The 60,948-nt window shown below is 44.2% G+C and overlaps 2 protein-coding genes and 1 pseudogene across 2 annotated transcripts; 1 reads left to right on the top strand and 2 right to left on the bottom strand.

The window, feature by feature from the left end:
* Positions 1-211: 211 nt before the first annotated feature.
* Positions 212-4,482, bottom strand: LOC147905392 (pentatricopeptide repeat-containing protein At2g13600-like). Its single transcript, XM_087371374.1, has one exon. It carries the CDS (start codon positions 4,460-4,462, stop codon positions 1,358-1,360), a length of 3,105 nt encoding a protein of 1,034 aa, XP_087227500.1. The 5' UTR covers positions 4,463-4,482; the 3' UTR covers positions 212-1,357.
* Positions 4,483-13,247: 8,765 nt separating this feature from the next.
* Positions 13,248-17,390, top strand: LOC147905391 (pentatricopeptide repeat-containing protein At2g03380, mitochondrial-like). The gene has a single exon (XM_087371435.1). The coding sequence runs from the start codon at positions 13,312-13,314 to the stop codon at positions 16,111-16,113; it is 2,802 nt and encodes a 933-aa protein (XP_087227561.1). The 5' UTR covers positions 13,248-13,311; the 3' UTR covers positions 16,114-17,390.
* A 42,989-nt stretch (positions 17,391-60,379) lies between these two features.
* The window catches only part of LOC147905390 (putative pentatricopeptide repeat-containing protein At3g49142 pseudogene), a 3,677-nt pseudogene continuing 3,108 nt past the window's right edge, over positions 60,380-60,948 (bottom strand).

Raw genomic sequence — 60,948 nt, 5'->3', positions numbered from 1 at the left:
CTGAATTCTTCGATAATGCACAAGCTTCACAATCAACCTTCCACAACTCCTCAAAGCTTCCTCTCGCTCAATAAATCCGACCCTTCCACAGATACCAACAATTCTCCACAAACACCACCGAAAACACGCAAAAAATAAAACAGAAACTCAAGCCACCCATGAACCAAAAATATAAGTATGGCACGTGGCAACAAATGGTGAGGGACACTTTTTATCAACAGTGTAGCTAGAGCTCTGCCTGAAGGCAGTGCTAACAAAGTTATTGAAGCATTTGTCCATATAAGAAATGACAAAATTCCTAATGGAATTTTCGAAGAACAGTTTCATCTTCTTTAGAAAGATTGTTACTTTGCTTTGAGCAATTAACGGAAGGGACTTCTTCTAGTTTCAAAGCAACTTTCTTCAAAATCTTCCCTTTCCATTCTGATAAGATATTTTGAGCTCCTAGACATTCTTCTAATTGCAAAACAAACTTTGAGATTCCCTTATCAAAAGCTTGAAGCTTATTCCTCTCCAATTTTTGCCCTTGTCTTTGCAAATACTGTTTTACCGCTCCAAATCCAACCTCACTACGAAATATCAAACCCTTATCCTTGCCTCGGTTCCATCCTTAGCCCGGATTCACGATGAAACCATAAATTGGATGCCCCACCAATGAGATGTCCTAGCTGTAGTAGTGCATCCCAATATGAAGTAGCCTATGAATTGAGACGCTCTTGGTTGGGTGCCCCGCCAATGAGATGTCATGGTGCATCCCAAGATTGAAGTAGGCTTACTGGGCAAGCTATGCTCATGTTGCCCTATTGACATGGTAAAGGGAGGGCGCAGCCACTCCTTTGAATTTGCCACATGTTGCCAAGGTGAAGGATGGCATATAGAACCTCCCTGGCACCTGTGTGAGTAGTGTGCTGACACAAGTCTAGCTACCCATTGAGTGTGAATATAAACATGTAAGTGGCCAGCCTCTCCTTTTGACCCCAACTAGATGCTTTCAAGAGAGAGAACAGCTTAGCACAATACTTATAACTACCGCCATGTCAGCCACTTTGAGTAGCTAATTGATTTTGAGCTCCTGAAGGGGTCGCTATCACCATCATCTGTCGCATATAATGATGTGTGAAACACTGTGAGATGGGGAGCCTGTAGTGTTGTTCTACATTTACAATCTATCGTTACAAGAACAAACTCCATCCTTCATGTGATGGAAGCAGCTAGAATCCTTCACAATAAGGTTCCGATGGACAATCTTGGAGATAAATTTGGCTTCTGAGTGACAGTCAGGACAGATAGGAAAATTCTTGCTTATAAGGAGAGGAGTTTTTGCAGGTGTACTAATAAGCCCAAAAGCAATAGCCAGTTACTCACTGTGATTGTGAAGTTCATGCTCCTCCTCCAAACAATGGAGCGAGAACTTCGAGTCAGAAACATACCCTGCCTCCTGCATCTGCATTTTCAACCCCTGCAGTTCAGCATAAATCTTTTCCTTTTCTGGATGCAGTTGATCATCTACGACGAATTGATGCACCCTGCCCTTAACTTCAATTGTACTACAACTGCGTACATTTGTAAGACCCTTGTCCTTCATCTGATTTAGCACGCTCAATGCATCACCCTCCCTCCCAACTGATGCGTACAGGTTTGCTAGCATCACATATGGTACTGGATTCCATGGGTCGATTTGAAATGCATGCTGTGCAGCACGTTCTCCACGTGCCACATCAGTATGATGTCTGCAAGCTCCAAGCAGCATTGCCCATGGAACGCCCCTAGCTTTAAATTGAATTGTAAGGATCATGTTCTCTGCCTCCTCCAACCGTCCTGTCCTCCCAAGCAGGTCAACCATGCAGTTATAATGGTCCTCCATAGGTATGATTCCATGATCTTGACTCATCGAAACAAAATAGTGACAACCCTCATCAACAAGGCCAGTATGATTGCAAGCAGAAAGCACACCTAGAAAGGTCACCTCGTTTGGTACTACTCCTTCATGGTGCATCTGGTTAAAGAGTGAAAGAGCACCCTTGCCCTGCCCATGCTGAGCATATAACGCTATCATGGTGCTCCAAGATACCACATCCCGATCACACAATTTGTCAAACACCCTATGCGCATCATCAATGATGCCACATTTACCGTACATATTGATGAGGACATTTCCTAGGACTGCATCTAGCTCAATACCATGCTCTATCATGTGGCTATGCATCTGCTTGCCAATAGACAGAGCAGCCTGGCTGGCACATGCAGAGATTGCACTGACATAGGTGAGCTTGTCCCTCACACGCATTCTGTCGAACATTTCCAATGCACCCTCCAAACTGCCACACTTACCATACATGTTGATAAGGGCATTCGCAATATCAACATTTGACTCAAGACCACTGCTAGCAATGTGATCATGCATCCGTTTGCCTTCATCTAAGGCTGCTGGATTAGAATATGCCGAAAGCAGAAAGACACAGGCAACTTTATCTAATGTACCTCCAGCCTGCCGCATTTGTTCAAAGAGTAGGCGGGCATGCTTGTAAAGTCCCTGCTGTGCATAGACTGACATCATGGCAGTCCATGATACCACATCTCGTTCAGGCAGACTGTCAAAAATCAACCGTGCATCCTCCACATGGCCACACTTGCCATACATGCTGATTAGTGTATTGCTCACAGCAACGTCTGAACTGAATCCATTACTTATAATGCGGCAATGCATTTGCTTGCCTGCAGCAAGCACTGTGCGCCTATCATACAGAGAGAGCATGCTGAGAAAAGTGACGTTATTTGGCATTTCTCCCACTTGTTGCATTTGTTCAAAGAGTTGAAGAGCCTCTCTAGCCTGCCCATTCTGGGAATACGCTGCAATCATAGCATTCCATGAAACCAAGTTTCTGTTAAGCATCTTGTGAAACAACCTACATGCATCCTCCAGGCTGCCACATTTGCCATACATAGTCACGAGAGCCGTTCCAATTACCACATCTGAATCCAAATTACTTACCACAATGATATCGTGTATTTGGTTGCCTTCAGATAATGATGTCTTGCCCGTGCATGCCTGAAGCAGGCTTAGGATGGTTACCTCGTTTGGCATAACCCCATTATCCTGCATATATCTAAAGAGTTGAAAAGCATCGTTGATTTGCCCATGCTGGGCACAGGCATCAATCATGACATTCCATGCGATGGCATCACGATCAGACATGTTATCAAACACTGTCCATGCACGCCTCAGACTGCCACACTTTGCATACATGTTAATAAGCGCAGTATTGACAAGTATATCTGACTGAAACCCCCTGGACAGAATGCGGTCATGCATTTGCTTGCCTTCAGCTAGGTCAGCCTGGCTCGCACATGCATCAAGAACGCTAACAAAAGTGGCCTGATCTGGCTCCAGCCCTTCCTGGAGCATTTCTTCATACAGTCGGAGGGCATCTTTGCAGCGGCCATTCCTGGTATACACTGCAAGCATGGAATTCCATGAGATGACGTCTCGTTTGATCATCGTGCGAAACAAGCTCTGAGCATTCTCCAGGTTGCCACACTTGCCATACATGCTGATCAGGGCAGTCGTTATAAATATATCCGACTCGAACTCACTTCCAAATATGCGAGCGTGGATACGTTTGCCTTCAATTAAAACACCTTGGCAATCACATGCGGAAACACTGCTGGCAAATATGACCTTGTCTGGCAGCACACTTTCCAACTGCATTCTTTCGAAGAGTACGATGGCAGCCTTATGGTGACCATGCTTAACATGCGAGGCGATCGTAGCATTCCAGGAAAACACATCTCGCTCGTGCATTTTGCTAAAGGTGCCCTGAACGTCGTCCAGGCTGCCACAATTACGATACATCTCGACAAGAGCAGTGCCCACTCTGAGATCTTTCTCAAACCCACAGGCCGTGGCAAGGTCATGGATTTGCTTGCCGTCAGCCAGGGCCGTTTCTTTGCGGCAAGCAAAGAGAACGTTGACAAAGCTACATGGGTCTGGCGCGATCTGTTCCTGCTGCATTTGTCTAAAACGGAGGAGGGCCTCCTGGTGGTGCCCAAGTTTTGCAAGAGCTCCGATGAGGAAGTTCCACGAGAATCGGTCTGGATGAGGTATGCTGGCAAACAGTGAGCGTGCGTCCTGCAGAGCTCCACCGCTACCATACATCTGCAGGAGGAGGTTGGACAGGAAAACGTTAAGGTCGAGGCCAGTTTTGCAAAGGTGGTGATGGGCAAGCTTTCCATTTGGGAGAGATTTGGAGGAAGCACAAGAACGGATGAGGGAAGCAAGGGTGGGGAGATGGAGAGGGTGAGCAGAGGGAGGTGCAGAGAGGGATGAATGGTGATGAGTGAAAATGGAGAGCAAAGCCCAATTCCTCTGCCAAGCCAAGGTTGTACCACCAGATAAGCAAAGCTTGGATTGTGAATTCAACAAAAACCCTCTTGAGAGTTTGCCCAGCTTCTCCTTCACCATGTGAGTGTGCAACAATTAGGCACTTGAGAGGGACAGTGTAGGGGCTTGGCACTTCTCCTTCACCATCCTCATTCACTCATGCTCTAAGGGAAACTAGAATGCTTGGCCAGCTCCTAAGTATCTCCGCCCGAACCTAAGTAAGAGGGTATTATAAGTAGGCCACTTATCTAACAGCTTAGAATGTCCACATGGCTTCGTACAATTTTAGAGTTTCATAAAACGCTCTAGTGCTGGCCAAGTAATGACCCAAGGAGCATTTTCGTGCAAAGGAAACTGGCGAGTGGTGTCAACCAACCACGAGCCATTTTCATTTGCAAGAAAATGTGACCACGGGCTTTTCCCGTGTGGCGGTTGAAAAGGACCTACGGACTATCTTCTGAAGGACAACTCATCAAAATCAGCGTTCCGTGACATTTTCTCACGTTGATGGCAACTCCATTGGCTGGGAAATGCGATGTTGATAGCTCGAGCATGCAGATTAGAGTTCTTTGGTGGAAGAAGCTTTAATCATACGGCCGGGGTGGCTTTTCATCCGCCCTCGGACCTTGACGATGGGTGAAGCTAGAGGTGCCTCTTGTGGAGACAAAGGAGGAGGTAAGGAAAGCTTGGATTGTGAGTTCAAGAGAAAACCCACATGCGAGGTTACTCACCTTCTCCTTCACCATGTGAGTGCACAAAATAGGCACTTGAGAGGAAGGATGTAGAGCACCTTCTCCTCCTCGAGTCTGAATTTATCATTCCATGCCTTTCACCATATGACTGCTAGAATTACGCACTTGAGAGCATGTAGCTCTTCAAGGCTTATGCCATGGTGTAGGGAATCGACAGCAGTGGGAGCAGCTTCTTAGGACGAGCTGAAAAATCAATGACTTGCTAGTAAGTTGAGAGCTGATTTCGCCAATTTTCGATCGAGAACCAACAACCGATGTCGATTTTCAGATGTCAGTAGCAGCAGATACAAGAGCAGAGTTGTCTATTGGGTGGGCATTGCTTGACACAGGACATTACCAAAATTAGCCATCAAGTTGTGTAAATCAAACGATGGAAGGGTAAAGATGAATTTACCATTAGAAAAGATGCTGCATCAGACAGTCGCAATTAATCTTCCCACAACCATAGCTGTTGATGGAGGGGGAAAAGGGGGGAAATAAGGATGGCTATTTTCCTTGGATGAGCATATTTTAGACATTTTTCCCTTGATGCATGACATAAATATCCAAAAGAAAATGAGAGAGGGATATAAGGAAGTGTCACATCAATAATTCTCAAGGGTAGGGAAATAGCTAGCATGGGGTGTTATTTCCCATGGTCCCCTCTATTTCCCCTTTATTTCCCTTCGTGCATTAAGGGAAATAGCTATTTCCCCTCTTTTTTCCTTCATGACATACTTCCCTTAGCCTTCTTCTCCTTCATGATGCCCATTCACTACACACTCAATTCATCATCCCTTTGGGCCTTAAAGTCTTGGAGGGGGGAAAGGGAGGAAATCGGGATTGTTATTTAAATGTATATCCCTTAGAAGAGCATATTTTGGACATTTTTCCCATAGTGCATGACATAACAATCCAATAGAAATTGAGAGAAGGCTATAAAGAAATGCTATGTCAATAGTAGAGAAGTGTCACCTAGAGTATGGAGTACTATTTCCCATCATCCCCCCCTCCCATGTATATTTCCTCTATTTTCCATGGTGCATTTTGTATAGCATAACAAAAATAACTCTTTCCCCTCTTTTTCCCATCCATGACATAAGACCCTTGCACCATTTAAGTGCAAGAAATAGGCATATGATAGGGAGTGATGATTTCCTTCACCTTTCTTGTGCACTATACTCTCAATTCATAATACCTTTCCTTCACCACGGCATGTGCCTACGAGTGGCAGTTTCCTTCACCATGCTCATTTATTACACTCTCGATTCATCATCCCTTTTACCGTTACCTTCACCCCCACCTTTTATTTCATTGTCATTGGGGTGTTTTTTTTTTTCAATTACCAAAGGCTAGAAATTCTAGATGTCAATAAATAGACATGGATTTTCTTTTTTTTTTTTTCATGTAAACTAGGTATGTATGATGTATTTTTTTGTAAATGCAAATTCATGATAGGACAAAGCTTCTAAATGGGAAAAGAAGGCTCATTTAGAATTTTAGGCACTTAGGTCCCTAGCCCACATCACGTTACCTCTCAAGGTCTTAGCACATGAGGGCAAATAGCATCTCAATCGATCTGCCATGTTTCTATTGACCCAAAACAAAAAACCATGTCTCATCCTAAAATGTGCAAACTTACTATGGGATATAGGATGGAAATAGGCACTTTTCCTCACATATTTCATAAACCTGCTGTAACACTGGGTCTACCAACCCTAATTCACAATGGGAACATGTGTAGTTTAAACCTACACATTCCAAACCTATTGATTCAAACTAAGTTTAGATTGGGAATTGTAAACCCATCCTATTCTCATCCTAACCCAACGCATGTGTTAAGACCCTTTGAATGCTCTCCCATGCTCTTAAAGAGCTACAATATAGTTTTATGTGGCTCCAGCATCCCGTGCCCCCCCATGCTCTTAACCAAATAGAACATAGTTTTATGTGGCTCCAACATCCCATGAGCAAAAGCTAAAGAAGAGATGGATCCTCTACATGCAATATAGGAGAGCGCCACCAAACCCTACCTTCCTACAATGAATTGGACTTTATTAAACATACCGCTTCTTCTACTAGTTTGTGTATGCATGCAACGTTGAGTGCAGATTAATATTTTCATAGTTTATCGCTTATAGGGTAAGATTTAGGCCCTCCCAAATTTGATAATTAAGAGGGAATCCACCCTTTGATGGGAAATTGCTTCAAAGCATCTAAGCCAGCCAGCTAGCATGGAAAGGCACTATGATGATGCTAGCACATGGGCTCATTTAGGATGGAAAGAGCATCAATTGGGATTTTCTCTCTAAACCCATTCTGAACTATCTAGTTTAGAATGGGAATAGTGTGAGATAAGACACTTTTGGCCATGCTAAACCAAGGCTTATAGACTCCAAGTAGCCTATGGGTATTTGAAATATTGGGGGGCACTAGGTTTCTCCATCGTAGTTTCATCCTAAATTAGCAAATTGCATGGAAATGAACTTTTATCACAAGAAATAGGATGGATCCTTCCCCTAGTGTGCTTTAAAGACACAAATCATTCCCACTCAATGTTCAACCCATGCTCATGAGCACGTGTAGGCCTCAACTAACATAGCAAGGAAGGTGTCTCCCTTGCACAGGTTCTTTGAGGTTTGACGGAGGATTAAGAGTCGAGAAATGGTTTCCTCCATATTTAAAGCAATGTTTTCAAATGTGATGCCAATGGTCATCGAGGTCCCAAATTTTAAGGCTCCTTGATTTGCTTGCTCAACAATGGCAAAAAGCCCATCTCCAATGGAATATATATATGTACATATGTATGTATGTATATCTATATATCTGTCCGTTTGTTTGTCTATCTTGTTCTTTATGTGCCATATCAAGAGGAACTTGTTGTCCGTTTCTGCGATCACGGATCGGGACCTCAAAGTTCAATTCGATAAGAATGGTGCAGAGATCCTGGATCTTCAAGGAAAGGTCATTGGTAAAGGTACAGGGCGCAACAACATTTACGAACTCTCAGCTTCAGTGCTCGAGCGGATGTGAAGAACACTAAGCTACGGCATGAGAGGTTTGGTCATCTAAACCTTAGTTCTTTGAAGGAGATGCATAAAAGTGGAATGATTGCAGACCTACCAGAAATTTCAGATCTGCCCGATGTATGTGAAGCTTGCATGATGGGCAAGCAGCATTGGCATCCCTTTCCTAAAGAGGCCAGCAGGGCAAAGGCTCCTCTAGAGCTCCTTCACACGGACCTCTGCAGAAAGATGGAGACGGAAGCTTTGGGTGGTTCCTACTACTTCATGACGCTGATCGACGACTACAGTAGAAGGATATGGATATACTTCCTGAAGACTAAAGACAAGGCTTTTAGTAGGTTCAAGGAATGGCATGTAATGGTCGAGAAAGAAACGGGGAGGAAGGTGAAGAAGTTGAGATCAGACAGAGGTAGAGAGTTCACATCAACTGAATTCGAAAGTTACTGCAAAAGTCACGGAATCAAGAGGCAGAAACCCCCGCCACATACATCACAGCAAAATGGAGTAGCAGAACGCAAGATGCACGTCATCTGCGAAATGGGCCGGAGTATGATGAAAGGGAAAGATTTGCCAAAGACTTTCTAGGCTGAAGCATGTAACACTGCAGTTTACATCCTGAATCGTAGCTACACGAAGGCTGTGAATGGGATGACTCCACTGCAAGCCTTTTCTGGTAAGAAACCTTCAGCTGCACATTTCAGAGTTTTTGGATGTTACTGTTTTGTGCATGTCCCTGATGCTACCAGGACCAAATGGGAACCGAAGAGCCGGAAGTGTATTTTCTTGGGCTACAGTGAAGACGCGAAGGGTTACCATCTCTATAACCCTGTTACCAAGAAGGTAATTGTAAGTCGCGATGTGGTCTTCTCAGAACAGCCGCATCAATTGGAGGAGGATGCTTCCTTCCCAGATAACCAGGACCAGGATATCCATCCAATACCGCCACCAATAGCAGACCGAACTCCCCCAACGGTGCGGACAACTGTTTTACAACTCCATCTGACTTGAGAGCAATCGTACCTTTTCCTTTTGCTGGACATTTTGCATCATTGCCGACTGCTACCAGGATGTCCTTCCCTACCGGCTATAGAGAGGTATACCAATCCTTTTGACTAGTCATGTGGCGCGATGCACCATTGTCAATGATCCAAGGTTCATCTGCAGGTACATGAACTGCCTCCGTGGAAATCTCCTCAATTGCTACTAACAGCTCTATTGGTGCTGCCTGCGCACTGTTGCTGGACTCTTTCTTTACTCCGTTCTTCTCATCTGCAATCTTCTTTTAGCACTCATTCTGCTTGTGCCCTGCCTTGTTGCAATAGAAGCACTTGATCTTCTTCTTTCTCTTTTAATCATCAGAAGAAGATGGGTTACCAGAGTCCTTACCCTTACCTTTCTTTGATCCGGTCCAGAATGCCGAATCTTCTCCAGTCCTCATCTTTTAACGCATCTCCTCCTCCAGAAGCATTGCGCTGAAATCCTCAAAGTTGAGGGGCGGATTTCTGTTCTGCGTATTCAGCGCCGTAACAAGACCGTCGTACTTTGGTGGGAGAATCCGTATGCACCTTCGTGCTAGATTCTCGCTGGTAATGGTGATGCCAATCGCAGTCATCTGATCGCGCAGATTCTTCACCCTGGTGATGAACTTCTCTGCCGCTTCAGACTCAGACAACTTGTCGTTCGCGAGTTGAGTCTCCAGATTTTGAATCTGCGTCTGATTCGTGGTCTCGTACTGATTTTTCAAGACCGTCCATGCCTCCTCCGCTGTGGTGACATGTTGAATTAACGCCATGACGGAATCACTAACTCTGTAGACAATAGAACATAGTGCATCTGCATTTCTTCTTGTCCACGCGAGAATCTCATCCGCAGTTGGTACTATCTGTTGTCCTGCATTGGCTGGATCCAGTCTCGCAACCGGCCTCACGTTCACCCTAGTAGCAGTGTCCCAAAGCTCGTATGCGCTTAGGATGGTCTTCATCTTGAAATTCCAGAGTGGATAGTTAGAGCCGTCCAACTTTCCGCTTTCATCGAACGGTGGGATTCACAGTCTTGCGGCCTGGGCCATCTCTCACAATCTGCTCGCAAACAGAAACACACTACCAAATCTTCTTGCTAGAGTCCAGGCTCTGATACCATGTAAGAAAATAATACAACGTTTGTGCTCAACAGATAACAGGATCTCATACGCAAGAGAGAAAACAAGATAGTATGGAGAATCAAAAATTTGATTGCTATAGAACTGATACAATAGATGGCGCTGCCTCCCAACCGTGCGCTCCTGTGAAAGAAGCTTCGATGGCATGCTGGAAACAGTAGAAGACGGAGGCTGGATGCTAAGGAATCAGGGTTGCTGTAGCCACAGTGATGAAATGGGCTTCACGGGCTTGCTCTTATATAGCCACCAATCGTAGTCGGTTAGGCTCAATTGGGTGACCGACCCAGTCCGCCCAAAACGATCGACTGGGGGTCAGTCCCGAAATAGGCCACCGACCATACGATAGAACCGGTGCGCAAAACAGAGCAACTAACCTACAGTCTCCATTTGGCCCAGAGCCATCCGGGATCATCTGAGGCTCCAAACGAGCCCCGCAACCCGAGAGTGGGCTGCCCCGGGAAATGCTCCGTCTACCCTCAGTGCGGTCAGTCAAGAGATGCCTTCTCGCACTTGTATGTAGCCTAGTTAGCGGTGTGCCAACTCTATCTGAAGCCGTCCAGCCATCAGGCCACACATGGCCCCCATCTGGTGTCCAAACCAGGACCTACCGGATAACCGAGCTACTCAAATGCCTTCTCCTCATATGGGGGGCTTACAAGTAGAGTTAGCTGGTTCCCGTGTAGTTACATGAGAGTGGAGCATTGATATCTAACAAAAACTAGGGAAGAAAATAGGAGAAAATTAGTTAAAGATGCAGGGGACGAGAAAGAGAGAAAGAGAGAGGGAAAAAAATTAGAGCTTTAAGAAAGAAATTAAAAAAAATTAGGAGGAATCAGGAAAAGTTAGGGAGTGTTTGTGAGATAGAAGGAAAATGAATCAGGAAAAATAGGAAAAGGGAAGATTAAGTGGATGCAAAAGAAAAAGGAGAATAGTAAGTGTGTGTGTGTGAATTTATTTATGTATGTATGTACATATGTATGCATGCATATATACATGTAGGTACATATATGCATACATACATATATACACATGTACATATGTATGTATGATGTATGTACATGTAGAGATCTATATGTATGTATTTTATTTATTTGTGTGTGTGTGTGTGTAAGAACATTTTAGGAGTTTTGAGACAATCCAATGATTTTGAGACTATCTAAATTAGAAATCGTGAGCAAAACAAGACCTTCTACTGTCTTTGTATAGCAATGAGCATAGTTATAGTGTTGTAGGATTATGTGGTTGCAATGTTGCAAAGGAAGGATGCTAGCATCCATCATCAGCTCTTGTTCATTTTTTCAAAACCTAGGACTGTGAACCCCCTCTAGGTTTGTTACATTAGATGTTTTGGAAGATTTGAAAATTTCACATAGTCCCCATCGTTTGAATTCTATCTACTTGATAATCTTCATCTCTTCAACATCATAGTTAATAGGTTTTTTTTCATTTGAATACTTGAGTGTTACATTTTTGGAACACTTCAATGTTGGCTTTTAGATGTTTATTTCCATCATCTTCCACAGTTTAATTGTATGTTTTGCATTCTTGTACATGGACATATGCATGATAATGTAGAACTATAAAAGTCAAAACGGACATTTGGATGTGTAGTACGTATAGTGAATTCCCTTTGATCCATTTGGATTTACAGTACTTGTAGTTTTATTTGAAAGTGTTTTGATTAAATTTAAATTAAATTAAACCACATATGAATAATTATTCTATTCTTTGTAAACTAAATGTTCTTTGTAGTAATCTTTTTATGGTTGCTATCTAATGCAAGAGGATGGTAAATAAAGGCGAAGACTTTGCAAAATGTACAAGTCACAAATGGATTGAAGGAATTCACTGCCATTGCATGGTAACTAAGGGCAAAGTCATTTGATAAGACTGTCTTTTTTTTTTTTTGGGCCACACCCACCTATGGTAACTAAGGGCCAAGTCATCTAATTAGACTTTTTTTTTTTTTTGGCCTCACCCACCTATGGCCCAACGAGAGGCACCTTGCCTAGGACTAGTGCTGCATGCAGCCAGCTCTAATAGGCAAATGCCCTACCTCAGAGTTACTGCTGCTCCAGATAGTCTTTTTGGCCTTTCCTTTAGGGTAGGCCTTAGTAATCATTTCATCTTTTCAAAAGTGAAAATTATTTTTCATGGTATCCACCTTGGGAAAGTATCTTTGGTGCATCAATAAATGAGCCAATCATTCGCAACAAACTATTTTGGGGCACCATGAAAGGCTAGGGTCAGTGGAATGTCGATCTTAGCCATTGGAGGAATTTTTTGACGAGCCCCTCTCTCTCTCTCTCTCTCTGAGCTTCTTCCCTCACCTCCTGCTGCTCCACCATCCTGTCCAGGCTGGGGTCGTGGGTAAGACGATCTCAACTGTTCGATTAGATTTTTTTAATGATCATAATCTTCAACCTGCCTGATTTCAGAATTTTACACGTGGCGCGCTTCCCACGTGTCCCCCCTCCCCTTTTTGGCCCCATGCCTCCTCTCGGAGGCCTTTTGAATAGTAATCAGCTTGTTTTTTATAGCGGATTTAACTGGTGTCCCTACGAAAACAACGAAGCCTCCTTACAGCACCTCCCCGCGCTCTTGAGCATGCTCGAAATGTAGCATTTGGAAGCTACGCTAGCTTTGCAAATGGCACATCGCGTGAAGGTTTGTGTGGTTGAAGACTACAATTAATGATGGCGTGACAGGGATTTCGCAGGTTCTTTCAGCCAACAGGAAGACCATCTAAGTCTTTGGACCAATCAGTCTGTAGACCAATCAGAGCACCTTGGCATTGCAATTCTAGGCTAGCAAAGCTTGAAATGGCGTTGCTGGGCTAGCATTGCAGTGCTGAAAGAAAGCCTGCTTTGGGAGCCCAAGAGTTATGGGGCTGTGCAATCTGGCTGCAAGTAGGGCTGTCCCAGCCCTACTCGCTTGCGCAGGGAGGCCCTCTTAGACTGTTCACGGTAACTGCAGTTTTCATCCGCCTCTCGCGGTGGTAGAATTCAATTTGGCATGCACAACCGGATATGGGTCGCCTTTCTCCCTCCTGGATGTTCATGGAGGTCAACAATGTTGATTGAAGAGCATACCTTGGCAGCGAAACACATGCCTGTGTTTACTGGAAAAACACCATCTGCAATAGCGTCAATTCAGTCGGCAGCGGAACAAGAACAGAATCCATTGCAAACTCACAATTTTCAGAGCCCTGACTCGAACTGGAACCATGAGTATTGGGAAAGGATTCCTTCTGGGCTCGAGTGTCCCGGAGTACCAATGGATTTGGATGCATACGCTTCTCTTTTACGGTGGTGCGGAAATGTGAAGGTCCTGTCAGACGTCAAGCGTGTGCATTGCCATATTATTAGAAGTGGACTTGAACAAAACACAAGGTTGGGAAGGCTCCTTTTACAAATCTATGGTAAGCTTGGGGCAGCAGGAGATGCACTTGAGCTCTTTGCCAGAATGAATCATAAGGACCCCTTTTCGTGGAACTTTGCGATTAGATCATGCGCCAAGAATGGGCAATGCAGTATGGCACTCCAATTTTTTGAGCAAATTCAACTGGAAGGAATCCTGCCAGATAAGTTCATGTTTGCTAGCGTCCTTTCAGCATGTTCCACTGACGCGGCCTTATCAAAAGGCAAGCTGATGCATGCTCGCATTAGTGCAAACAGATTTGAGGCAGACCACGTTGTTGCAACTGCCCTGATCAACATGTATGGCAAGTGTGGCAGCATAGAGGACGCTCATGAGACATTTGGCAATATGTATGAACATGACGTGGTCTCATGGAATGCCATGATTGCAGCATCTGCTCAGCATGAGCAAGCCCAGGATGCTGTGGACTTTTTTGGGAGAATGATGGAGGAAGGTGTAATGCCAAACAAAGTTACCTTTGTCTGTGTTATTGCTGCATGTGCTAACATGACAGATCTAGTTAAAGGCAAGCAAATGCATGCTAAAATAGCGCCCATTGGTTTTGAGTTAGATGTCATCATAGGGACTGCCCTCGTCAACATGTATGGAAAGTGTGGGAGTTTATGGGATGCAAGGACGATCTTTGACAAAATGTCTGCGCAGGATGTTATTCTCTGGAATGCCATGATCGCAGCCTATGCCCAAAATGGCCAAGGCAAGGAGGCCCTGCAACTCTTTGAACAAATGCAGAGACAAGGGTTGACACCAGCCAAGGCAACCTTTGTCACCATGCTTGATGCATGTGCCAGCCAGGCAGCACTAGATGAAGGCAAGCATTTGCATGCCTTCATTGTGAATAGTGGATATGAGTTGGATGTGGTTATGGGAACTGCCCTTGTCAATATGTATGGGAAGTGTGGCAACTTGGACGATGCATTGATGATGCTTTACAAGATTTCTGGTCGGAATGTCATTTCATGGAATGCCCTAATTGCAGCATATGTCCAAAGAGCTCTTGGAAAGGAAGCCCTTCAACTCTTTCAACAAATGCAATGTGAAGGGCTGATTCCTGACAAAGCCACATTTGTCAGCATTCTTCCTGTGTGCGCAAGCCAGACAGCACTAGTTGAATGCAAACGGATGCACTCTCGCATTGTAAGCGGTGGACTCGATTCAGATGTAGGCCTTGGAGCTGCCATTCTCAATATGTATGGCAAGGGCGGTAGCCTGGAGGATGCGCACAAAGTTTTCAATAGAATGCCAAAGTGGGATGCAATTTCATGGACTGCTTTGATTGCAGCCTATGATCAGCATGGGCAGAGCAATGAAGCACTAAGACTCTTTTATCAAATGCAAACGGAAGGAGTGATGCCAGATAAGGTTAGCATTGTCGCCATTGTTTCAACATTTGCCAGCAAAGCAAGTTTAACTGAAGCAATGCAGATGCATGCCTGCATTGGAGGCAGTATATTCGAATCAGATATTGATGTACAAAATGCCATTATTAGCATGTATGGAAAATGTGGCAGCTTGGAGGATGCGCGGATAGCATTTGGCAGATTAGCAGAGGGGAATGTAATCTCCTGGAATGCCATGATTGCAGTATTCGCTCAAAATGAACAGAGTACTGATGCTCTCCAAATCTATGGGCAAATGAATCAGGAAGGGTTGATGCCAGACAAGGTAACCCTTGTCAGCATTCTTGATGTGTGTGCCAGCCACTCAGCATTGGCTGAAGGCAAGAGAATCCATGCTTGCATCATAGGCATGGGTAGCAACTTTGAGTCAGAAGTTATCATTGGGACTGCTCTCATCAACATATATGGCAAGTGTGGCAAATTGAAACATGCATGGAGAATTTTCAACAATCTAAGTGAGCAGAATGTGTTCTCTTGGACTGCAATGATTGATGCATGTGCACGGCAAGGGCAGGGCAAAGATGCCTTGCAACTGTTCAACAAAATGCAGCAAGACGAGATAGAGCCAAACAGAGTAACATTCATTAAGATACTCTCTGCTTGTAGCCATTCGGGTCTTGTGGAGGAGGCATACTACTTCTTTGACTCCCTGAAGCAGAATCCTGACATCATACCCATTGTGGACCATTACAACTGCATGATTGATCTACTTGGTAGAACTGGACGATTGGATGAAGCAGAGGAGTTTATCAATAGCATGCCAATTGAACCTAATATTGTGACTTGGTCAACTTTACTCGGTGCCTGCAGAAGCAAGGCTGATGTGAAGCGAGGAGAACATGCGGCCAATCATCTATTCAAACTAGATCCACAGAATGCAGCAGCATATGTAATACTCTCTAACATCTATGCTGCAGTTGGTAGGGAGGCTGATGCAGAAACCCTGATGAACAGGATGATGGACAAGTGTCTGAAATGACATAGGCCCATGTGAGCATGCTTTTCTTGCAGCTGAACGGTTCCTCTCTTAGACATAATGCCATATGTGCAGAGGTATAAAACAGGCAGATGGAGTTGTAGGATGTCAGTCGGCTGATAGTGCTGGATGACTTCAAGGAGATGGTGTGCTGAAAAAGATGGTCACTCCAGTTGCAGACATGTGAGAGGAAAATAGATTTTGGTCAGATGACGGGTAGGATGCGTAAACGTGAAAACACACTGATGATGGCTTGGACCTACATTTGATGACCGACCTTGACTGTCAGCAATTGCTATTGTTTAAGGGTTCACCCAAAATCTGTTCCAAGGCAGGTACCATGGCTTTGCTCGATGCTCACAAGATGTTGGCTGATGGCCTGGCCACGGGCTCCCTAATGGCAAAAATATGCTCCAAGAAAGCCAGGTGGGGGTTTGTCTCCACTGAATGTGAGAAGCTCGATGTTTTCAAGAGCCATTTGCAGTGCAAGAACCAACGGAATCAGTTATGGAAGCCCTTCAAAGCCATATCTGACTCTGAACCGGCTATCCCCTCCGGCCATGATTTGTATAGGAGTGACAAGTCCAATAAGATAGTTGGCCCTGGTCTTCCTACGGCCTTTGACAAAGAACCATTTGACGATGGATGAAGGGTTTGGGATCCAGAGAACTGTAGATCCGGGTGACACTTCGGTGGTTGCTGCAGATTTCATGGTTTGATTTTTTCTTCTGTCTTCCCTTGCATTTTCCTGAGTTCTGCCTGCATTTAGTGTTTTTTTACTCAGGTTCGCTCATCCCTGTCGTCTTGCATACAGGGGAGCAAGGTCGCAAGATGGTGCCCATGAAGGGGCTTGGTGCGTGCTGAGAAGAATGCAGAAACTACAGAAAATGTTGTTGAGATCCTGCAATTCCACAGATTAGTGTGAAGAAACGATCGGGAATGGGGTGTGAGCTGGTGAAGAAAGGGTTTGAAGAAATCTTCAAGAAGCTTATATCTTGCTTTGCTCACGCAGTTGCCAACTTTTGGATGCTGGACCTTAATAGAGAGCTGGTTGAGAGGAATTCATGTCAAGTGTCCGGATAACGCAGGAGTAGGCTGACATTGAGCGGGAAGCAATTGGGCATTTTTTGAGATTGCCAATGCAATTGAAGTCATGTCCACTTTCGCTATGGATGCATAATGCTTTCTTTTCATGTGTCTTTGGCTTTTATGTAACGCCTCATGAATCACGGCATAAAATATGATCATGTGTTTCCTAGGAACTTGGTATATGTACTGCAGGGACTAGTGTGTTTTTGAGCCTCGTGCTCTTTACTTGTTGTGATGGTTGTCGTGAGTCTATGTTGCTGTATTTTTGCAGAGCATTGTACTGAAAATTATATGCTGTCCTTATTGCTCATATCAAGTTGCTTGTTTTCCAAACTTAACAATGATGCTTGTGGTTTGCATTTCAACTTGTGGAGGTGCATGAAAACTTTATGTATTTTCAATCCAGCTCCTTCAATCGGCTGCTGCACATGTTCTCCATGATCTGCTCTTGGCCTTATTTAATGGTTATGCTACAATTTTGCTGCATTTTTGCAATTTATCTTTAACTATGTAAATTGCAATCCCATTTCTTATCTTTTTAATGCTTTTGTATGTATGGAGTTGTCTCCGTCATAAAGAGCTTTTTTTAAATTTCTACTGGCTTATATTCAAATGTTTAAACAGATGTGCAGTGATGTGATCCTTGTTATTCATTGTGCTATTGCATTGAAGATCTCGAGAAGGCATCTATTCTTTGAGACTTGCTGCTGGCTCATACATTATTCTGTTAACAGATTTGGACTAACTTGACTTCTGTAATTTATCTTGCTGTTTCATTCAAAGTGTCCCCGATTTGGAAGAAGTGTCTACATTCAATTGAAGGTCTCTATCTCCTTATTTATAGAGTCGGCTTGTTAATAGGCCAATCCTTCTATCATCTGCAACATTCCTTCTCTGGTAGGAATGTTTGAGGATTAAAATATGGATGTCCTTCCTCAATTTCTGGAGTATCGAATGCATTTGTTGTTGCAAGCACAAAAAATTAAACACGGCGGACTGCAATGGCCTTAAAGCATGGTTCAAAATAATTCTTGTTATTTTGTATTTTGGGGGCCAGCTATCGTGTTCACTCATTAAGTATCTGATCAACATATCCAGTTATAGAATTTCCCTACTCAAAATCCCATACCATCTAAATTCTTGCTGCTTTGGGAGGCACCACCTTATTCATGAAACACCATACATACATGCACATACTCATACATATACCCATATATATACTAAGGATTCTAGAGATTGACATGTCAAGGAGGCAACTATTCATTATGCTATTGCATTGAACATGTCGAGGGGCATCTATTCATTATCATTCTATAGAGCTTGGAACAACTCACATAGACATAATGGGAAAGACATGTAGTAAACATGATACATTATGAAAGCAAACCCTATAATCACACGTATGGGTACATCAAATCTCCTTTGCCGTGACATCCAACTATGCACATGTTCATACCCACTTAACTTGAAGATGAGCTTTTTGTGCACTAAGTTTTGTGTGCGCTTAAGTATAAGTTGCCACTTACAAATGCATGCATGTTTTCGAAAATATTGTTTGCATAATAACTTTTGCATGATCTTTAATATAAAACTAATTTGTAAGTTAGGCTTGCACTAGTGACATGAGACCTTCCCATCATCAATTTCCTAAGGTCTTGACTTCTTTCCAGTCACCTTGAGCTAAGAACGTTGGCATGAATGCAAGGGGATTGTGTCCATGGGTGAATTTTGTAGGGATTGATGCCAACTATGGATTGGAGGCGTATACATGTTTATGGTTGATTTCTTCAAGAATTGGTGCCAACTATGGATTTGGAGGTGTATACATTTCTATGTACTAGGGGTAGTCATCTAAATTAAGATCAAATATGTGTTCCATTTAGGGCTTTTACACTCTTTGATCTGATCTGGACTTTGTCCTTTTTGGGGATACGGAAAAACCTATGAGCAGGTTTATCTGAGCATGTTTTTTAAGAGATTTAAAAAATTATCTTTATTTAGGAAACATGGTTTTAACACTTTTATTTTCACTAGAACTAGATCCCTTTATCATAAAAATATACAGAGTTGTCACTCATTCAATTTTACATAACATAAATTTTCTTCTTCATAGACATCCTTTGTACCCTTGTTATTACCTTAAAAATGTGTTCAAAACAAATTCCTTTAAGAAACATCCCTCATAATCACTCTCAATGTAATAATATTGTACACGTATAATTACTTATTATTAAACACATTTTATATTAATATGACGAGCTTTCTAGTGTTTTAATAGCATAAATAACAAGATAGTTATGGATATGTTTCTAAAGAAGTTTAAATTACTATAAGTATTAACTTGGGCTTATATATCACTCTCATAAAATACATGTAATATTTAATACTATATATGCAATAACTCCATAGATGTGCTCAAATGGGGTTATCCAATCAATTTGAGTGGTTGAATGACTATATTTGGACATTGGATATGAAAGTTATGCCACTTTTAAAAGTGTTGTCCATGGTAGTTTCGCTAGCGAAACTACCTTGGAAAACCTACTTCAAAGGGGTTTCGCTGGCGAAACTTCCTTGATGGCTTAATTCAACGAGGTTTCTTTGGATAAACCCTTTCATTAGGCTAGGTTGAGAGAGGGTTTTCAATGTCACCCCCTATTAAGTAAAAGTTGTTAGAAGGATCATAAGGGAATTTTCATAGAGAACTCTACTCTACATGTGGGTTTCTCCAAAAGCAATCCCATTATGTTACTCACTATTCCCAAAGATTCTTGTAAAGATTTGTGTATAAAATAGGCATCACTATAATGCTTTGCATATTTCTAAGTGTAACTATGTTTTGTTCCAATCTATTTTTGCCAAATTTTTACATAGTTAGAAGCTTTTTTTTCCTTCGCTCGGATGCTCGAAAGATTTCGCTCGGAAAATGCTTGTCCCCTAAAATAGTGGTTGAAGCAAGATTATGGTGTTACAAGGAGCCTAGCAAATTTTTGTGCTAGCATGACGTAAAGTTCGGCAATGAGTAGAAGCATTATCGATGATAATTTTCATGGGGTTTTCTTTCTCATACATGCTTACACATGGCTTGCTTTTGCTCATGGAACTAATCTCCTTGATAGCTATGCCAAAAATTTTGCACCATTTGTTATTTCTATGTTAAAGGTTTTAGTCACCTACAAATAAGTTTGCTCGATTGTTGTAGCAAGCTGGCCATAATTGTACCATAGGGAATTGAGTCCTATTCTAGTTAAAGATGTAGGATCAAATATGGAAAGCAGCTCTTGCATCAGCTTAAGTGAAGAATTGTTGATCATGGAGATTGATGAAGGTTTTCATCTCCATCTAGAGTTTTGTGAGTGAGGATTAGGTGTAGGGTTCAAGAAAAGGTGTAGGGTGTGGGCTAGTCTCCTTAAAGGATCAAGAGGGAATAAGGATTGAGAATTCTAATGTTAAGATCTAGTAAATCTTGACTCAAAACCCTTTGAAATGCAAAGGGCAACATAGGATCAAGGAAGAAATGGTGAGATTGCGCATAGATACCCTCAAAAAGCAAGTTGGGTCACATCTTGCTAAAAAAATTATATTGTTTGAAATAATGAAGATTGAGAGGGAGGAACTTGCAGCAAAGATGAAGAATGGCAAGATCGTAACAAGATTTCCACCCAAAAATGATGAGAGAAAAAGAAAGAAGGTTCCCTCTCAAAGAAAGAAAGAAATTCAAAATTAGGGTTCTAAAGAGGAGGTGAAAGGGTACCTAAAACTAAGGGAGAGGGAACAGGAAAACATGGGAGATGGAAGTAAGGTAGTAGTTGAATGGGAGGGTTTGAGTAAGGTAGTAGTTGAATGGGAGGGTTTGATTTTAAGAGATTTAGTTGAGAAATTTGGTTTGCAAATTTGGTCACACTTCAAAACGTGATAGGGAGGTGAGGACACAAGTGCGAGAGACTAGATCCGTGTAGGCAGTTGTGCTGAGATAAACTACCGTGCCCTTCTTTGGGCACATAGCTTATACACGTTTAGCATAGAGCACTTTGCGAAAGCGAGCTTGAAAATGAATATTGAAAATGAGAGTAGATGTTGTGCTAGACATAGCACTTTGCATTTAGCACACAACCACACATTTTTATGGGAGAAGAGTTGTCACACTTCCTCTCCTATGGCAAGTTGCATTCAATACATATTAATTTGCATTCACAATATATGCATAGCACATATAGCACTTTGCATGAATTTTTGAGGAGGTCTACTATTGTGATACCTTGTCCCTCTTAATAAATCTAAATGACTTGTCCAATAAGGTAGCAAGCACAAATCTCCGATGCAGACACAGCTAGGCCAAAACTTCATATAAAAAATTTGGCGTTAGCGACAACAATAGGCAGAGGGAAGTTTTTAAGGAGGCAAATCTAAGAGCAAAACACAGGAGCGGCAAAAATGGAGGCATATGAGAGAGGGAAAATGAGGATAGGGAAGAGCAAGAAAAAGCAAAGCGAGAGAGAGAGAGAGAGAGAGAGAGAGAGAGAGAGAGAGAGAGAGAGAGAGTTTATTAAAGTCTTTAAAAGACCGATGGGTCTATGAGACTGTGAAAAAACTTGATACAAATCCACCTAGAGGGGTGGAGCTACTAACTGAGCATCCACACCCATGTAGAAATAGAAGACTATATCATACATAGTCACATCAAACAATAATAGTGATAATCTATAGCAAAACCATCCTCCACTACCATCATGATACAGAATGAAGTGTGATATAGGACAATGTGGCCCCTCCCCTCGTCAATAGTTACGAAGTTATAGCATGAAATCAGATATGGAGTGTTGGCAACCCTCGGTGGGTGCCGTCCTACGCTCTCTCCTGGTCACATCTCTACGCCTCATGAGGGTGATCATCACACCTGTCGGTCTGGCTCGCACTCTGAACATGAAGGGAATGTCTCCAAGTATAATCTATGCATCAACCCTTTGTCTGAGCTATCGTGTCACTGGCTCTGGGTCACGATCATGTCTAAGACCTGTGGAACAGGCATCCGTGTGATCTATCTAACAGAACTTAGTGATCATGCTCTGAGATCAATCCAACTGGGTTTGCTCGTCATGTCTTTGAGCTCGAAGTAGGTGCTCACGATGCCTAACTGTCTCATGAACGAACGTGGCCAGGCATCTCTGATCTGGATAAGAGAAATTGGGATAACACCCTAGAGGTATCTTTGAATAGAAAATAGAATCGTCCTCTCATATCATAGTCAATGGGGCATTTGAGGATGAAATGTTCCTCCGACTCAACCTCCTGTAGGCTACACAGAGTACACAAGCCCCCCTTCCTCGGTAGACCCTCTGCTCGGTCACTCTCAATGTGGAGCCTATGTGAAGAGACCCGAAGTTGCCTTATGGAGATCCTCGATGAATGGGGTAAATGAACCCGTGTATACCCTAGTGGATCAATAAACCCCTATGTAAGCAATGATCTCTGTAGAAGCTAAGCTTCACAGGGAGCTCAGCTGGCTCCAACTAGGTGCAGAACGTGTGTAGCTGTAGAAGATTTTCACATATGACCTGGTTGACCTCATGATACTGTAGTGAGGAGAATGGTGCATCAATGCTGTACTGGAAAGGATCCATCCATATGTAACCCCAGTCACTCAAACCATCTCACTGTGTGCGCATACTAGCATCTTTGGTCACCTGTCGCCGCTGATAATACCATGGAAAAGAATAGTTCTAACCACGGTAGTCGACTGCGACCAGAGGTATGATCTCCATATGCCCTAACCCGATGTAAATAGGTAATGACCTGGAAAGCTGCATCAAGTTGCAATGGTGAAGACCCAAACTCAACGTGAATGATCTGGTGAGTTACTGACGACTTACTCTAAATCATCCATGATAGCATAAGAACCTGTAGCCGCTCCATACAAGCCCATTTTATAACTGACAGGTCTGGCCCCCAACAAGGGATGCCATATATACCCCAACAAGGAGAGAGAGAGGGAGGGAGGCGGGGGAGGAGAAGAGAAGGGTTGACTAGAGGAATTGTTCAAGAGGGACTAAGGGCTAGGCCATGAGCAAACAAGAAGAGCAACGTGAAAAATCAAGCAAGAAAAGATTTTGCTCATTCCCTTCAAAGGAGTAGAAAAAAAAGGAATTTCGTTCCTTCCAACAGGCCCTTGATAAGCTAGATGTGCTCCGCATTGCCACAGCCATAACGATTGAGCTTCTTAATATCTTCTCAGAGTAGCAAGCCTTCATAAAGCCGTAGACTGAACACAAAAACTTGCAATTGCTTCACCAACCATAACTGAGCTTCAAATTGGCATAGCCAGGTGAGTCAAGTGTAAAATGTCCTTAGTAGCCACAGCAACAAATCTGACGAAGGGAAATCGAAGTAAACAATGAAGTAGAGCGATAGAAACCTCAAGGCGATGCCATAACCAAAAGAGGGGAGCTTGCAAATGCCATAGCAAAAAAATTTTGAAGGAAGAAAAATGATTTTGAAGGAAGTAAATAAGGCACAATTACAGTAGACGAAGATGGAAGCAAGGCATTGGCCTCCACCCCAATGATGGGGTTAATGCAGTAGTGCTCCTGAAAGGTGTCTCTAACAAGGCTGAAGTTGAAGTAGTTAAGAGTTCGGGTGAAGAAGCGATGTGGTAGGATGAGGAGGTGAGAGGCGAGGCGAAGTGGAGGGGGATGGTGATGAGCTACTAGTGCAAGTATAATATTAGTATAATACCAATTCCCTACATAGGACCTCATAGCTAGTATAGTACATTGCTGGACTATCACAAAGCCACACTAGAATACTAATATTTTGGTAGTACCAATGTAGCATTGGTATATATAACCATTTTCAAAATAAGGACTATGGACTGGGAAAGGAAGGCAAGGAGGAGGAAGAAGCTAGGTGTTGCCATAACTGAGCTAAATTATTGTATGCAGGAGCTAGTGATTGCCATAGCCAGATAAGGGAGGAGGAAGGAGTGTTTATAGAGAGAGGAAGAGGGAAATTAAGAGAAGATGGGAGAGGGAGGAAGCCACAACCAAAGAGCTCAATAGAGTTAAAGAGAGACGCGCCATAGGTGGAGGGATCACCATCACCATAGCTATGAATGAGCTATGCGCAAAAGAGCTGGCAGCCGTAGAAAGAGAGCTTGTAGAGGAGAGAGGTTGAGTATGCCATACCGAGGGGTTGCAATACAAAGCTTGTTGTCACCATAACGAGAAAGCTAGCCATACAATAAGAAGAAGCAGCTGAATTGTAGAATATGTTAAACTAATTTTATTGAGTGATTTATAAAAGGAGAATAATTGTAGAATACGTAGAATTAATTTGGACGAGTAACTGCTTATTATATCTAGTGATTTTACTAACATCATGACACATGGCTAAACAAGAGTGCTGCTTTTCACTTTCCCCACTATGTTGCTTGCCCAAAAAATGGGAGAACCATCCTATACAAGTCAAATTTATATTTCGATTTATTCACCTTCTCCCACTATATCACCACAAGGACTCTCTTAAAGGGTCCTTTTTTAGTCCAAAATTTATGTAATGGCCACGCACCAATTTGGTCTCCACGTTTTTTGTCTTGTGATTGTATGTGTCTGCATCTTCATTGACTGAATCAAGAGATGGTCTTGATGGCTTCCTCTGTGGTCAGCCTTCACTATGGTTCAAGGAGTCTTCATTTTGTTGATATGTCTACGGATTGTGTTGCTGATGGTTCAAAATGTGAATGTGAAGTACAAAAATTCCACGTCTTCAAGCACAAACTGATCAATGCTTCAAATCAAACCAAAGTAAGGCTAACCAAATCTACCATTTTTGTCAAAAATCTATTCTAGTTATGGAAGGGTGTCTAGGCTAATAGTTCTTCAACCTTAGGATTTGAGGATATGCTCCTGCAACACGTCCTTTTCATGCTGAGTTGTCAACAAAAAAGGCATCTAAACAACTACTGCTGCACAACATCAACCTTGAGTAGGTTCTTATTTTTTAGCGCTCACAAGCACCGCTGGCCTTTCTTCGATTTGTGGATCATCTAGGCTATAGAGCTGTTGAAGCCACCAGCACTCCGGAAGAAACTCTTTTGTCTACTCTAGAGATCGCACTGCTGCCTCTATAATGGGGCCAAGGCCAAAGTCTCCATATGTGAGGGAGAGCAATCACAACAAGTGGGAGCATGATAGGTGCCCATTACAACACAAGCATCCACCTAACATGATACAAAAATTAAATAATTAAATATGTAATTTCTTCAAGATTTCATGGAAAACTTTGAGAACCACTATATTTTAGAGTGAGCAAGAATCTCTTGCTTTCCTCCCTTTTGTATGGTAGTCTCTCTCTCTCTCTCTTCAACCCCCCGCCCCTTCCCCACCCTTCTTTTGTTGTCCCTCCTCTCTCTTTCTCCCTCAAATGTAATTCCTTGCGCCTTCCTGTTACACATTCTTAGTGTTAATGCCTTAGCATTGCATAGGCCTTAACCTTTGCTCATACAAATTGACCTTTTGCATAGACAATGACGTAGTGTCCTGTAGGTTTGTTGAGTTGTTCATTCAGCTTGGAGTGCTAAAATCTCTCTCTCTCTTCTAATATGCATTGCTTTGTATTCACAAGCACCAATAAAATTTTTAGTTGCAAAGGCAAAAATGAGAAATATAAACCCATGAAAGTTTTATCACTACTCCTGGAGCATGTTGCAAGCATTTACACATGGGCCATATGTGGCAAAGGTTCTCAATCTAGTCCAACATGTCCGAAGCTGTATAGCTTGACCATGGACATTCCAACAATTGTGCCAAAATTTCCATCAATTGCATGAACATACTTAAGTGTTCTGTGAAGTTATTTGCGTTATGTAGTGAGGTTAAACTTTGATTTTTTTATCATTTCATGCAAACAATTTACAAATTGTTATATGTCAGGCCTGCATTCTTGAAACTCTAATTGTAAGGAACCCAATACTTGGCTTATTGAGGTGTAGCATGTGGATAATGGTGATGAGCTATATGCAGGAAGCGATAAATATTTCTATGAACATACGTCAATTACTCCAAAAAGGTATCAATAGGGATATTTGAAGATGCTCCGTTTACCAAGTTTTAATGGTTGAAGAATAAAGCGCCTTGTGTAAAAAAGACTTACGCTTCAAATGGCTAATGAGGTGTGTTTCACTCTCACAAGATGCATATGAAGTGGACCATGTCAATCAACAGGTTTGTAAAGCTTTTTGCATCAGAAGATCTATTTGCACACGGCCAGAACACGTTCTTTTGCAAGGTGCCACCCAACAATTTTTTAAAGTAAACTTTTAGAGCATTGGAAAGAAAGGAGTAGATGCACTAAAAGGGACATGATGAAAATCTGTCCTTTCTGAAGCGAGTAGCAGTCTCGATTACATACTAGGACTGTTTAATGGACAGAAATGTGCACAATAGGTTTTTTGTATCTATAATTAAGCTTGTGCCTTATTTAAAGACAACAATCAACTGCATAGATAAGGCAGATAAGGCTAGTATCAACAACATACTAGGAAGTCAGTGACCCATTAATGGACAGAAATGCACGCAAGTTATTTGTATCCTTGGTTAAGCTTGTATCTTCTTTAAAGACACCAATCTGATTTAACCATATGATTTCCAGATTATAGATTATCCCTCCCTCCCCCCCCAAATGAGAAGAGCAGCATATTTGCAAGGTATGTTTCATGCAGAAAATAAATAGCTATCAATCTAGTAAATGTGTCCATGGTAGGCAGTTTTCAGAAGAGCAGAAAACCCAGGCTGAAGACTTTGTTTGCTTTTCAGCCATTGATACGAGCTCCTTTTTTGGCTGATAGCCATCAATACGAGTACCTGCACATATATCCCTATCTCTCTCCGAAAGCAGAGTTTTGAATAAACAAGCACCCCTTTCAAGGAAAAATACAGGGAGTTATCAGGTGTTGGAGCAGCCTACTATACATTGGAATATGAGTAGCAGCCAATACTCCAAAATCTCTCTTAACATTCAGGCTTCTGCAAGTAATGGATATCTGAAGCTTAAGCAAACATGACTGATTAAATAGCAGCAAGTTTGTAGGTGCAGAATGTCAGAGAATAGGGCATCAACATGTAGCTAACCCCACAGTGGAAACTTAAAAAAAGGGATCTCACAACTCTCCAGTCCCATGCACTTGAAACCGTTTGGGTTGGCCTCCTGCACAGCTGTATAACAACTCAGTTTACTCTCCTCAAAGACCAATCAGTGTACACTAGAACTTTCTTGCAGGAGGCGTCAAATGCCGATGCAATTAAATCTCCCCCTCTGTCTGTCATGAGGGTCTTCACCCCCATTCCCAAAGACTTGAGAATATCTGCACAGACTATGTACCCAAAACATGCTACTGAAATCACCAATGAAAGTGTCACTTTCCCACCACTGTCAGAGTGCACTAACTTGAGTGGGACACGGACTTGTCATGTCAGTGCAGGAGAGTAGTAGGCAACAGCAGTAGAGGCGCTTTACCTTCATATCTTCTACCTCTAGAGTGAGGTCATTAGTCTAGCACTTGGCTGGGTTGTGTCTAGCAGATTTTGTATTTGACAGTTAACAATTGTAGAGTTCCCATAAGTATTCTCTTTTGGCTGCATTCTGTTCTGTACTTCAGATCTGAATTTACCTCCTTATGCACTCGTGAGAGAGATGTAGACCCCTACATTCTGCTATCATAAACTTTTGTTCAACATACTCTAGTTTTGTAGGCAAGTAATCTTTGATCATGACAGCAGTCCTCTAACAGATACAGAGTTTGGACCTTCTTCAGAATCGGGCTCTAAGGGTGGTAACAGAGCACTGTCTGTCAGACCACCCCTATGCATTACATGGACGTGTTGGCCCACATTTCTACCAGTGAAGAATATCATTGTGAGCCTTACATGTAATGGTGAATTTCCTGGCTCGTTTATGAGCATAATCATGTATCATCACAATTTGAGAAACAATGCAGCTTTGACCAAAATAATCACTATATTTAAGGGCAATAAGCCCTGTTGCAGTCTGTAACAAAGACCCAAACTTGTCTGCGACTCTAAGAACCAGTTCGAAAAGGTGATAATAGAGTCAGCATTTCAGGCCAAGGTAATGAAAATGACCAAGATTACTCTTCCTCTCATAAAAAGGTTAAGCAATCAGAATATCTTTCTGTGGCAGCACTAAATCGTAGCTAGTTTCCAACAATTAAAATATTCCAGCATCTTGTAAGAGCACGGAGAGGCATGTGGCCTATATATTTGACCGGTGATAAATACCCTTTTTGGCAGTCTTAACTGGCCAACTGTCAAGCTGAATTACAACTTGAGGCTCATCAATCATTATGGCCAAGAATAGGCTGCTTGTGACAAGGAGTGTGCCAAAAAATCCAGCATTAGCACCTTGACGGTTAATCAGTCTTGATGAACACAGACTGGTTGCCTGCCGAAATAATTGTACTGATCAAAAGTCAAGTAGAGTCCAGGAAAACTAGGCAAGAATGCTGACTTCATGTCCATATGAAATATGAACCAACCGTGATGGGCAGCCAAAGCAATCACCGTATGAATAGTGACCCCCCGGGCTATGGGGGCAAAGGTCTTGTCGAAATCAAGTTCCTACGACTAAGCATAGCCTTTCACCACCAATCTTGCTTTATACTTATTCAAGCTCCAATCAGACTTGAACTTTAGCTTGTACACCTACTTGATACCAATTACCTTCCGCTTGTAGGGTCTGTCCACCAAGTCCCAGGTGTCATTTTTTAGAATGGTGTCCATCTTTGTCTTCATGGTAGCCTACCACTTTGGTATATCTTTTGCCTCCTCAAAGGTCCGCAGCTCGTCCACCATGGCGAAGTTCGCTGAGGGTGCAGACACATTGCGTTGAACTCTTGAACTCAACTCGGAAATGTCCGTGACCCGAGATTTCTGCAAGGTCTTTAGATACCACGTTGGTAACTTCCTACCACCGGAAGTTGACTTCGGGTGTGGCTTTGGTGCATCTGGCTCCTCCTATGGTTCCTCGGAATATTTATCGTCTCTACCTCTATAATGGTCATCTTGGGAGCCGAAACTTTGGGAACTTTGATGACCTCTTCTTCTGCTTGGGACACTGCTTTCTCAAAGACTACGTCCCTATTGATCAATATATGTTTCTTCATTGGGTCGAAGATGCAGTACGCCTTAGATTCTTCACTGTACCCAACAAAGACGCAATTCCTACTCTTGAAATCCATCTTTCACCTATAGTCTTTATGCACACCTACGAATGCATCAGAACCAAAAATCCTCAAACGAGAGATAGTGGGCTTCTTGCTATAGTAAGCTTCATAGGGCGTCATATCTGCAACGGCAACGGCCTTGATCTTGGTCCTCCCAGTAATCTTTTGAGAGATTCCTCTGAGCACAAGCTGACGCTTGATCCCATGATTCTTGTAGAAAGAGTTAAACATTGTGGAGGTGAACTCCCCCCCTCAATCGATGAGGAATGCTTTGACATCCTTCCCTATTTCCTTCTCTACCTTGGCCTTCAATTCTTTAAATTTCTCAAATGCGTGAGACTTCTTGGCCAAGCAGTATATCCAAGTCATCCAACTAAAGTCATCCACAAATAGAAGAGAATACTTGGACCTTGCAAAAGAGTTGGTTGACATTGGGCTGCAAATGTCAGACTGGACCAGCTCCAATGGTGCCTTAGCCCTCGATATAGCCTCCTTTGGGAATCGCTCTCAATGTTTCTTGCCCTCCAAGCAAGTCTGGCAAACTTTATTTGTGGTTCTGATAGGTGCAAGTCCCTCCACCATCTTCGACTTTTGCATTTATGTAAGAGTACCATAATTGACATGACCAAACCTTTCATGCCACAGCCCGTGGTCCCCATGAACAACTAAGGCATGCAACCAATATAAGCCAACCTCCTTGACACCTTGGACCACCACCTGTCCATCTTCCTTGGAAGTGACAGTGACTTAGATTTGGAACAAATAGCACAACGGATATTAGTTTCTCTAAACTCATTGCGGAATACTACCTACCCCCTTTATTGGGCATGTCCGTCTATCCCCCACGGTCACCTCGAGTAGGGATGGGTCCCCTCCATGGTCTTGAACCACTCCTTCCTGTTGGACATGTGTTTTAAGGCGCCACCGTCCACATACCAAGCCTCCTTGTTATCACTCACTACATGAGCAGAGCAGTGGTCTATGCACAAGAAAAGCTCTCCTTGGCTGTGTCTATCTTAGGCTCCTCCTTGCTCTTAGACGACTTCTTTTTCTTTTGATCTACCTTCTTCTTCCGGCAATCCTTTGCATAACGACCGAGCTTTTCACAGTATAAACATTTTATCTTCTTTTTCTTCTCTGAGTCGTCGGCCTTATCTTTGGAGTCCTTGGGCTTGCCCTTACCAAGCTTGTCCTTCACCAGAAGTGCTTTATCATCGTCCTTGTTATTGTTAGAAATCAACCAAACAGAGGGTATGCACAATGGAAGACTGATAGAATAGCCTAGGAGCTCACACAATGGTGGTGTGGGTCGAATCACAAACTCCCTTACTAGATGTGCTTCACATATATGTGCAGATCAGAAAATAGACAATGCTCAAGAGAGATACAGGACCAACAAGATATTTCCGTCCAATGGACACAATACAACAGAGGGCCAAAGTCCCACCAAATCGTGGTCCTTTGTCCTCACCAAAAGATGTTGTCTTACTACCTCTGAGACGCTCGTAGATCCCTGAGTCCATGTGCTCCCTGATGAGTGTATGTCAACTTGAGTCTCCGTGCCTGATCCCCTACATGTCGATGCCCTGAGTGTCAGCCTAGATGCGCAGCCCTTCTTCAAGCTCTTTGTCTGTAGTCTACAGCCTCCTTGGACCTCCAGAATGTAGGCTCCAATCCGATGCTCCTTGCTCCAAACCTGCTCCTTGAAGGCTGCCCTGGTGGATGAAGATAGAGGCCCTAAAGGGCCCCTTTTACAAGGGCTGGTAGCCCCCCATATGAACCGACCCCAGCAGGGCCAAAAATGGTAGGTCTGTAAACCAGCCCACAAACCCTTTATGGGGCTGTGTGCTGGCCGACCTAGTTGGCCAGCCAACCAGCCAGCCGTCAGCCCTATGTAAGGATAGGGGACTGCACGTTTTGCAGCACTTTTCTGGCCCCACCCTGCCCCAAATAGTACGCAGCCCTGCTGCCCCATTTCCGCCTGATGTCAGGCCATTGCCGGGCCCTAGAACTCTCCAACAGTTCCGTACGCCTTGCTCCATGTCCTCATCATACAAGCCCACCATCTTTTCCTAGGTACACCCTCCCCCATGCTCTCCTCATATGGGGGGCTTACAGATGGGGAGGTGACCTTTCTAACACCCCCTCTCACCGAACAACTTGGGCCAATGCCCACTCATCGATGAAGTTGCTCTGGCAGCTCCCATGATGAAGCCCTCTGGAACGATTCGGTGTCAATTCCTATTCCTAGGTTTTCAACCAGTGGTGGATATTGCTCCTCCAGGTCCAGTCCTGCACAAGCAAACCATCCTGGTAAACAGGCCCACATCCAAGGTAGTACCAGATGGCACCACCAACTTCAGTCACGTTCCTGCCTTTTCGAGCTTGAACAATCCAAATGCCATCATCTTCCAGATGTCCCCCTCATAAAGAGTGAACAGCCTGGAGTCTTACAAGCACCATGCTCTGAGGGTCTGTTTCAAACCGTCGTCCCTCTGACAAGGTCCGCAACAAAAGAACCATATCGAGAAATGAAATCCCAAGAATATCTCTAGATAACCTAGACCATGAACTCTCACTGAGTTCTCAAGCAAGTAATCTTATGGCTTCAATACACCCTGTCCAAAATCATTTTCCAACAATCTACTACCGAGATTTGAAGAAGCACCCACACTTATCCTTCTACCTTCTAGGAAGGCACATACCTTCCAAGAAGGCACATGTCTTCCAGTCTCACATTTCCTGAGACACATGAAGAACAGATTCCCCCCACAGAAAGTTATAAAGGCTCAAATTAATTTTACAAAGTATATACCATAACCTTGTCCTGCCTGTGTGCTTGCTTTGAAAGCAAACCATGCACCTCATGGAGGCACATACCAATGACTTGTGTAGTCCTATAATGCCCCCTTCGGAATAACATCCATCTAACCCTGAAACCCTAGGGCACTCCATGGAATCCACCGTCATGTTAGTATTAACAGCCAAGCAGCTGGAAGAGTCCAAGCACTCTCCTTGCTGTCCTTCACCTTCACAGAGGCTTTCGACTCCTCATCTCAATATCAAACATCCTCATTGTGACTTCTGGGTCTGCATATCTGTCCTCAGTAACGCATGGAGATGTCACCAAGAATAGTTATCCGACTACCACATTAGCCAAAGCTCTTGACTCAACATCTACATTTGATTCGGACTCCTCCTTGTCCTTTTGTGTCTGCCCCCTATGAGGGTAGCACTTGCAATTCTCTCGTGCCTTTCTCTCCTTCTCAGTTCGGTGTGTGTGGGAGGCGTGCTCGCTCTCTCTCTCTTCCGTTCATTTCCGCTGTACTTTTCACATGTTCTTCTCTCCTACAGTCACAATTGTAACGAAGCTCTTGAAACTCCGTGGTAGCATCCCAATTACTAGTAAGGCCAACTGGCTTGAGTCTACCTTCTAACCAACCATGCTAGTCGAACACTCACCACCTTGACTTTCGTCAAGTGGTCATGAACCGAATCTCCCTCATCCATATCCATGTTGTAGAGCTGATGGTGAGAGTCAAGATCCGGGATGTATTATCTGTTTCATATAGATCCTTCAGAATGGCCCACGCCTCTACTGACGTGTCTATCATCTGGATATGAGGAATCACCGAGTCTACAATGAAAGAGGCAGGGAAGATTGGAGAAAGGAGATAGAATTGACAAAGGGAAGAGAGAGGAAGAGGGAGAAGGAGTGAGAAGTGAGGAAAGGGGAAGAGGGAGAGGAAGAGAGAGAGAGAAGGGGGAAGGGATGAGAGAGATACAGAGAGATTGGAGAGAGAGTGAAGGCAGCACGTAGCAAGGAGGAGGTGGGAGATAAGATTAGATGTCATACACACATCAAAAGTGTATAATGAGGGGTGGATGGGGACTTATATAGTTCCTCCACATTTCCCACCTAAAAGGCCTCTAAAGGGCCTCTACATTAGCCCTTCCCCCCCTTTATTAGAGCCATCCCTTCCCATAGAATTTTTCCCTCAAAATTTTACATCCTGGCTGTCCAAAAAAAAGTGCAGCAAACAGCAACTACTAGTCAACCCGGTAGGAGATAGGGTGGTCTTGGACAATGCTTTCTGGCTGCCATGAATTCTCATCCTCACAGAGTCCCCACCACTTGATAAGATACTCAATGTAGGCCTTGTTTGGGAGTGCATGGTCTCTAAAACCCATGATGCGCTCCGGGACGTAGAGGATGTGACCCTTGAAGGATTTAAAGAATTCAAATGCAAAGCTATTGAACTCACATAAAATATCGAGGCACAGTGAATGTAAAGCTTGTATGAAAACCTCTCAATATATATATTGCTTGAACTAGAGACCTCCACGCATCCCTACGGGGCTTGTTGTGGAGGTTTACAATATCTTTCTGATGGCCACACAGGCTTGCAAGGTTATTGAAAAGGAAGGCAACACACAGCCGTATCCTTCCCTCTATGAAGATGGAGAGCTGCTACACAAGCAGCTCTACACAAGCACTCAAGTAAGGGTCACACAGACCAATACTGAAGCAAGAACGTGACACACAGTCGGGCTTCTACACAAGAAGCACACTGCTATGATCTACTCACAGTAGATATATGAATGGAACGACTCTCCAAACTGTCTCCAAGGATCGGCAATGACCAGCAGCTCCCACCAATCAACGCCCTGCATCACGTCACCTAGAGAAGCCCAAGAGCTAGTATCTCCGACTCTCATGGAAGACTCACGAGACGACCGGGAAGAAGAGCACCTCAAGGTGACAAAAGGTCACCTCTAAATAACTACGTAGAAGATTGCATGTAAGTTTGCCACATGTCGTTTATTTTATCCCCTCCATCAACCTTAGAGTTGATTATCTCCCCATGAGGGAGTACATATTATTGAACTACTTCCTACATACCCCCTGTCGACCAAAATGGGGAGGAAAAGAAAACAACTTGTCTACATCAGAACCGAAATCTTGCTCACAAAGAGCTCAGCAACAAACTGTCAAAAAACATTGTCATCCCGCAACCTAGAATGTCATACCCTTTCTTTAGCCTGATTTTCTGTTTCTACATTAGCTCAGCTCACGGGCGATGGCATTATTGTTGTTCCACCCAGCCAATTCTCATGGATAGCAGATCGTCAGATCAATTCGTTATTTCTTTCATGCTTATCCATGAGACCCTCATTTCCCTAGATAGTTCTCCTTGCCAAATGTCATCATTATAGCCTCTCCACTTGGTGCACCTTTTTACCCCTCTCTTGGGGCACATTAAAACCCACTTGCCCCTTGGCATTACTACACATTTAGGTGCACCTAGGCCTTAGCACTCAGAACTACCTAGTCAATGCCATTCCACCCTCACCTAGGACCTTGGCAGTTACTTCTCTTGACCATTTCAATTACGCACATTAACTATTACAAAAGTTGGTCATCTAAGAGAAAATGCCCACCGATCTATCCGAGGTCATGCTATCTCGGCTAGAGCATAACATTCCTTCCCTCTTCAAGCATCAGCGTCCTCGATGATGAAATCTGGGAACACTCTCCGTAACTGGTATACGGATTCCTAGGTAGCTTTCGATAGAGGCTGACCATGCCATGCAACCAACACCGTGGATATCTTCCGATTTTGTATTTGCATTGTTCCTCGGTCCAGGATTCTCGTTGGTTTGCGCCTTGCAATATCCTCTATCTCCTGAAACAAAACCACATCTTCGATTATTGAGTCCCCTGTATGCAAAAATTTCTTTAAGCGCGAAACATGAAAAACCGGGTGCACCTTACACCCCTGTGGCAATTCTAATTTATAGGCTACACTGCCTATTCTCTTTAGAATTAACCACGGCCCACAGTATCGAGGTGATAACTTAGCACATTCTCCTGAAGTCGACGACTTCGAGTGCGAAGGAACTCTGAGAAAAACTTTTTCTCCTTCCTTAAATACTCTTATAGACCGATTTTCATCCGCATACACCTTGGCTCTATCCATAGCCTGGCGGATATTAGCTCTCGCAAGTGCTAGCATCTCCCGCATCTGAACTACAAAGTTCGCGGCACTAGGCACTTTCTAAGGTACTGCAACTATAGTTGGATTGCCTGGTCTATAACCATAGTTCAGCTCAAACGGACTGAACCCGATAGTGTTTCCTATCATTGTAGGCAAACTCCAACAATGGCAACCACTTGTCCCATGTATGTTGCCTCAATGACACATATGCCCTCAACATATCCTCTAAAGTCTGGTTGACTCTCTCCGTCTGACCATCCGTCTCAGGATGATCCCCACTACTCATTCCCAACTCAGTCCTCAGTGTCTCAGATACCGCTGTCCAAAAATGACCGGTAAATCTGACATCTCTGTCTGACACTATGGATCTAGGCAATCCATGCAGACGAAATATATGTCTAATGAACAAATCCGCCACTTGCGGGGCACTAACAGACTCTCTAGTCGGAATGAAGTGAGCCATCTTGGTTAGACGATCAACCACCACAAGGATAGAATTATATCCTCCTTGTGTTGCAGGTAGCCCTACAATAAAGTCCATGGAAATGCTCTCCCACTTACTTAGTGGTATTTCCAAGGGCTGTAAAAGTCCGGGTGACTTCACCCGCTCGGCCTTACTTACCTGACACGAGAAACACCGTGTCACATATTCATGAATATGCTTTTTCATCTTTAGCCAAAAGAAATCTCGCTTCACGAGATCATATGTCTTCTCGACTCCTGGATGTCCCGCACACGGGCTATCATGGCACTGTCGAATGACTCTCTGCCTGAGATCATTCTGACCAGGTACTACAACCTTGCCATTTCTAACTAGCATACCATTCCTTATGGTATATCTTGCATAAGTTTGGCCTTTTCTGGATGCCAGGTCATCCTTTTCACTTTCCCCGGGTTTTAACACATGAGCCTTAGGCCATAAGCTCTGGACAAACTCGTCCACCTTTTGAGTTTCTCTTATCTCGGTCATTAGAGCACTCTCTAATACCGTGAAACTCAGGTTGTGCATAATGCGAGACAACGCATCAGCCACCTTATTGTCTTTTCCTCTTCGGTACCGAATCGTTAGATTAAACTCCTGCATGAGCTCTGCCCACCTAGCTTGGCGGCCCCTCAAGTCCGGCTGTTTACAAAAATGTTTCAGAGTATCATGATCTACATCCACATAAAACTCTGAACCATACAGATAATGTCTCCATGTTTTCAAAGCATGGATAACAGCATACAACTCCAATTCATGAGTTCGCCAATTCCTTTGAGAGGGAGAAAGCTTCTTGCTTTCAAAGGCTACTGGCCTTCCCTCTTGAAGGAGGACTGCTCCTACCGCAATGCCACTTGCATCGGTTTCTAGGAACAACGGTTTCTGGGGATCAACTATTTTTAACACCGGTCCTGAGACCACAGCTTGTTTTATGGTGTTAAAACTTTCTTGTTGATTCTGTCCCCAAATAAAAGGTACTTTATCTGAGGTCAGATCAGTCAATGGCGATACTATTCCGGAATATCCTTTGATATGCCTTCTATAAAACTGGACAAATCCCAAGAATGATCACGACTCTGAGGGATTGGCCAAGTTAGTATCGTAGCCACTTTCTTCGGATCCATTTCTACCCCCTGTGGAGTAATTATGAACCCTAAATATTCAAGCCTAACCATACATAGTATAGTTTTCTTCTTATTCACATAAAGACTGGCTTTCCTCAAAGTACTGAACACTATCCTTAAGTGTTCACGATGCTCAGTAACACTTTTACTGAATATCAAGATGTTGTCAATAAAATGTACTACGAACTTTCCGATATACAGATGTAGTAAATCGTTCATAAGCATGACGAAGGTCGCTGGAGCATTGGTAAGTCCAAAGGGCATTACCAAAAACTCATAATGACCAAACCTGCTTCTAAAAGCGGTTTTATGCACATCCTCGGCTCTAATCCGGATTTAATGGTAGCCGCACTTAAGATCTATCTTGCTGAAAATCACGGCTCCATGTAATGCATCTAGCAAATCATCAATCCGAGCCATCGGATACCTGTGCTTAACAGTGATATTATTCAATGCTCTGTAATCTATACAGAGGCGAAACGTATCATCCTTTTTCTTCTTTAATATCACTGGCGAAGCAAAAGGTGAGAAACTTGGTTGAATCTGCCCCAACTTGAGGTATTCTTCCAGTTGTCTACGCACCTCCGCCTCTTCAGCAAAACTCATTCTATAGGGAGGTCTATTTACAGGTTCTGCCCCAGGGATCAGTTCAATCTTATGTTGAATTTTCCGCTCTAGAGGTAACCCATAAGGTAGTTCATCCCTAAAACATTCAGAGAACTCCTCTGTTATAAGATTAGCCAGCTTGGCCATCTCACCACTTTGCGTAACATCAGTGCTAGCCGAAGAATCATCCACCGGCTCTACCGATGCTGTGCAAAGAAATAAAAACTCTACTTGAGCCTTTCTGATTTCCATCACGGAAACCAACGGTCCCTGAGGTATATCTTTTTCACCTCGCAAGACATAAAGCACATCATTCATCTTGAATTGATATACGTGCTTTTTCCAATCAATGGCTGGATTCTTCCTAGAATGCCACGCCATACCCAGAGCTATATCTGCATGAGCAAGCTTGGTCATTTCAAAATCAAGCTTCTCAGCATAGTCCTGAATCCGAAGCTCCAACTGGGTAACCCTTTGGTCCCATACTTCAGTTTAACTTCCATCTGCCATCTTGACTGTATACGCATAGTCAGATGGACTTGTCTTTAATTTCAGCCTCTTCACGAGCTTGGAGTTAATCACATTGTGAGTTGACGCCGAGTCAAACAACACAATGACATCATGACTGGCCACTTGCCCTTTCATTTTAATTAACTCCGTATCATTGAAGGCTGTATACCCCGTTGCTGCGGGCTTAGATAGGATGTTATCAGGTGCACTCGTCACTAACTTAGCAACAGATACACATAACAAACAAGGTACTAACCTCTGAGAAGGTCCCGCCAGCTGCATCTGCATATGTTCCGCATTGGGACTCTCCTGCATTTCCACGTCGCATTCAGATATTATCATATTAGCCGTGCGACGGTCTTTATTCAGTGGACAATCCTTCCACTGATGTCGCTGAAGGCAGCCGAAGCACAATCCTTCTTTTCTAGCTTTCTCTTTTTGTTCAGGGGTCAACGAGGACTTTGACCAAGCCCGGGCTGCCATTGGAGTTATTTTCCTTTTCACCCCAACGGTGGTACTTGTTTTTACTGGTCCCTCAACCGGCTTCACCTGCTTGGTTTGGCCACTTGGCTGCGAGACACTTGTCTTTGAAATCCATTTCCTCTGAAATCCCCCTTTTCTCGGGTGCTCATACTGAGTCCCTGCCTGCACAAATCCACCAGATCAGCCTCTGGCATCCTCATAGTTCAGGGCTACTGCAATTGATTCATCTAATGTAGTCACATATTTAGCCCGAACTTCCATTTTGATCTTGTCGTTCAGTCCATAAATATAGTCCTTTAACTGAACCGACATAGGGAGAGGGTCTGTTATTTTCATTACACATTCCCTGAATTTGTCAGTGTACTCTGCCACTGACAGATTCTTCTGACGAAGATTTCTATAAGCATCCCAAGCTAGGGATTCTTCATCAGGTGGAAGAAAGTGTTTCTTGAATTCAGCTTTAAACCCTTCCCAGGTGGTTGGAGCAACTTGATCCTTCTGTTGCTTTATCCACCATCTGTCCGCTGCCTCAATAAACAGGTGTGTGGCCTCGCGGATTTTCTTTAGATCGGATCTAATTTCACAAATGGCGAAGGCTTCTTCCCACTTGTGTAACCAAACCTCGATCACATCAGAGCTGCGCTCGGTCATCCGACCAGCGTACTTCTCCGGTCTATAATTAGCGATATTAGGCACTTTGACCCTTGCGCGCTCTAAGGAATGTATACTGGGCTCTGGCTCTGCTCAATTCTAGACGGTCTAGCCGACAAGGCTTGCACCATCTCCCTAATCTCATTTTGACCAGCATTCACTTGAAGCTGCTGGTTCATAATCTGCTGTAAAGCATCTTCTAATGTCGAAATCCTACCAATCAGAGTAGGTGCTGCATGATGTGACATCTGTTGTGTAGACTGCACTCTAGACTCACTAGGATTCACCCTAGAATTCTGGCCTTCTGCCTCCATAGTTTCACAATGGAAGATGGTTTTTTTTTTTTTTTTCTCACGGGAAAACTCCAAAAGTACAGCACTTCCAAACCCCTTTTTGTACAAGAACAACTACTGCAAAGTGAAAACCTGAAATATATGTATATATAAAAGAAAAGATGCTCCCTGGTTGTCTTCGAAGGATGTTCGCAACGATCCCGGCTGCTCAGCGTCAGTCGTTCACAACGTACTCCATTTTTGCTAACAGGCTTGTTGACTAATGTTATGCTCCAGCTATTCGTAGGTGCGACTCAACTTGGCTCTTAGATGCAGCTAGGCTCCAACAACGAGCTCACGGTTTGCGAGTCCACCTACAACCACCCTGCGCTAACAAGATTTTCACGTGCCTCCCTTCTCCGTCGATCCTCGTCCAACTGCGCTCCAATCTCAATTTAGAAAACCCGTCTGGTTTTCTTTCCCGTCGACTACCGAACCGCTACGTTGTCCCAAGTTCAGCCGTCCGTTAATTTAAATGCTTCATAAGCCACGGTAGCCCACCTGCGCTGCGTCCCCTGCGCTCAAGCTCCGCTTGGGAAAACATCGTCAACCTTGATGACCTCCATCGCAATAGTCTAGCGCCCATGATTCATAGGCCAATCGCATTTCAGCGCGTTACGGGACCTCCACTAGCCTTTCACGTTGACAATCCGGAACGCCATTGATGCTTTCCTCTTCGTCAACGCCTCACGGGCTTCCATCGATCTGTTTGTATAGACCCGCGTCGCTCTGCTTGACGCTCATGTCGCTACCCTTACCTTGAGCTCTGATACCAACTGTCATACCCTACTTTCTTTAGCCTGATTTTCTGTTTCTACATTAGCTCAGCTCACGGGCGATGGCATTATTGTTGTTCCACCCAGCCAATTCTCATGGATAGCAGATCGTCAGATCAATTCGTTATTTCTTTCATGCTTATCCATGAGACCCTCATTTCCCTAGATAGTTCTCCTTGCCAAATGTCATCATTATAGCCTCTCCACTTGGTGCACCTTTTTACCCCTCTCTTGGGGCACATTAAAACCCACTTGTCCCTTGGCATTACTACACATTTAGGTGCACCTAGGCCTTAGCACTCAGAACTACCTAGTCAATGCCATTCCACCCTCACCTAGGACCTTGGCAGTTACTTCTCTTGACCATTTCAATTACGCACATTAACTATTACAAAGATTGGTCATCTAAGAAAAAATGAACACCGATCTATCCGAGGTCATGCTATCTCGGCTAGAGCATAACATAGAAGGCCCAGTCTTGATCTTTGAAATGATCAACTTCTACCAACATAGTAGACTCTTCTTTAATTTCTGCTGCTAATGCTTTGTCTTGTTCTTCTCTGATTTTAGAAGTTCATCATGCTTCTTTGTATAACGAAATTTCTCTACGTGACCATCCTTTCCACAATACGAACACTTACGAGTATCACGACCTTTCTTCTTGTTGGAAACTGCATATGCTCTTGAATCATAAATGAGTGCATTTGATCTTTTCTCCTCACTAAGAAGCAAGCCCACACAGTCTAGAAAATCCATGGTGTCGTCAAGGCGTAGTATTTTCACTATCTCGCCAAATTGCTCAACTGGCAGAGTCTTCAGTAGGATTGCCTTCTTGTCTTCATCTTAGACTTTGGCTCCCAGTGACTCTAACTGATCCATCTGCAAATCAAATAAGTCTTGCTTGAGATTAGCCTTTGAATGCCTTAGTCGAACACCGAAGAGAGACTCCAAGATTTGCCAATTTTCAGCTGCTGTTAGCTTCACATCGATATGGTGAAAATAATCAAAACCCAAAGCTCTTCCCATATAGCCGATAGCTTTTTCATTTTTGTCTCCCATGCTGGGATTTTGTTAGCGTCATGCGACCTTTCCTTTGGTCTCCTCTGTCCCAACAACTACACCCCACAAATTTTTCTGCACGGTTGCCAAGAGGGAAAGTTCCTGCCATTGAAAGTCACAAGTATTCCACCAGTTTTTTCATGCTCCATAGTTACTAATTCAAAATATCAAGAAAACACGCTTCTGCTAAAAGAACTAGTGGTGAACGTCTTCTGGTTGCACCACATTTGCTTCGTGATCTTCTTTACAGGTAATGGATAAACTCTCGATTGGCTACGCAGTACTCTTATAGACATAGATGCTCCTCGCGATCTCCTCTCAACCTAGATGCTCTGATACCAATTGAAGGATTTAAAGAATTCACATGCAAAGCTATTGAACTCACATAAAATATCGAGGCACAGTGAATGTAAAACTTGTATGGAAATCTCTCAATATATATATTGCTTGAATTGAAATGAAACTAGAGACCTCCACGCATCCCTACGAGGCTTGTTGTGGAGGTTTACAATATCTATCTGATGGCCACACACGCATGCAAGGTTATTGAAAAGGAAGGCGACACACAACCGTATCCTTCCCTCTATGAAGATGGAGAGCTGCTACACAAGCAGCTCTACACAAGCACTCAAGTAAGGGTCACACAAACCAATACTAAAGCAAGAAGGTGACACACAGTCGGGCTCCTACACAAGAAGCACACTGCTACGATCTACTCACAGGATCTACTCACAGTAGATATATGAATGGAACGACTCTCCAAACTGTCTCCAAGGATCGGCAATGACCAGCAGTCCCCACCAATCAACGCCCTGCATCACGTCACGTAGAGAAGCCAAGAGCTAGTATCTCCGACTCTCATGGAAGACTCACGAGCCGACCGGGAAGAAGAGCACCTCAAGGTGACAAAAGGTCACCTCTAAATAACTACGTAGAAGATTGCATGTAAGTTTGCCACATGTCGTTTATTTTATCCCCTCCATCAACGTTAGAGTTGATTATCTCCCCATGAGGGAGTACATATTATTGATATACTTCCTACATCCATAGGTGGTAGCTCAGGAAGAACTTGGACATGTCCTACATGCGTCTTTAGCAAGGAAACATGCAAAACATTATGAATCTTGGAGATACTCGGGAGCTCCAACTGATATGCAACCTCTCCAACTTTGCGGATGATCTTGTAGGGATTGTAATACATCAAGATTCGTGTTGGTGTCACCTTTCAGCGAGGCATAACGGTTCTTATGGAGGCATAAATGCACATAATCTCCTTCTTCAAAAGACGGATACCTCTTGCGTTCATCCGCATACTTCTTCTGCTTGGCTTGGGCATCCTGCATATTCTTCTTAGCCAATTGCAGAAGGGCATCCATTCTTTCCAAGTCTTGCTGATTTTTCACAGCCATCTCTGAAATAAAAGGCGGCATCCCAACCTTGCATTCATACATTGCTTCAAAAGGGCTCATGCCAATAGAAAGGTGTTTGGTACTATTATAAGAAAATTCAGCAAGAGCCAACCACTCATCCCAAGATTTCTGTGTATCATGACAAACGTGCCTCAAGTATTCCTCCACCCATTTGTTCACCCTTTCTAACTGTCCATCCGTCTCAGGGTGGTAAGTAGTGCTACGTGTGAGGAGAATATCCACTGTTGTGAATAACTCCTGCCAAAAGTGACCCATAAATTTTGCATCTTACAATTTCCAGAGGGAGGCCATGATGCTTAAAAACATGCTCAATAAATTGCCAAGCAACCTGTAGGTTGTGATGCTGAATATCGGGTCTTAGTGGGTATGAAGAGGACTTACAGGAGCAGGACATGCCTGATTCCGGCGTGATCATGGAATTATGGACCACATTCTCACGCTCAGATGTATCATCGAGGAGGCGAGGTCATGGAAGCAGAGGGTTTATTGTTAATTTGTGGATTTCCGCAAGGCATTTGACACAGTTTCGAGAGCCCGCCTCATACGGCACCTACAGAACTTGGGTTATGACCAGGAGATCATTTGGGCTGTCATGGCACTTTACGAGAGAGTTTTAGGCAGAGTTCGAGCAGGATCCGGGTGGACAGACGAGATCATGAGCACCATCGGAGTCAATCAAGGGTGCCCTTTGTCGCCTACCTTGTTTGGCCCTCTACATTGACGAGCTTGAGACAGTCATGCAGACATAGGGGGGTGTAGGTTGCTCACTTACGGGTACGCTGATCCAGATATTGCTCTTTGCAGATAACGTGGCTCTCTTGTCTTCCTCAGCAGAGGGGCTTTAGAGACACCTAGACGCACTATAGTCCTTTTGTGAGTCTCATGATTTGAAGGTCAACCTAGGTAAAACCAAGGTCATGATCTTCAATACATCTCGAGCCATCATGCGTCACGAGCAGTTCACATTTGAGGGGTCACCTATTGAGATAGTTTCATCATACACTTATCTTGGGGTTATCTTCTCCGGACCCAGCTTTACTATGAGACCTGCGATGCAAGCACGCTTGAGCAGAGGGTATGCTTCATTGGCCAGACTAGAGAGGCAGTGCTTCCGCTCGCACTTTCAGGATCCACGCACCAAGGGGTTGCTTTTTGACTCCTTGGTTTGCCCAATGGGGATGTACGGCAGCCCTTGTTGGGGGCCAGACTTGTCGGATACAGAGTGGGCCCGTGTGGAGTGGCTACAGGTTCTCATGTTATCACGGATGATTCGTGGTAAGCCATCCGTTCCTCACCAGATCATTCAGGCTGAGTTTGGGTCACCCCCTTTACAGCTAGATGCTGCATTTCAGCTCATCACGTATCTGTACTGAGTTAGGGAATATGGGGATTACACCACGGGGCGTAGTAGGGTACCATGGATAGCTCTATCCTCTTCTATGGCACTTGCAGCAGGAGGAGACCAGAGGTGCTAGTATGCATGTACAAAGAGATGGTTTGAGCGACTGGGGCTCCACATGGATAGACTACCTCCCTTCTAGTACAACATGGATGCTCCGTTTTCTCCCCTCCTATCACACGAGGTCAACCAGGTTATCCGTGAGGATCTACTACAGCTACACACATTTCGGACCTGGTTGGGACCAAGTGAACTCCCAGTGAAGCTTAGCTTCTACAGAGATCACTTCTTACATATCACAGTGGAGGGTTTCATTGACCCACCAGGATACACACAGATTCACCTACCCCACTCGCTGAGGATCTCTCGTTGGCAGTTCCGGGTCTCTTCACACAGACTTCGCATCGAGAGCGGCAGAGGAGAGCAACTACCTAGGGAGAGGCCCATATGCACACTGTGTGACATGCAGGAGGTTGAGACAGAGTAGCATTTCATCTTCAGGTGTCCTGTGTACTATGAGATCCAAGGGCATTTCCACTGTCTCTTTAGGGATAGTTATGGGATTTTGGCCTGTTTCCTCTCCTACCCAGACTAGCGGTGTTTGGCAGGTTTCATTCATGAGGCACTTAGACACTGCAAGAGGATACTCCGAGCACGGAGATAGGTGCAGACTTCTTCCTCAGCTGATCCCTCTCAAAGCTCTATCATGGAGTTCTTTCAGCTAGATCACATGGACCCCCACGAGACGAGGCCTCGACATGACTGTGACCCGAAGCCTGTGACCTGACAGCTCAGACAGAGGGTCGACACACAGATCACACTTGGGGACATCCCCTCCTTGTTTAGAGTCGGAGCCCGACCGACGGGGGTCACAGTAGCCCTGGTCAGACGCAGAGCTACGACCAAGAGACGTGCCAGGACCGCATCTCTGAGTGGCCGACAACACTCTATTGCCGACTTCATGCCTCCACTGTCTCATCCATCCTGATATCTTGCTGCTGTCGATGATGATGATGATGATGCTGAGATTGATATATAGTCGACCATCGACATGACTATGTTGTACTTAGGACTTAGTACTGCCATTCTGTATTTTTGCATTTTGCATTGGTATGGATGCTCGTTTAGTAGCTCCACTACCATAGCTTGTTGTATCAGGATTTTCGCAGTCTCATAGACCCATCGGTCTTTCGAAGACTCTAATAAACTTTCTTTCTTTCTTTCTTTCTCTCCCTTCTGTTATTATATCCCCCTTCCTTCAAATCTGCCTTACCCCTTTTCTACATTGGTATCAGAGCTCTGACTCTGGCACCTTTGCTTCCTCCCCCTCACCTTCACTTCGAGTCGCAAGCTGAATGTAGACAACAAACAACCAAAGTACGTCTCCCACTTGGGCCAGCTTCACAAAGGCAAAACGAGAGTCATGTTTCTATCCAAGTCAATCTAAGGATAGAATACGCTACCACTGCCACCAAAGATCCTGAACCACTTCTGCTCACAAAACCACTCACTAACGGCCATGCCCTGCTCGACCCGTGATCCTAACCTACGACCTGCTAGAGACCCGTCAGCACCTGCTCGACTCGATAGTCCTGGCGCACCTTGGGTTTGTCTGCATGACTGGCACTTCGATGCATCCGAAGGACACACGACACACTTCGACGCCTCTGACTTGCTGCCTGCCTCAGCCATCGAGGCCTGACCGGGCTCTCTGCAATCACCCGTCACCCGCCGAATGCTGGAAGTCCACACCTCGCCATGGCGCCGCCGTCACCTGTGCTAAAATTTCACCTCGTCGCCATCGCCGTCGCCTGTCCTTTGCAAACACCTTAGCTTAGGTGCCAATCAAAAGCTTGGGTATTTTAATTGGGGTTAGTAGGTTTGGTTAGGTCTAGTTAGTTAGGTTTGGTTTAGTCAGTTAGGGTTAGTTAGTTGGAGTTGGCTAGGTTAGTGAGGTTAAGCTAACTAGGGTTAGTCTAAATGGTGGTGTGGTTAGGTTAGGTTAAGCTAACTAGGGTTAGTCTAAATGGTGGTGTGGTTAGGTTAGGTTAACTAACTCAACGTCCTAAGCGTCTTAGCAATCCTAGGAGTCTTAGGGCAAAAAGTCCAAATTTCCAACCTCTTCTAGGGACCTTTCACAGCTCCGTTTGGAGCCATTTTGACTTCATTTTGTAGCCTCTTCATCGTTATCTTCTCGAGCTTTGCCATCGGCCCTTTTTAAGAGGTTCTACACACTCTATCATGTACTCATTACAGCAGTTTTTTGCTGTCTCTTTCTCCGAGTCCATTTCATCTCCTTGCTTGCATTCAAGCTTCTCTCTCCCGGACAGCCACCATGCCACCCAAGCGTGCTCCTCGAGATACATTGCATGATAGTGATGAGGATGCTCAGCATGAGCAATTGCCTTTCACAGTGGGTGCATCCACTGGTGGTACAGAGATCCCTATAACTCAGCCTCTCTCTCCTGCATCTCGAGAAGCGTAGGCAGCGCAGACACAGTTTTTGGATACCCTTGCTTCTATGCTCTAGGGTGCTTTCCGCCAGATGGACAGGAGTTTAGCCAGCAGCTTACCATGGCAATGGATACGGCTCTTGCCCAGATGGGACAACAGCTTGACCAGCAGATTGTTAGGAAATGGAGTCAAGATGAGTCGGTTTGGTGTGTTCTAGTGTGAGTTCTAGTCTAGTGTGTCCCGGGTCACATTGGGAGTTATCCCATATGCATTGGTGTTCATATGTGTGTGTGTGCTCTATATAAGAGTTGTACTTGTCTAGTGTCAAATCAATCAAGTCTCAAGGTACAAGCTCTTTGGTCTACATGTGAGTACTTTCATTTTTTTCATTGCTCTTGCTATTTCATTTCCATTTCATGATGTCTCTATTTGAGTATCATTATCTCTCTCCCTACCCTATCCTCTCTCTCTCTCTCTCTCTCTCTCTCTCTCCACCATGTGCCTTCATGTGGTATCAGAGCCTCCATTTCTACCTTTCCCTTCTCCATGCTCAATCTAGAGGATGAGGGAAGCCCGCAAATGGAAGCCATCCTCTCCTTCATGATTGAGCTCCCTTCCCCTCCTTTCTACCCATCTTGTTCTCTTCTCCTACCTTAGCCTCACCTTCAAAAGCTATGGAGCTTGGTTTGTTGCCCACGTGAAAAGGACTTGATCTTCTTTCCACTGTGCTTGTTCTCATCTTGCCACTATGCTTCTTTCTACCCATCTTGTTCTCTTCTCCTACCTTAGCCTCACCTTCAAAAGCTATGGAGCTTGGTTTGTTGCCCACGTGAAAATGACCTGATCTTCTTTCCATTGCACTGCTACATCGACCATTGGCGCCATTATTTGTGCTCTAGACTTCCCGCTATTCTGTTCCATTCTGCAGCCATTCTTTTCGCCTTGGAGCTGCTGCCCTCAGGACTGCCGCTAACTATTTGCTCACCTCGAGATTGGTGCTGTGTCTCACGCTTCTGCCCTCACGGCTGTCGCCAGCTACCAACCCTTTGTACGATGATGAGTGTACGGCTTTACATCATCAGCTTAGATTCGAAACCAAAAACAGTCTTCTGAGCAAACCAGAAACGCCACGCAAGTATCGTCGACTGGTATGTAGAAAGATACTAGACTTCGTTCGCTGGAACAAGAAGGAGCTACTGAACATTTTGTTTAGTAACAACTCTAAGGACTTTTGGCGGAGATTTCTAGAGGGACGGTCCCCCTCACTACTCACTGACACTCAGGTCTGGTATGATTATGCACGCACACTTTATGACATCCCAAATCAACCAGTTCCTAACCTCTCACATATGCCACGTCCCACATCCTGTACCCTCTTCACTAGAGAGGGGGTAAATGATACCGTAATGAAACTTCATAATGGCCGAGCGAAGGATCATGAGGGACTATGCACTGAGTTCATTGCATATGGGATTAACCTCCTAGCCCCGATCTTAGCAAAGCTCTTTAATGAAGCTGTTTGTTTGGGGTTTCCATGCACTTGGACCATTAATACTATCTCACCCATCCACAAGGCCTCTGATCCCATGAACCCGGAGAACTACAAGACCATTATGATTGGACATGTCATGTCCAAGATTTATGCATCAGTACTTGACTCCGAGGTTAGCAAACTTGCAGAGTGTCGAGGACTTACAGCAGTAGGATAGGCTGGATTCCGGCGTGATCATGGAACCATGGACCACATTCTCATGCTCAGATGTATCATCGAGGAGGCGAGGTCACGGAAGCAGAGGGTTTATTGTTGCTTTGTCGATTTTCGCAAGGCATTTGACATGGTTCCGAGAGCCTGCCTCATATAGTGCCTACAAGATTTGGGTTATAACTAGGAGATCATTTGGGCTGTCATGGCACTTTACGAGAGAGTTTCAGGCAAAGTCTAGGCAGAATTAGGATGGACAGATGAGATCATGAGTACTATTGGGGTCAAACAAGGGTGTCCATTATCACCTACCTTGTTTAGCCTCTATATTGACGAGCTTGAGACAGTGATGCAAACACAGGGAGGGGTTTGTTGCTCTCTTGCGGGCATGCTAATTCGGATATTGCTTTACGCAAATGACGTGGCTCTTTTGTCTTCCTCAACAGAGGGGTTCCAGAGACACCTTGACGCACTACAGTCCTTTTGTGAGTCTCATGATTTGAAGGTCAACCTGGGTAAAACCAAGGTTATAATGTTCAATACATCTCGAGCCGTCATGCACTAGGAGCAGTTCACATTTGATGGGTCACCTGTTGAGATAGTTTCATCATACACTTATCTTGGGGTTGTCTTTCCGGACCCATCTTCACTATGAGACCCGTGATGCAGGCACACATGGACAAAGGATATGCTTCATTGGCCAGACTAGAGAGGCAATGCTTCCACTCGCACTTTTAAGATCTACGGACCAAGGAGTTGCTTTTTGACTCCTTGGTCCATCCAGCGGGGGTGTACAGCAGCCCATGTTGGGGGCTAGACTTGTCGGATACAGAGTGGGCCCATGTGGAGCGGCTTTAGGTTCTCATGTTATCACAGATGATTCGTGGTAAGCCATCCATTTCTCACCAGATCGTTCAGGCTGAGTTTGGGTCACCCCCATTATAGCTAGAGGCTGCATTTCAGGTCATCACGTATTTGTACCGAGTTAGGGAGTATGGGGATTACACCTCTGGGCGTAGCAAGCTACCATGGCTAGCACTGTCCTCTTCTATGGCACTTGCAGTAGGAGGGGATCATAGGTGTTGGTATGCACAGATATAAGATGGTTTGAGCGACTCAGGCTCCACATGGATAGACTACCTCCCTTCCAGTGCAGTATGGATGCTCCGTTTTCTCCCCTCCTATCACACAAGATCAACCAGGTTATTCGTGAGAATCTCTTACAGCTACACACATTTCGGACCTAGTGGGGCCCGAGTGAACTCCCAGTGAAGCTTAGCTTCTACAGAGATCACTGTTTACATATCACATAGGAGGGTTTCATTGACCCCCCAGGATACACACAGATCTACTTATCCCACTCACTGAGCATCTTTATTGGGCAGTTTCGGGTCTCTTCACATAGACTTCGTATCGAGAGCGGCAGAGCATGATGGGAACAAGGAGCGGAAGCAAGAGGGAGAGGGAGAGTGGAAGGAGAGAGCACAAGTTTTGTGGGAAGCAAAAAATCTGTTGTGTGACTTCCCTTATTGCCTTTTATACAAAGAATAGATAAGGTGATGATGTGGCATTATAAGTACCACGTATACAAGGGATAGCACATTGTGCCTTTATCCCCAACAATCTCCCACTTAAAGGCAATGTGCCCAAAAAGGGGAAGAAGTGTACATAAAAACATATACACAAAATACAAGAGAATCTCAACATGAGAAACTCAGCCAACACCCATCTGTACTCTGCAATGTGCAAAGAGTTGCGGGTTAAGACTCTTGGTCAAAAGATCTGCAGAATTGTCATGAGTGTGCACTTTGACAAGCCGAATGCGCTTATCCTCAAGTACATGTCTGATAAAATGATATTTCACCTAAATGTGTTTCGTTTTGGCATGAAACACAGGATTCCGTGCTAGCTGAATAGCACTCTGACTATCACAATGCAAAATAGGAACCTCTCCTGATAAACCAATATCTCCCACTAGACGAGATAACCATATGGATTCTTTGCACGCCTCTGTGGCTGCAACATATTCTGCCTCTGTGGTAGATAAAGCAATGCATTTTTGCAGCCGAGTAATCCATGAAATAGCACCACCACCTAAGGTGAAAACATATCCTGTAGTAGACTTTCTTTGGTCTACACATCCTGCAAAATCTGAGTCTGTGAACCCATGAAGAACCAAGTCTTTCTTCCCAAAGCAAATGCACACATGCATTGTGCCTTTAAGATATCTCATGATAGCTTTCACGGCTTCCCAATGCTTCTTGCCAGGTGTTGCCATGTATCTACTGACAACTCCCACTGCAAAGGCAATATCTGGACGTGTAGCCACCATTGCATACATGAGACTACCAACCGCGGATGCATAAGGAGTCTTGGCCATTTCAGCCCTCTCATCATCTGACTGTGGGCTGTCTTTTTGACTGAGTTTCACATATGGAGGTAATGGAGTATTAAGAATCTTTCCTCCCTCCATATTGAAACGCTGCAAAACCTTGCCAATGTATTCCTTCTGAGACAAATAGAGCAATTTCTGATTTCTGTCCCGTATGATATGCAGCCCTAAGATGTGATTTGCATCACCAAGATCCTTCATATCAAAGGTCTTATGCAATCCCATTTTCAGTGCATCAATCTCATACCGAGATTTGCCTGCAATAAGCATGTCATCAACATAAATGATGAGCAAAATAAGGCTACCATCCTTTGCTTTCTTGGTATAGAGACAGTGATCAACATCACTTCTCCTAAACCCCTGAGATTGCATGAAAGTATGGAATTTGAAGTACCACTCCCTTGGAGCCTGCTTCAACCCATATAAGCTCTTTTTCAGGTTGCATACCAACTTTTCTTTGCCTTCACTGACAAACCCTTCTGGCTGTACCATAAAAATTTCCTCATGAAGATCACCATGAAGAAACGCAGTTTTGACATCCATCTGACACAAGTCCATGTTCTCATGTGCAACCAATGCCAAAACAGCCCTCAATGTTGTCATTTTCACCACAGGGGAAAAGATTTCATCAAAGTCAATGCCCTTCTGTTGCTTGAACCCCTTGGCAACCAATCTTGCCTTGTATTTGTTCTCAGCATTAGGAGTGACCTTGATCTTATAGACCCATTTGCATGGTAAGGCATTCTTTCCAGTTGGTAGTTTCACCAAATCCCATGTCTTATTTTTGATAAGAGAATCCATTTCTGAATGCATGGCCTTCTCCCACTTTCTCTTATCATGCCTTCTCATTGCTTCCAGATAGCATGAAGGCTCACCACAGTCTGTCAACATGACAAAATCAGCCACATAGTTCTGTCCTGGAACAAACCTATCAGGAGGTTTGGATACTCTGGTGGATCTCCTTACCCAAACATCTTGATTGGCTGGCTGTTCAGCCTGCATATCAGCCATATTATGTGGTTGTACCACCTCTTCTGGCTGTGCTACATCACCAAGGTGTGGCTCTATCTGTGGCATATCAAAGGCAATTTGATTAGGCTGATTCTCAGCCTCTATTCCCTGTGCATTAGGGACATTTGCAGCAGCACCTTGCTGCATATTATTGGGCATATTTTGCTGTCTATTCACAATGATTTCTTCAAAGACAACCTTCTTATTTTCTGATTTTTGTGAGGGCTGCCTGTGCATGCTTTCCTCATGAAAAATCACGTCATTGCTGCGTATAATCTTCCTTCCAACGGGATCCCACAATCTATACCCCATTTCACCACTATCACCATATCCAATAAAGATGCATCTATTTGACATTGGTTGGAGTTTGTTGCGCTGATCTTTTCGTACGTGCACATACGCATGACAGCCAAACACTCTCAAGTGTTTATATGAGGGTGGCTTGCCATACCACTGTTCCTCAGGTACTTTACCATCCAACCGCATATTCGGTGACCTATTGATGACATGAATGGCTGTTTGAACAGCCTCTGCCCAAAAACCATAGGGTAAGGCAGCATGAGACAGCATACTACGGAATAGTCCGATTTGTTCGCTCTGCAACTCCATTCATTCCCTCTTTATCCCCTTTTTGTCACAAAATTCCTGAAATATTTTGGAGACATATTCTCCTCCATTATCAGAGCGTAAGCATTTCAACTTCTTGCCTGTCTGATTTTCAACCAAGGCAACAAACTTTTGAAATGCATTAAAAACTTCATCCTTCCTCTTGATGAAATAGACCCACACTTTCCTTGTGGCATCATCTATAAATGTAACAAAGTATTCATGACCACCCATAGACAACTGAGGCATTTGACATACATCACTATGTACCAAATCTAAGGGTGTCAATCTTTGTTGCAATGTCACTTTATGTGGTGACTGTGAATGCTTACAAAAAATGCAATGCTCACAATGCTTAAATTCTGAAAATTTCAGAGACGGTAAATAACCCAATTGAGACAGTGCTTGCATTCCTTTAACACTCATGTGTCCTAACCGGCCATGCCACAATGAAACCTTTGGCACCTCAGTTACGGCAACCACATGATTCTTTACATCAGAAACATGCAAAGCATACAAAGTATCACACTTATACCCCTTTGCAATGACTCTGGCTCCCTTGGTTATCTTCCACCTACTATCACCAAACACAGTGTAGTAGCCTTGATCATCCAATTGACCAGTACTAACCAAGTTCTTTTTAAGCTTTGGCACATGCCTAACATCATGTAGCATAAAATGTGTGCCATCAGCAAATACAAGTTTCACATCTCCAATCCCTTCAATAGAGCATGCATAATTGTTTCCAAGATGCACAACACCCTGTGAACCACCATTATATGAGCAAAACCACTCCCTGTGTGGTGTCACATGGAAAGAAGCACCCGAATCAATGATCCAAGTGGTCATATCACTATCATCATCAGTGATCAAAGCATGTGCATCAAGTGATGAAACAAAAAGAATGTCATCCTCACTCTCATGAGTGACTGCATTTATCTCTTCAAACTTCACACCACTGTTACTGCTCTCTGCATGTTGCTTGCCTTTATCATTTTTGGCATCCTGATTGTTGTTGCTGCCCTTCTTTTGCTCCTTTTTCCACTTAAAGCAATCTTTCTTCATGTGCCCCTTCTTTCCACAATGAAAGCACTCAATGTCCTTCTTAGGACGTGACTTACTGCGGGATTTGTTCCTTTGGCTGTCATTACCTCTATGCTGAGGTCTTCCCCTTGTGTTAAGGGCAGTGGAAGACTTACTTGAAGTATTATTCTTCCTATTCATCTCCTCCATGAGGAGCTGGCTCTCAACATCTGCATACACAAGAATAGGATTTGAATTGCTCAAAGCTGTCCTGAAAATATCCCAACTCTCAGGAAGAGTACAAAGCAAGACAGTTGCTTTAAACTCATCATCAATGTTGAATTTCTGATTTGCTAACTGCTTGATGATAGAGTTAAACTCATTTAGGTGCACACTCATAGTCATGCTCTCCTTCATCCTGAGATCCATGAGCTTCTTGAGCCAATAAACCTTGCTTGCTGCACTTTGTTGAGCATACAAATCTTCCAACCTTCTCCACATATCCCATGCAGTGTCCTCATTCTCAACATTGAACAAGAGCACATCTGAAATAGAAAGCATAATTGTGGAACGTGCCAATTCATCAACACTTTCCCAATCATCATCAGACATATTATTTGGCTTCACCCCCTTTTCCTTGATAAGACGGGCTGGTTGTGCATTTATGTCACCGACTTGTTAGCTGGAGATGCGGTTGTTACACCGCCCACGAATAGTAGCTGGATGACAGCTATCCTTATCTACTCTAGTTTGTGGCTCAGTTAGTATGCCACCTTAGTTAGTTGAGTTTGGTTTGAGACCCACATATAGGGTTCTTCTATTTCTTTGTACTTGAGTTCTTTTGGCTTTCACAACAAAGAAGAGGAAAACTGTTTTCAGCCTCCACCTTTGTGTGTATTTCCCCATTGTGATTGTGAGAAAGCTTCAAGTGAGACTCCTTTCCTCTCTCCCACTATCTTCACACGGGATGTAGGGTTACTGCGTGAGTGAGAGAGTGAAAGCTAGGAGTAAAAGATTCTAATGAGAGCTGAGAGATGACTGAAAAAAGGAGTTGAGAAGTAAGTTGTGCAAAACTGTAAAGAAAGCTGTAAAGAGCTGCTGAAACAGTACCCTAACCTTACTCAGTTTGCTGGTCCGAATCCTCAACTGTGGTGCTGTGTATACACTTTCTGAACGAGCTGAACTGAAGGCCAAAGGCTGAGGCTGATCAGGGCCTACTCCGGAGGTGTTCAGGGCTGCACATAAGAGGCTGGAGGGGAGCTGTTTTGGAGTGCTGAAGGATGGGAAGCTGGATGGTAAATGAGGGCATGGAGGACCCCTTTATATAGGGCTGGAAGGGCTGAACCAATCAGCCCAAAATGGCCTACTTTCTAGCCGGTTATTTTGGGGCTGGTTGGCTGGTCCCTCGGCCCCATAAAATGTGGCCTAGGAAGGGGTGCAGGGTAGCCTATAAAGGCAGCCCTTCCCCTGCCATTCCCCTTCAATTGTTCTAGCCCTGAGAGGGCCCAAAAGGGCTCCTGTCCTAGCCTGGACCTAAACCTATCCCTAATCCTAAAACGGAAACACTGCCATACTATTCTACAATGGGTACCAGTGAACAAGGACTGATCTGTCTAACTTGACCTGAGGCTGAGAGACTGACTTACGTAGCTTTTGTCTGACTGTCCCTGGACAAGGGCTCACAAAGGGGTCACATCATACAACAAAATATCCTATTAGGAAACTATTACGCAGTCGTCGATGTAGCCAGTGTGTCACATTGCACCCAAGTGCAAAGGTGCATGTGACAATCCCCCCTCCTTAACTTGGCGGTAGGTTCATTGCTTCCAAGTAGTCCGCCGAAATTTGTGGGAACTCCTGGAAAAAGTCTTGGTCCAACCACACCGCTTTAGTGGTACCTCGATCACGAAAATTTGGTGTAAAACTCCCGGATCCTGCATCCTGACCCATGCTTGAATTTATGAAGAAGAATCTGCTCTGGCTGCAAAACTTTGGCTTCATCAAGAACTTCGGATTACTGCTCGTCGGAAATCTCAATAAGAGGAGGTCCAAAATATGGCTTCAACCAAGCTACATGGAACACATTGTGCATAGTCCAATTGTCTGGAAAGCGTAACTTCATTGAGACATCATTGATCTTTTGAATGGTAGGGAATGGTCCGAAACTCCTGAAAGACAGCTTAGGGCATTGCTTGCCCACCTGCTTCAATCTTTGCTTGATAATTCGTAAATACACCCATTGACCCTCTTTATACTACACATCTCGTCTAGATTTGTTAGCCTAGAGCGTGTACAATTCTTGAGCTTTGGCGATGCGGGTTTTCAAGGACTTTGTAATCTCTGCCATCGATTCCGTGATTTTGTTGGCTTCAAGAGATGGAAACACCATGCCGGTGAGGAGTGAGGTAAACCGCAGTACAAACGCCACTTCATAAGCTGTGCGACTAGTGCTCAAAGAATAGGTATCGTTCAAAATGGCCTGCACAAGCGGAAGAAACTTCTCCCACTTTCCCTAAGCATCATGACAATATGATTTTAAAATATCAAACGCCATACCATTATACTTTTCTGTCTCTCCATTCGATTGCAAATGGAAAATTGCTGGACATCTACAGCTTAGTACCAAAATTAACAAATAAGGCTCACAAAAAATTAGAAGTGAATTTGGAGTCCCTATCGGATGTGATGGTCCTTGGCAACCCTCCAATGGGATACCAATGCTTTATGAACAAATGAGCTATATCTTCAGCGCTGGCCATCTGTTTGCAGGGAATAAGCATGCAATATGTACTAAGCGACAAACAATAGTAAGACACTGAGTGTTATGCATGCCTGCGTATGCTGAAAGTGGTCCAACGAAGTCCATACCTATGTCTTGGAAAGGACCATCGTGTATTGGCAATGGCATAAGTAAGCCAGCCGCTTTCTTATGGGAAGCCTTGACCTTTTTGCATATCTGACAATTCCAAACATAGCCGTATACGTCCTTCCGCATCTTTGGCCAATAGAAATAGCGATCTAACTTCTCCAAAGTACCATTGATACCTCTATGACCACCAGTGAGGGCGTCATGGGCATCATGGAGAAGCAACTGCCTTTGTCTTTGAGTACACACAATCTTTTCTTATAGAAAGCCAACCGTCCTCTAATGAGTAATGGCCTGGAGCAAGCATCGTGGCTAATTGGAGCTAGGTGCCAAATTCTACTAAGTCCGTGTATTGTGCCTTCATACTATCAAGATCCTTTCCTTGGATTTCAAGCACAGTGGCCTTCTCTATGGTCTAGATTGAACTTTTCCGACTGAGAGCGTCGGCACCGGGATTGTTTTTGCGGGGACGTACTCGATCATTCCTCCAAACTGTTGGAATATCTCACTCCACCGTTGCTACTGATCACTCCATTGTGAACTATGCATTGTCTAAAGCCACTTAAGGGCTTCGTGATCTGTCTTGATCGTGAAAGTCCGCCCGTAAAGGAAAGGCTTCCAATGTTTTAATGCCTAGATGACACCGAGTAGCTCTCTATCATAAATTGAATAGTTTTTTTTGGCATCGTTGAGCTTTCTGCTGTAATATGCCACAAGCCTATCCTCTTGCTATAAAACTGCCCCGATGGTGACATTGCTAGCGTCTATGATTACCAGAAATGGATCATCCCAAGAGGCAATCTTCATAACCGGTGCTATTGTGACCAACCGTTGCAAGTCATGGAAGGTCTGCAAAGCTTTGCCTGAACATGAATCTTCTGTTTGCGTGTCTTTCCCCCCTTTAATAAATCTGTGAGAGGGGTTGTGTGTATTGAGAATCCATCCATATGCGAGCTGTAGACTTGACACAACCCCACAAACGATCGGATCCCTTGATTGTCGTGGGGACAGCCCAACTAGTGATAGCTTCAATCTTCTCAAGATCTAAACAAATCCCTTGGGCACTAATGATGTCTCCCAAATATTGGATCTCCATCAACCCAAACTCACTTTTCTTTGCATTGAGGTATAGTTGATTATCACGCAACAATTGTAGGGCACACCGCACATCCTAAATATGTTGCTCTGTTGTAGCAAAAAAGATAAGGATATCATCGAGCAAGATGAATAGGCACTTCCCAATATAATCTGCGAATACCCGAGACATCATCTTTTTGAACGACGGTGGTGCATTCTTCAGACCAAATGGCATGACGACGAACTCGTAATGAGCTCGCTCTGTCCGAAAAGCCATCTTTGAGATGTCAGCTCAAAAGTATGGACTTGGTAGTAGCCACTCTTGAGATCGATTTAAAAGAAGAATTTTGCACCATTGAGTCTTTCCTAGATAATCTTGATGGGGCACAAGGAAGTTGTTACTTGCTGTAAGCTTGTTGAGTGCTTTGTATTCGACACATAATCGTGCAGACTTATCCTTCTTTGCCACAAATAGAATTGGTGCAGCGAATGGCGAAGATGACGGTCTAATAAACCCTTCGCGCAGTAATTGGGACAACTGTTGCTCTAATTCCCCCTCCATAGACATGGAAAGTCGGTAAGGAAACTTACTTGGAGGTGTGAAATCCAGAATCAAATCGATGCGATGGTCTTTCGGACTGTTTGGAGGTAGCTGGGGTGGCTGATCATCTCGAAGCATGATGTCTTGGAACTCTTGGGGTAGATCCACCATGACTTGCCCCATCAGAGGAGCAGCTTGAACTGCAGTGATTTGGCACTAGACATAAACAAGTGCACACATGGCACCCTTGCACACTAAAGGCCAAAGGCTGAGGCTGATCAGTGTCAACTCCTGAGGTGTTCAGGGCTGCACACAAGAGGCTGGAGGGGAGCTGTTTTGGAGTGTTGTGAAGGCTGGGGAGCTGGATGGGAAATGATGCATGGAGGCCCCCTTTATATAGGGCTGGAAGGGCTGAACCAACCAGCCCAAAATGGCCGACTTTCTAGTCGGTTATTTTGGGTCTCTTGGCCCGTAAAAGGCAGCCCTAGGCCCCATAAAAGGTGGCCTAGGGAGGGGTGCAAGGTAGCCTATAAAGGCAGTCCTTCCCCTGCCATTCTCCTTCACTTGTTCCAGCCCTGAGGGGGCCCAACAAGGCTCCTATCCTAGGCTGGACCTCAACCTCTCCCTAATCCTAAGACGGAAACAATACCCTACTGTTCTCCAATGGGTACCACTGAACAAGGACTGATCTGTCTGACTTGACCTAAGGCTGAAAGACTGACTTACATAGCTTGTGCCTGACTGTCCCTAGACAACGGCTCACAAAGGGGTCACAGCATACGACAAAATCTCCTATTAGGGAACTATTACGCACTTGTCGATGTAGCCAGTGTGTCACATTGCACCGAAGTGCAGGGGTACATGTGACATCCACATCAAAAATGTACAATGAGGGGTGGAACGGGACTTATATGGTCCCTCCACATTTCCCACCTCTAAAGGGCCTCTAAATTAGCCCTTTCCCCCTTCATTACAGAGTCCGCCGTTGTCCCTATGATCAAGGCCAAGGCTTAGCATCTCTATCCTCCCATGCTTCGAGTTCATCCACATCTACCGATGCAAGTATCCTCCCCTTGTTGTCCAGCACACTCTACAAACCTGATCCGATCGGAGTCGCTTTCATGAAGAAGAACTCCTTCCTTCGATGTGAGAGCGTCTAGAGCTGAGAACGGTGCTCTGATACCATGTCGGAAATGAAGGATAGAATCACTCTAACCTCACAACCTATGCAGAATAGGAACAGCTCCGTCTCACACACTCAATGATGCAGACCACACAAGAGAACCTCACCAAATAGAAGAGTATAGACAGCATATACAAGAGAGAGAACTCAGATGTATTCCTCCACTAAAATGTGGGCAAAACCAAGCTCAGAAAACCAGCAAAGGGCTGGATAGCTGGAAGGCTGAGAACACTCCTACTCCTCTTGCTCCACACTGCTTCTTGCTTCAGTGGCTGATGAAAAACTGAGGGGAGGGGGCCCTCTTATAGGCCCTGTTGAAGGCAAAGTAGGCCGACTAGGGAGGGGGCCCCGACCCCTGCCCTAGACCAACAAGGTGAGGGCCAAAAGGCCAACCTGTTTGGTCGGCTATCAGGCCGACCAGGCATCCTATAAAAGGGGCTGCTGGCTGCCCCTATTTGCTGCTCTTTGCGCCTGCAAAACCTCCAGGGAGGCGACTTTGTTGCAGCCTTCCTTCCCTCCAAAAACCTGTGCTGAGATCCCCCCCAGCCCCCTATGATCACATGCCCCCAGATCGGGGGCTCACAGGTGGGGTCATTGATCTCTAACAAATACGTCATGGATCGTGACACAGTTCTCTGCTGCCCATGTGCCAGCCAGTCTGCTGCCCACAAGGCAGCTTCATTCCAGTCCTCTCTTTCCATCCCACGCTGCATGTCAGCCTCCCCCATGTCCTCCTCATGTGGGGGCCCACAATTGGGGAGGTGACCTTGTGATTCCAATAGTATTTTGGTTACGATCTTACTCTTTTCCAGAAGGCTCAACATGTCTGTTTTCCATTTGCCAAGAAAACAAAGTTACAATAACCAAGAACAAACAGCCAGCTGATAGACTATCTGACACTAAGGGACCCTTAAGCCTACTGTTGGAGCCCTCTTGGTCGAATATATAAAACTTTGGGAAGGGTTTTGCATACCTCTCACTGAGAGAGCTGAAGGTGAGTGATAGGAGTTTGATTCCCCGCATGGATGTTTTAGAAGTAAAAAAGACATGAGCATCATATTCTACAACTTGTTAGCCACCAATAGTGGATTTTTAATAACGAATTTGACTTTCCCTTGCTTTCTAGGATGCATTCCCAGGACATCGACTATTTGTTACACATTGGAATAGCTATGAAGCATTTTTAGAGCATAGACCCTCAAACAATTCTTTCTACAACACTCTTTCCAAACGCCCGTTAATATAGCATTAAAAGCCAAAAAGGAACTGTTACATTGTCACGAAACCTTAGAGCCATTTCACAGAAATGTTTGATTGTGACATTGCTTATATGCGTGGCTTGGTGACATGTTGCACTCACCTGGGAAGTAGCTCAATTCCTATATTCCAAATGTGTTAAGGACAAAACTAAGGGCTCCTATGCAAATAACATCCCATGAGTGCAAGATCATTCCTGCCACTGTGATCTTAGCACTGTCATGAACCTCGTTAGGGAAATTGGGCACATGACAATCTGCATGTCAATTTTTTGTCAAAGACAGATCTACCCAAATTCGGAAACCAAGATTTTTCATTTAAGACCCTTCACAAACAACCCTGTGAACTATTGGTGCATGCTGGCATTGTTGGAAAATACAGCCTCGTATCTTATCTTGTATACAGAAGAACCAATGCCGCAGAGAGATTCAGGTTCATTTTGTCCCCACTGTAGCCAGTTTTGTCACTGGCATCATGGCTTGGATCTCACCTTGCAAATCTATCTTCGACGAATGAAATGCCATCGAAATGTATTGAACCACAAGAACCACT

Source organism: Dipteris shenzhenensis, chromosome 1, assembly GCF_047967505.1.
Source record: "Dipteris shenzhenensis isolate YYH24624 ecotype China chromosome 1, Dip_SZ_1.0, whole genome shotgun sequence".
Lineage (NCBI taxonomy): Eukaryota > Viridiplantae > Streptophyta > Polypodiopsida > Gleicheniales > Dipteridaceae > Dipteris > Dipteris shenzhenensis.
The sequence above is the reverse complement of the archived record's forward strand: the minus strand, read 5'-3'. Positions and strand labels throughout refer to the sequence as shown.

Excerpts from the sequence above, each read along its gene's own strand:
- LOC147905392 (XM_087371374.1), bottom strand. The coding sequence starts at position 4,462 with ATGGTGAAGGAGAAGCTGGGCAAACTCTCAAGAGGGTTTTTGTTGAAT.
- LOC147905391 (XM_087371435.1), top strand. The coding sequence starts at position 13,312 with ATGCACAACCGGATATGGGTCGCCTTTCTCCCTCCTGGATGTTCATGG.